This window comes from Gorilla gorilla, chromosome 6 (genome assembly GCF_029281585.2).
Source record: "Gorilla gorilla gorilla isolate KB3781 chromosome 6, NHGRI_mGorGor1-v2.1_pri, whole genome shotgun sequence".
Lineage (NCBI taxonomy): Eukaryota > Metazoa > Chordata > Mammalia > Primates > Hominidae > Gorilla > Gorilla gorilla.
This window is the reverse complement of record NC_073230.2, coordinates 24190297-24262385: the sequence shown is the minus strand read 5'-3', so window position 1 is coordinate 24262385 and position 72089 is coordinate 24190297. Positions and strand designations below refer to the sequence as shown.

General features: G+C 38.7%; 2 protein-coding genes across 2 annotated transcripts; one reads left to right on the top strand and one right to left on the bottom strand.

The window, feature by feature from the left end:
• Positions 1-17921: 17921 nt before the first annotated feature.
• On the top strand, positions 17922-31508 carry AGR2 (anterior gradient 2, protein disulphide isomerase family member). The gene is made up of 8 exons (XM_004045132.5): positions 17922-18397; positions 21521-21666; positions 21941-22004; positions 22121-22173; positions 23505-23578; positions 25629-25692; positions 28302-28385; positions 30363-31508. Exons 2-8 carry the CDS (start codon positions 21528-21530, stop codon positions 30410-30412), a joined length of 528 nt encoding a protein of 175 aa, XP_004045180.1. The 5' UTR covers positions 17922-18397; positions 21521-21527; the 3' UTR covers positions 30413-31508.
• Positions 31509-36671: 5163 nt separating this feature from the next.
• TSPAN13 (tetraspanin 13) lies at positions 36672-67720 on the bottom strand. Its single transcript, XM_004045131.5, has 6 exons — positions 67182-67720; positions 44805-44972; positions 44058-44138; positions 43269-43382; positions 42065-42178; positions 36672-37786 (listed from the first exon to the last, which is right to left on the bottom strand). The coding sequence occupies exons 1-6, from the start codon at positions 67242-67244 to the stop codon at positions 37712-37714; spliced, it is 615 nt and encodes a 204-aa protein (XP_004045179.2). The 5' UTR covers positions 67245-67720; the 3' UTR covers positions 36672-37711.
• Between the last annotated feature and the right edge of the window lie 4369 nt (positions 67721-72089).

Genomic DNA, 72089 nt, shown 5'->3' with positions numbered 1-72089 from the left:
AGGAGATCTCATTTCTAGCCCTGTTTCTGCAAAGTACTAATTGTAACACGTTAGGCAGGAAAATAATCTCTTGAAATTTCAGTTTACTCTTCAGAAAAATGGCACTAATACCTACCCTTCATGCTTGGTTAAGCAAAGTTAAGTAGAGACTAGTTAAATAGAGACTATCCTACTAGGGTAGAGACTTCATTTTTTCTACCCTAATAGGGTTGGCAGAGAAAATGAATATAAAAGTATGCTGCAAACAGTAACACGTAACACTCAGGAAAGAGACTGACTGTCCACTTAGATCACTTCTTATTTTATTTGAGGGATGGGATATAACCTCAAAATTACAATCCTAATTCTAAAACCCATATGAAACCCAGAGTCATGAACAAATCTATTGTTGCAGAGGAAAGCAGAATGTATTTCACACTGATTAGCAGACTGGCAATTAGACAATGGGACATTTTAAAAATAATATTCACTGAAGCAACGAACATTTATTGAACACCTACTGGGCACCAGGAATTGTTCTTGGTGCAAGCATGCTGGAATCATGGAGCATGTGACTTATTACCTACAGAACCAGATGTTAATGTAAATTTCCCCTCTCATCTGCCATCTTGCTGATCCTTATCAAGTCACATATTCTTTGATCAAGCTTCCTTTCTTTGTAAAAATGGCCCCCTGCTTCATGAGACTAAGACTATTTGTAAGATCATGTACTAAAGTGTTTGCATTTCCTCAACAGGAAAGTATAACTGAAAACCAGGCTTGCTTATCAGTAATATACCAGGGGACTGATTTCCAATAGCAATGCCTGCTTTGTTGTTCATTCATGTTCTTCCCTCGGAAATTTAATAAACTTTATCTAAAAGGTCATGAGTCCTTCCTGGATAGCAGCACCAAAGGTATTTGTATAGCATTTAATATTTAGCCAGCCCTTTACAATATCATTGTTTATTTTCCTCCTAGCAACCCAATGTAGTTCATTACTATCATACACTTTTTTAAAATGGAGAGGCTGAGGCCCTAACGCATATACAATTTATCAAACTTAGCGACCAATGTTATTCTCACTCTTTTAGTCAAGTGAGAAGTCATCTAGTTGAATAACACTTTTAGCTTTAAAAAACAAATTTTATCCCCTAAGTATAACTAACCATGCAAAGAAAATTTAATTCTAGCGGGGAAAAAAAGGCTCAAATAGAATATCACCCCATGCCATGCAATAAAAAAAAAAAATTACTGTATTGTTTAATATAACAGGAACTCTCCTTTCTCTAATGTCATTTTCCCCTTATCCCAAATATCTGCTAAATGACCCATAAAATATGCTGTGAACTTATCTCACGCTAATACGAAACTGCAAAATAAAAAAAGAAAACAAATGGAAAAGTCCCTAAGTGAATGGTAACTCCCCAATCTCTAATGTATAATTTCTCTAATTGAAAAGCAATTGATTTTTCGGAAGAAAAGTCATAAACCCTGGCTGTCTGAAGTCAGGCTCTCTGATCTCAGCTACTGTTTCAAGTCCTTTCCTTCTGCAATACCCAACTTTACTTAAGTAGACAAAACCACCTCCCAACTACGTGGGTGATGAAAAACAACCATACTGAACCCCATCAGCTTCCCTCCTGCTGTCCTCCAAATTTTTACCTGCTGCTAAAGAAAAGATACTCTACTTTCAGATTGTCAAAGAAAACCTTTCCTCCTAAGTTTTTCCACTGCTTCACCATAGATCGTTGTGTCTCTTCAATTCTTGCAGTCCTTGGAAATCCCTTCCTTGTTATCTCTAACAAGCTCAGATGGCCTCTACTCTAAAATAAACCTTTATCCACCCTGCTACTCCCTCAAAGTATCATCCTCTCTTGCCACCCATTTCTTGAGTTATTGGTATTAGTTTTCCACAAATTACTCTCCACGCAATCACATCTTAAAGCCCTAAAAACTGGCTTTTGCTCCCAGTCACCTACTTTCACATCATATAAAAGGGCACACATATTTTGTTAGCAAATACTTTTGGAACACATACTATGCTTAGCGCTGGAAGTGCAACAGTGACATAGAGCGTACAATATAGTGGGGGAAACAATGAAGACACAGGTGAACACATTTAAAAAATACTTGCAGATATTGAAGTATCTGTGAAGTATCTATGAAGGAAAGAAATGGGGAAAATGATAGATGATGGCAAGGGAAGCCTACTTTCTTGGATACAAAGGCTACGGAAGCTTTTCTGAAATGGTGGCAAAAATAGCCAGTGGTAGCCTAGGCAACACGGCGACACCCCATCTCTACTAAAAATACAAAAATATAGCCAGGCTTGGTGGCACGTGCCTATAGTCCCAGCTACTCAGGAGGCTGAGGTAGGAGGATCACTTGAGCCCAGGGTGCGGAGGTTGCAGTGAGCCAAGGTCACACCACTGCACTCCATGCCACTGCACTTGAGACTGGGTGACAGAACAAGACCCCGTACCAAAACAAAACAAAGCCAAAATTGCCAGTTGTTCTAAGAAGAAAGTAGAATGACCCTTTAGAACAGAGCAATGAGATCTACAAAGAGTTGAGGCAGGAAAGCACTTGGTGCCTTTGATCCAGTTTCTAATATCCAGAATCTATAGGGAACTTAAGCAAATTGGCAAGCAAAAAAATAATAATCTCATTAAAAAATAGGCAAAGGAAGTGAACAGACACTTCTCAAAAGAAGACACATAAGTGGCCAACAAACATGAAAAAATGCTCAGCATCACTAATCATCAGAGAAACGCAAATCAAAACCACAATGAGATACATCTCACACCAATCAGAACGGCTCTTACTAAAAAGTCAAAAAACAACATATGCTGGTGATGCTGCAAAGAAATGGAAACACTTACATATTGCTAGTGGAAATGTAAATTAGTCCAACCACTGTGGAAAGCAGTCTGGAGATTTCTCAAAAAACTTAAAACAGAGCTACCATTCCACACAACAATCTCATTACTGAGTATATACCCAAAGGAAAATAAATCCTTCTACCTAAAAGGAACATTCACTTGTATGTTCATTGCTGCACTGTTCATAATAGCAAAGCCATGGAATTGACCCAACTGCCCATCAATGGTATAATGGATAAAGAAAATGTAGTTCATATACACCATGGAATACTACACAGCCATAAAAAAGAATAAAATCATGTCCTTTGCAGCAATATGGATGCAGTTGGAGGCCATCATCCTAAGCTAATTAACTCAGGAACAGAAAACTAAATACCACACGTTCTCACTTAAATATCCTTTAAACATTGAGCATGCACAGACATAAAGATGGGAATAATAAACACTGTGAACTACAAGAATGGGGAGGGAGGGAAGAGGGCATGGGTTGAAAACCTACCTATTGGTACTATGCATACTACCTGAGTGCCAGGATCCATATCCCCAACCTCAGCATCACACAATATTCCCATATAATAAACCTACACTTGTGCCCCCTTTTTATAAAATAAAAGTCGACATTTTTAAAAAATCAGCATCTAAATTTTTTAATTATGATAGTCACAAAAAGGAATGAAGTACTGAGTTATGCTACAACATGATGACGCTCTGCTAAGTAAAAGAACCTTAAAGATATTGTGCTAAGTCTACATGTGACTATTTATATGAAATGTCCAGTACAGGAAAATCTAGAGACAAAGTAGGCTACTGGTTGCTTAAGTCTGGAGGAGGAGGGTAGGGGAATAGGAAAGAACAGCTAAAAGAAACAAGGTTTCTTTTTGAGGTGATAAAAATATTCTAAAATAGACTGTGATGTTGCTTGCATGTACATGTGAGTATAATAAAAACACCTTATTATTCACTTGGAATGGGTAAATTGTATGTGAATTACATGTCAACACATTTTTATCTAAAAATTTAAAAACCTTAAAAATTAAAAAAGGTATGTTAAAAACTTTAGGCAAATTAAATTTAATAGAGTTTGAGCGAAGAACAATTTAGAAACTGGGTAACACTCAGAAGCAGAAGAGGTTCAGAGAGCTCTGCTCACCAATGGGAGCAGCAAGCTTCTACAGGCTGAACGTGAAAGGAAAGTTGAGAAATCACCTGATTGGCTACAGCTAGGTATCTGCCTTATTGGGGTACAGTGTGATGAGACACTTACCTTATTTGGGCATGGTATGATGAGTTGGCCACCTGTGACTGGCTAAAACCTAGCTATTTGTTACAAAACACATACTCCTAAATTAGGTTTCGGTTTGTTTACATACTAAGTTAGGTTGCAGTTTATTATGTAGAAACGCGAAGTATGAAGACAGCCTCAGGCTAATTTCTTCCTGCTTATGTAAATTTTTTTTTTTTTTTTTTTTTTTGAAACGGAGTCTCGCGCTGTCGCTGGACTGCAGTCGCATGATCTCGGCTCACTGCAAGCTCCGCCTCCCGGGTTCACGCCATTCTCCTGTCTCAGCCTCCTGAGCAGCTGGGACTACAGATGCCCGCCACCACAGCCGGCTAATTTTTTGTATTTTTAGTAGAGACGGGGTTTCACCGTGTTAGCCAGGATGGTCTCGATCTCCTGACCTCGTGATCCGCCCGCCTCGGCCTCCCAAGGTGCGGGATTACAGGCGTGAACCACCGCGCCCAGCCCCTGCTTACTTAAGAAGTACTTCCCACTACTGACCAAATCAAGTGTAAAACCCCTAGTGCGGCAATCCACGTCTTTCCATGCTTCAGCTGCAGCTGCCTTGTTTGAAATCTTGGTTCCTACTTCTCCCCTAAACATACTCTATGCAGCAATCAAATGGATGGGGTGCATTTTTCTATCTCTCTTTATTCACTCAATGCATGTTTGTTGAATTCCTCTTGTGCCAGGCATCATGCAAGGTACTGGCCCTTTCGGGATGGGCAAAATAGGCAGGCTAGCAATGAAGAGTCTGGTCTGTAACAGGGGCTTTCAAATGTTTTGCTTCTATAAAAATTTGTTCAAAAGAAGTTTTCACTCAGAAGTCCACTGTGTAAAACAAAAAGTGAGAGTTGTTCTAAATGAGATTTGGGACCGCCTAGTTTTTCTCTTCCTCCACAGGATCCTTCAGAGAATCTGTAAAAGTACCTTAGAAACCCTTGATGTTCATATACTATGCTTTGAAACACACACACACACTCTCTCTCTCTCTCTCTCTCTCTCTGTCTTACTTCTCATAGATCATATATTTCCCCAATTTTTTGCCAACTACTTTTCATATTTTGTCCTCCCTCAATCATATGTTCCTTTAGAAAAACTCTGAGTCGAGTTCTATTTGGTAGCAGCTATGCCACTACAAAAGACTTATTTTTTTTACAAACTCAAGCATGAATTGGGTGTGCTGGGAGTCAGCTTATTCATAAGCAAGTAGCTTAGTAACTTCTCAGATTACAGATGTGAAGTGTGAGTAGACAAACCTACAATAGCTTCTGAACAAATCAAACATTTTTAGCTTCCTTGTATGTCAAGAATTACAGATTCTAAGACCTTCGAAAGACCCTTTAAAAATTCTGTACAGATGCAGGTGAGAAAAAATTTCTAAGTTTTAATTTACAAATAACTGGAAAGCACAGAAGTTACTTGTAATTTATATATACACATATTCATGGTTTTAATTATTTTTCTATTTACTAAAACACTTGCTATAAAGAAAAATATATTGAAAGACTGCTAAGTAACATTCATTAAAGTTTAATTTTAAAAGCTCACCTATCCAGAAACTCCTGTAACACTGAACAATTATAAAATTTAAGAACTTTTTTCCGCCAGGGTTTATAGGATCTCTGCATGTATTTCTCTCTTGAAAGTCTCCAGATTGCTCCTAATGGAAGAAACAGTTGTGTTATTTGTTTATGCAAGCATCAATTGTTAATAAAGATAAAGCAACTAGCAAGAATTGGTGGCCAGAAAAGAGGAAGAAGAAGTGGGTTTGCTGCTTGGGATACTATGTAACATTTGCAGAGGCCTTATGGTGTTCCAAGCACTATTCTTAGTACATAACAGATGTTAACTTGCTTGTTCTTCTAAAACACCCTGTGCAGTAGCTACTATTTTCTTCCTCATTTGCCCATGAGAAAACTGAGCTGCAGAGAGATCAAGAAACTTCCTAAGTTCCCTCAGACAGCAGGCAGGATCAAACCCCAGGCACAGCCCTACCGGCACAGGCTCTTCCTGCTGCCTCACACCACCCAACAGTGCTGCAGGCTGTCCAGGCTAAAATAGGGCGCTGAGGATCACAGCGAAACACAAGACCAGCTTTTGCAGTTGCTGGCATCCTTATGTTTTAAAAATTGCAAGTTCTCCCTCCCGAAAAATATCTTCTACACTGGTTGTTAACCGTTTCTGAAGTGCTATCATTAGCAGAAGTTTATGGTTGGTTGTGAAAGTCTCTTTCCTCCCCATCCCTGTCTTACGCATCAAGTTCCCTGGGAGCAGGTATCATGTCTCACCCTCTTTGTATCTCCCTGAGGTACCTAGTACAATGCCACACACACAGTTAAGTACAAAAGTAACTTTCTGTGTGCAAGGAATCAAGTTAAACTATCTTTGAGTCTTAAAGGGTGTTCATCTTCAAGCATCTTAAAGAGGCAAAGTGAGTGACGACCTTAAATCAATGTCAGCCAGGTCCTGGCTGTACAGGGACAAGTTTATCAGGTGACTTTGGAAGCATCACAGCTGAGCACAGGATGCTGAGGGAATGGTGCTGGGAGTCAGGACAAGCTGAGCCTGCTGAAGTAGGTAAAACGGGCCTCAGAGAAACGCTTCATGGACTCTGCCTTTCCTGAGGCTGACCCTGGGAACAAAATGTGCCCTCTCTGACACCCACCCGTAATCCCGCATCACCCTTTAATCCAAATAATCAGTTTACACAGACACTAGAGTTTCTGCCCAGTGTTCTCAGTTCCACAGAGATTGCACTTCAGGCTGTCTGCCGCGCAATGAAATCAGCATCTCTCTGGCTGCATCTTCTACTCCGCCTGCCCCAGCTCATGTGATTCCAGCCAAATGGCCTCCTCCACCCGCAGGGCAGGCTTCTTGCTTTTTCCTCTGCCTGGCTGTCTCCCTTCCCTTAGCACTCCATTTAAAATTGCAGACACCTGTACCAACGCTCCGTGTCCTCCTTATTTGCTTTATTTTTCTCCATCCTTGTTACTTCTATGTAACACACTATGTGTTTCACTAACTTATTTTGTTTATTGTCTGCCTCTCTGTGCAAGAATGTAAATTCCAGGAGCCCAAGAATGTTGCTGTTTTATTTGTTGCTGAATCTTCTGTGCCTAAAAAAGGGCCTGGAAGTAGTGGGCATGTCACAATTACCTTTTGGTTGAATGAAGTTTCCTTCACTGTTACTAATCAGTCATCACCACCAAAAATACTACCTGGTTATATGCACACAGACACATACATATACGTACGTATACATATACGACACATACATACACACACACACATACACATGCACACAAATACGCAGACACAGACACACACACCCCTGGGTAGTATATTAGATATATTAAAAGCATGCTTGGTATTAAACATTGTGTTTTCTTAGAATAAAGATGGCACATCCCGGGAAATCTGCCGACTTACCCCCTATCCCATGAGATTACTTTCTTAGATGTTTACACTACAGCACACATATCCTGAATGTTATCATTTCTCATTCCAAGCACAAATACATAAGAGCAGGAAATAGAGGCCTTCTTCCACTTCTACAAGAAGAATGAGGTGCTATTGCCATTTCATCCACCCTAAACCAGGCCTCTCTCTGGGCACCCATCTGCTGCTCACCACCTTTATAGTCGCCACCTGACTTGGCCTGGGCTTGCCCCTGGCTGCCCACCTCACCTACTTCCCTTCGTCAATCTCCCTCTCACCAATCAATATGAGTAAAGCCTGGTGCTGGCTCCACCAAAACTTTAAATAAAGCCACTCCCGTGTTACCACAGCAATAATCGCTCCTTAGACAACACTCTCTAAGCTGTCCCCCTGGATCTTCTTGTCCAGGGAGCAGATACTCATTAAAAAAAAATAATCATGAGAGTTCACATTAACACAAATCAATTCAGACCTGGATATTCCAGGAGACAGGGTTTCTTTTATCCCTACTCCCCTCCAACTGACAGTTCCAGGGAACATTCGGAAATGTCAAGTGGGTTCAGAAAAAGTGATTTGGGTTCAAGGAAGGGAGCTAAAGCTGTGAGCTCTGCTGAAACTAGGGACCCTGGGGAAAGAGGGCTAGAAAATACCACCTAATGACCAAGGAACCCAAAAGAGAAACTTGTCTTTTTCAGAGACCTGGTAGAGAAAACCAAAATAAAACATGCTCTTGCGATAAAGCAAAATTCTAAGTCTGTCCTATGTGTGGGTTTGGAAATGAAGTTTATGCCATCCTCATTGTGCTGAAATCTTTTAAGGAAAGTAATTAACATAAAAATGACTGTGGACCAGAGATACTATTCAGGCACCTCCCAGATGCAAACTCAAAAAGGCTCCATAGAAACCTGTCTACAACCCAGCACACCAGATTCCAACAGAAAAATAATCCGCAAGGAAGAGGAGTTCACAAATAAAAAAAAAAATGGACCATTCCAAGAAAAGCATCCCCTCAAGGGAGAGTCAACAAGCAAAACAAATAGGTTTGTTTAGTACTTCCAATTTAAATGTTTATACTTATTAAAGAAATGTTTAAAAGAAACAATAAAGGTAGAAGGCTATAAAAATAAACAGGTAGACTGAGAAATAACCCAACAAAATGTCTATAAATGAAAAATAAAACCACCAAAACATGTAGAGAGTGTACCACGTCAACACCTTGGAGTGGCGAAAGTGGAATATCATCCAGATACTGTCTGAGAGGACTTGAAGTGATTCCATTTGCATTTTATAAAGCGGAAACCTTCCCCAGATGTCAAAGATGGGACAACACTCTGCCCCAATTCTAGCAATGAGATGGCACAATACTTCTCTCTAGAGCCCCAGTGGCATTATGCTAACAAACTCAGTTCTGGTTTACACATTTTTTTTTTTTTTTTGAGATGGAGTCTCCCTCTGTCGCCCAGGCTGGAGTGCAGTGGCACGATCTTGGCTTACTGCAACCTCCACCTCCCAGGTTCAAGTGATTCTTCTGCCTCAGCCTCCCGAGTAGCTGGGACTACAGGCACCCACCACCACTCCTGGCTAATTTTTGTATTTTTAGTAGAGACGGGGTTTCACTATATTGGCCAGGCTGGTCTCGAATTCCTGACCCTGTGTTCCGCCCTCCACGGCCTCCCAGCGATTTTTTTTTTTTCGGTCATAACATAGCACTTTGCCTACTGAATACACAGGCATCCTTGAAAAAGAAGCTTTGAGGATAGCCAGTCTAGCTGCTGGGACAGATGCCAAGGGTGTATAGAGGACCAAGGGGTCTTCCAGTTCTTGTGAGGTGGAGGAAGCACTATCTTATTTATTCTCCTTTTGAAATAAGCACTGAGTTCAGATATGACTCTGGAACTACTTCTTTCTCCAACTTTAGGTAAGACAGACTACACAATGCATTTCTGTGGTCATATCTTTGATGCTGACCTGTGGTTGGAAATAAAATATAAAACTCTTTGTGTGTACCCAGCACCCTAGAATTCTGGCAATTAGCTATTAGCATAAACTGGCCCCCTGGGCACTATTTTTGCATTGGTAACTTCCTTCTTCTGAGCTTAATACGTTTGTGTTGGGTTATTGCCTAACCTGAAATGTTCCTCCAGAGTGCTTACCAAAGTGAAAATGGCCACAAAATCCGAACCTCAGAATAAATATGTGCAAAACTGCCATGTAAAAGCTGTCATTAAAAAGAAATTGTGTGCTAGTCTCAATCTTTAGTTCCACTGAAACCTGCAGTGTTTTCAGGTGACAAGATGCCACAGGATGTACTATTGTTTCTGGTATAATGTGCTTTGGAGACTAGTTTTTATTTAATTTCTCTTGGATCACATATGCCAGAATAAATATTATATTACTTTATACATGGTCTCTGGTTTACTCTGGCTCAGAACATGTAGTTAGTCAATAAAGGAAGGCAGTTTTGCCAAAATTCAGTAGTGTATACTTTTCAAAATAGTTATAAAACTAACACTCATAACCCATAAAAATATAAATTTCATTTTTACTCATGAGTCATCTTATAGAAAAATATCTTCCAAATTCATATCTTAATAATCTCAAAGCAATCATTTTAGGTCCTTTAATCAACTTTTCCACAGTCTAGTAATACTAAATTATGTAAATGACCCTAATAGGCAAAATTATGCAGAAAAACCTTATGATAAAAAGTTGACAAATAGTGCTGAAAGTGCAGTAACTATGGCAACCAATTCACTACAAATAATTTGAAAAATGCAGAATACAAATGACCGATTACATTTTGAGAGTATCATGGTTAATAAACAAGTACCATAATAAAACTTCAGAAATCATAGCTATAGATACTAATAACAATTTAAAACATATACGAAGGTGTGCTTTTAGAAATTTTTAACACAATTTTCACAGCTTTTCTGCTTTATTTCCTTCCTCTGTGTTCAGGAAGTCCTTAATCTCAGTTTTCTAAACTAATCTGAGCTGAAAATGATACACTTTGGACATGTCACATAAAAGTAATTTGAAAGCACCCTGAGAAAAAATATTTTCATTTAAGAGCAGTATAAAATCAGCCTGAGCCAGGCCAGTAAAAATGAATCTAATGAGATCAATCTTTAAGTCACAAACAAAATGTCCATATATTCGTTTGAAATTTTTTTAAGTTACTTTCCTATCTATAGTTTGGTGCTTAAAAAACAAAAATTGTCTTAGTGCTAATTCTGGTTTTTTAAACAAAGTGATCTTAATCATGTCATATGGAAATCTCCTTATAAAATATCTACATTTCATGCCTTAGATACATTCAGATATCCCTCAGACCATATTGGCAGCCTCAGAAAATTCACCAAATTCATCAAATAATTTACCATTTACACTAATTAGTTGGTTGAATTGCTTGGACTAAGAGATCCTTTCATTCGGCAAGCCAACATAAACTGGGAATAATAGAAAACTAGTTTAACTGTAACTAAGAGACACGTATAAAGTTACATCATAAGTATTCACTGAATTGAAACCCATTTTCCCCCATTATACAGAGTCGAAAAGCCCATAAATAATGAACAAGTGTGATCTTTCCCTAAAATCACAGGTTAGAAAAAAAATGGAATGCAGTGAATATAGCAAAGCTTAGTCTTGAAATGATGACGAGGACTTAAAGAAATCAGGAAGAAAGTAAATGTGACAAGTTTCTTCTCTGTTTGCTTTCTAGGCTGACCTATTGCTGAGGACTATGAGAAAAAAGTTATTACAGAATGAGTCATATGGAAAACACTTGCAAACAGAAGAATATTGAGAGCATAGTACGTGTTATTCTCTCATTGGTACTTAACATTAAGGATAAAACGTAAAAAGCAGGGTAAAGCATCCCAAAATAATCTGTGAAAGCAATAAGTGATTCTGCTTCTTTAAGTAACAATATGGCAGGATTTTTTTGAAAACCCAAGGTTACCCAAACTCTGACCTTTGAAACCAATTCTTCCATTTGGAGAAACAATACAATAAAACCAACTGGTATAAAAGACAAGCACAAGCCCACTCACTAGAGGCAAGTTTGGAATCATAGATCACAGAAAAAGTAGTTTGGCCTTCCTAGAAATATATTCAATTACATGCACACAAAAGGTGAGGTCTTGGAAAGTTACTTATTACTATTTGAAAGATGAGAAAAATATAAGCATAATAGTATTTTCTTTTGAGCCTATTTAATAATAAAGTGTGTATTCTGTTGTGAATTTAAAATATTACAATTTGGGGGATTTTGCCTGTTAGAAAAAACTTCATAAACTGAAGTATTATATTACATGTTGTAGTATACCACGTTATATTTACCAAGTTAATATTGATATGTAATACACTTATTATTTCCATAATATGTTGGTTTTTATTTACTAATGTTCCTTATGAAACACCTGCCTTTTCAGTATACAGATGACTAGATAATGAGATAGAAAACTCTAGATCTAGTCATGACCACAAGATAACTGTTTACATTTGATAATAACTATGTAATAGTTTTCAAAGGAATAAGGTTTAAAAAAAAAGAATCAGAAGAAATTTCATGGAACTTAGTCAAGGTAAAGCTGTCTTACAAGGTGGAATTAGGCCTTTTTTTTTAAGTCACTTCCATGCTTAAGGAAGAATGACATCTTCTGACAGCATCTCTGTTTATTCAGTGCTCCACCCGAAGGAGTGTATTTGTCATCTAACAATATTGACTCTAGGGTCAGACTCGAACTGCTAAGGACACGTCGTCTTAATCTGTACAAAATCTGCCTTTCATATATGGTGAAAGTAGTTACGGAACTCAATTTGTTTTTTAATGCACTGTTTGTAGCCTATTCAACCTCATTAGCAGCATATCATTTCGATGGAAAATTCTTATTGACTGAGATTATTCACTGCAAATTCTAAAAGAAAGATCTTAATGTCTGCTTTATAAATACCCATCTTCTAAAAGATTAGAGTTCGTGGGGAAATCACTTAATAACTTTGGGTGTTATCACATTTTAAATTACTTTTTATTCCTCCTCCTCTACAAAGCACACCTCCACCATGATCTAAAAGAATTTTAGGCTGTGGGACTTTATTCAGAGCAAACAAGGGATTTGAATGGCTGTGAGACTAGGATTCCTTCCAGCTTAGTACAGGGTATAAAATTTCTGCTCACCAGGAAGAAATATTAGATTATGCTGTAAAACAAGTGTGGAGAGTTACATGCCAAATCTCAAGCTGTGAGCTCCTTGAGAATGGCTAAGCATAGAAACTTGAACACAAGAGCAAACGTTTGAGCGTTTATAAATCCCTCAAAGAGATCCTAGGATTGGGTTCAGTATATAAGTGAACCCTCTGAAGTAACTGTAAAATTTTGCATATGCCTATATATGTGTATCTTACCTGCAGATAAATTCAATAGATTTCATCATCCAGATCATGTAACTTATTGTCCAAATCATGGTACTTTTGAGAATGAAAGAAGACGTTCTCAATTATTATACCCAGCAACAGGCTTAAACTGAGGCTCTCCTGGGCAAACTGAGAAGTATAATCACCTCATTCATGACCCCAAAAGGTAATACACTACTGCACCAGAGCACTTAGCTTTTCATTATTTCAACCCAAGAACCCTTCATGAATTTTCGTTTAAAGCCACGGATTTTTATACAATCAGTGTATTCTCCTAGTGTCTAGTTACAAGTCTCGCTGCATTTGGCACCAGTTGTTGCCTTGAGATTTGTAGTTCCTACTGGACTTGGATCCAGGGCTATGACACTATCCTGCCTGTCCTCACACTTTATACTTTTTGTGCTCTGCAAGTATTTCTTTTCCTCACTCCTAAATGGACAGTCATTACCAAAGTTGTATGCTCGTCCTTTTGCTCTATACTTTCCCGCAAGAAACACATCTAATTGTATGACATTAAGTTTAACGTATCAGTGACTGGTCCTCAGCCTTTGACACATATCATGGTCCCAAACTTTAGACCCAGGAACCTTCGTCCACCCAAGCAGTAAATCTGCTCCTCCATCACTAGTCTCAGGAAAGAATACAAAGAAGAGTAAAGCTGATAAGCTTACTCAAACCTAACCCTCAATACTCTATAGTATTAAGACTTTTATGTTATGTTTAAGTTTTGAAAATATTGCAATAAACTTTATGTGTTTGTCATTTCAGTGTTCGTAAGATATAAAAAAAGCTTATATTTTAACAATGCAAATACGAGTCTTGTGCTTAGAATTTGGATTTTAATTTTAAAAGTACAAAATAATTATTTGTGAAGCAAGATTTAAATAACTACTAGAACTTGATTATTCAGTAATTTTTATTTATAATATTTATAAGAGTTGCTAAAATGCTTAGAAAGGTTTTGCTAATTATGTTTGCAAATCTGCTCTGTTGGGCATTTAGAAAGTTTAAGAGAATTAGATATATAAGTACAGTTTAAATTATTTTTAACATTCATTACTGGATATCAATTAAAACTCCAGAAACTCTAAACCATTCTGTGCGCAAAAGCCCAATTCAGAAATTAAAATAAATTCAAATGGTAACCAAGCTTTTCTCTGTCAAAACACAAATTTTTATGTGTCTATTTCTCTAAGCTAGAGTTTAGGGAGAATTTATTCAGCTATTTGGTCAGCAGTTAGATATGTTTTTGACAAGTCTTCTTTGAGGCAAACCCTTTGAGTACAAGAAGTCATTTGCACTTCCCTCTGCATAAGGCTCATAATAATTCAGTAATGTGGAATTATATGCATCTACAGGTTTATCTCATTATTTCCTGACATCAGAAGGCAGCCTGATGGACTGAAAGAAATACTGGATTAATTATCACCAACTATGGAAAATTTTAGATCTTCTCTCTGTTCATCAACTTTGTGGCTTTGCGCTAATTATGTCCACTCACCTGAGCCTTTTTACTTTTTTAAAAGACAATAATGAAGTCTGGTGAGATTGTTATAATGACAAATTAATTTTTCCAATGAATAGGTGTGAAAAGTTTAAGACTTGTGATAGGCTATAATCAAAGGGTAATCCAACAAAGATTCTGCTGTCATAGACTGAGACCTAAATGATCATAATACAGAGAAGTAATACATTCTGTATTAATAACTAATATTTTTGAGTGCTTACTATGTGCTATGTACCATTCTAAGCACTTTATGTCTATTATCTTATGTAATCTTCCACAGATCCTATATAGTAAAAAAGTGGGGATAGGAAGACCTACAAGTGAGACGACTAAAGCACAGAGAAGTTAAGTAAGTTGCCTGGATTAGTAAAGGATGTAATAGTCAGGAAACTTGATTCAAACTCGAACCTATCTGAATCTACAGCTTGCCCTCTTAACCCTCACATTCTTCCTCTTGAGGATAAAGTCTAAACTTAGAATGACATTAAAGGCCCAGGCAAATAGCCCCAAAACACCTCTCCAACCCTATTGTCTATGAGCTACCCAGATGGCTCTCACTTCAGCTAGGCTTGTCCTTAAATATCCCACAAATATATTTTGCAAATTCTATATCACCGTCTCTATTTGGAAATCTTGCTTTCTGCCATCAAGTTGAGCACTCTAGTAGGTAGCAATCTCTACTCTCTCTGAAAAATAATCACACCTGATGTCTATCCCACTTACTTGTTTCTTGTTGCGTGCCATTCTCATGTGAATGGCTAATTTTTAGTGTTCCATCTTAATTCTTCAATCAGATCGTAAGTAACCTTAGAGTAGAAACAGTGTTGTAAACTGCTACATGTTTTCCCCATAGCATGGCCCATCACTCCGAATTGCAATTATCTATGTGTGTGTCTGGCTACCTCAATAACTGACCATCATTTTTTCATTTTTATATATTTAATGCCTGGCACAATATTAGCTACATAAACAGAGTTGATGAATACTTGGTGAAGAAAATAAATGAATGAGTAAATGAAACACGAGAGTTAGCTACTCATGCATGCTAGATTACACAATAATTGCTAGTTATAAGTCTCCTGTTTTAACTCAAAAATAGGATATAATCCACTTTAAAATATGCTTGAAAATGGATGCAGCTGGAGGTCATTATCCTAATCAAATTAATGCAGAAATGGAAAACCAAACACCACATGTTCTCACTTAGTAGTAGCTAAACATTAGGTACACATGGGCACAAAGATGGGAACCATAGACACTGGGGACCCCAAAAGGGTAGAGGTAAAGAAGGGAGAAAGGGCTGAAAAACTACCTATTGGGCGCTATGTTCACTACCTGGGTGATGGGATCAATCGTACCCCAAACCTTAGCACCATGCAATATACCCATGTAACAAACCTGCACATGTACCCCCTAAATTTAAAAGTTGAATTTAAAAATATAAAATAAAATATGCTTGAATAAATGCCTCTAAAATTATAATGTAATAAACATTTAAAACACAAAGGTATAATATCCACTTAATTACAAGCATTGTTATAGGGTCCCTGGTACCAAGCTTAGTTTTACTTACTATAATATTAGACCGGTATATCAAATTATCAAATCCTACTTCAGGAAGTCCTACTCAGGTATTATCCAAAATATCTACCTGATAGCGACATATTTTTACAGTATCAGGCAAACCTGAAGAACTGATCACATGGCATCACTGTTAAAAGTGATGAAGTTTAATAGCATAAAACAAAAACCCCTCCTTTGCTTGTCTCAAAGCATACTATATGTACCATCTACAGAACCCTAGTTACCTCACACCAAGACAGATATGCCAAAGATTCCACAGCCTCAATAGCATGTGTAGGATATCTGCTAATAATTACCTCCTCATTGCCATCCCTCAGCCACTATGACAAACTCTGGGTTTTCCTGACATGAGATTAGGCACATGAGTATAGAATAATTATATCACTATAATTAACTGTAACAAATCAGAGACTTTTTTTTTTAAGTTCCGGAGTATGTGTGTAGGATGTGCAGGTTTGTTCCATCAGTAAACGTGTGCCATGGTGGTTTGCTGCACAGATCAACCCAACACCTAGGTCTTAAGCAAGCATGCATTAGCTACTTTTATCAAATGTTATGGGCCGAATTGTGTCCCCCCCAAAAATTCATATGTTGAAGTCTTAATCCCCAGTACTTCAGAATAGGATCTTTAAAGAGGTAATTAAGTTAAAGTAGGTCATTAGGCAGGACCCAAATACAATATGACTGGTGTCCTTATAAGAAAAGGAAAAAAACGACACAGACATGTACAGAGGGAAAAACCATGTGGCAATATAGGGAAAAGTCATTTAATATTCAAAATGGTCCCATATGTTAATATTATCCCCATATTATAGATGGAGAAACTGAAGTTTTGGGAATGTTAAATGAGATCTCAGATCATCTTATGAGCAAGCACCAGGATGCAGGATTCAGACGGGAATCTCGTGACTCCAAATCCCATCCACTTGTTACTTTCAGTGGATAAGGGACTGAAGGACTTTGGTCCCAACTCTGCCCTAAACTAGTTGTGAGACCTTCAAAAATTTATGAATTTTTTGCCATCTTCATTTATGCATCTGTAAAATGAAAGACTGGAATTGAATATTACAAGGGTCTATATAAGGGCCTGCTAGTTTTAAGAATTTTGCTCAAATCATCGTTTTCAAACTCCTGAAGAAATTATTTCTGTAAATTCATTAGAATTGAAAGGAAATTCAGTATTTGGAGAATCACGATGTTGCCCACAGAATTCAAGGATTTATTGGAAAAATATACATACTTGCAAATGTTTTTGAAATATTATGACCTTAACTCATTTTAAAAAGTCATTTATATAGGGCTTGCATCCCATTCATTAACTTTCTGTTGTTAAAATTTTCTTCATTCTGAGCTTTTAAAGACTGCACACAACTTCCTGAACAAAATACAGGATTAAAATTTTCTGACAGAAAATTTAAATTCCAGTTTTAAAATCTTCAGGGAGTAATTAAATAATCTTGAGTGGAAAAAAAACTTAGTTGCAGACCTTAGTTTTTAGGTCTGAGAAAATGGAGTAAATGGCTTCCTGCTTGCGTGGCAGGAAAGTTTGCCTTTAAATAAGAGATTATCTGTGAAATACCTTTGAACTCTGTGGAGGGAAGTTGCTGCATACATTCAATAGCAAGGCAGTTATTACAAGCTCATGATATTAGGCTGCTTTTTTTTTTTTGCCAATACTTCCTCAGTTTTGAAAAATTACATGGGTTACTTGATTTGTATTTTTTTTCATACCTGTAGAAGTTAGGGTGCATTTTTTTGACAGGAGCAGGGAAGTATTGTAGAAAATAATTTTTATCATAATGGAGTATGGCAGGTTATATGACTGTGACGATCAGAATTGTGAATCATCTCTTGTGTGTTTTCAAGTAAATAAAGGCAATCTGCCCACGGGGCAGAAAAAAAATCTACAAACTACAAACTCTGTCCAATCATGTAAAGACAAATCAGCCTTCAGGCAAATCAAATGTCTTCATTCAAAGTCTACCTGGATTTGGCACTCTGCCCATCGTTTCAAAACCTCTTAACAATACGTTTCACAAATAGTTAAAAACATGCATACTGAAAAGCATACTTTTGCAATGTTATTTTTAAAAACAAGGAACTCTTTAACCCAGGGAAGATAATCACTTGGGGAAAGGAAGGTTCGTTTCTGAGTTAGCAACAAGTAAATGCAGCACTAGTGGGTGGGATTGAGGTGTGCCCTGGTGCATAAATAGAGACTCAGCTGTGCTGGCACACTCAGAAGCTTGGACCGCATCCTAGCCGCCGACTCACACAAGGCAGGTGGGTGAGGAAATCCAGGTAAGGCTCCTGACAGCAGCTTTAGAAGGGTACTTGCTGGAGTGAATTCCGGCCTCTGATTGCTATATAAAGTTGTAGGCAATCAAGCAACAGAGAACTGCAAGTTTCCAAGGGCAATGAAGTAGGATACGGAAGGGAAATCATGGAATTTCCACAAAAGTCTTACTGGGGCCTTTCTTTGGCTAGAGCTGGCACAGTGTGACGTTCCCGAGTTAGTTCAGAGAAACGCTTTCTCCTTTGGGAAACAAAATTTCCAAGAGTAGGTGAATCTTAGGATTTTTCAAGCCTGGGACAGGGTCCAGGGATTTTCGTCTCAGTCACCATCTAAAGCTCTCTTTCCCACGGGCTAAAGCAAAGCCCCATAGGCTTCTCCACTATGACACCTCAGCTCGGATTGCCCCCTTGGAAAATATTATTGCAAATCAGAAAACAGTTTTCTTTCTCTTTTTGCTGCAAAGACATTCTTGTTGCCTCTGCAATCTTTAAATTCATGGGATAGGCTATTAGAGGAGAGAGCTGGTTGCTTTCCTGAAGCATCTACAAATAGGGACACTCAAATGTCTTGCAAGTTCATTCTTTGCTAAAGACAAGAAGACAGGGATACGGTGATGAGTAAAAAGTGCCAGCTTCACATAGTGTGTGTGTGTGTGTGTGTGTGTGTGTGTACCTATGTGTGTGTGTGTCTCCAAATTATCAATATTTTCCATGGAATTGTGTTTTGAGGTGGTTTATGCAGGAAATTTGCAGAGCAGAATCTATTCACATTACGAAAACTCAGTGGAGTGAATCTCAGAAAGTCACCCCAGAGCAGGATGTTTGTACAGCAGGAGTTATGTTAGCCTTCCTTGAGTCATCCTGCCGTAAAACACAAGCAATATATCAATAGTTCCAACCTGTGATCTTTGGAGATATTGCAAGGTCCTAATAGCTACTTGGAAAACAAGAACTGTAAATGGGCTAAGTAAATAAAAATGCTTTACCATCAATTTACTATTTTTTAGAATATATATAGATGCTGTTATAAATAAAAGATAAAATCAAATGTTTGTTGATAGATTGAAAGAAATTATTTGCCATATGTTTCTGAACCAACCAGTATTCCAAAAGTATAATTATTCTCATGTAAAAGTTCTTGATTTTTTTAACATTAAAAAGAAGTCTTTATACAAAGAGGGCTGAGAATTGTTGACTTACAGTGTACACTTAGGTTGTTTTTGCAAAACTCTAGAAGACAAAAGTTATTGGCATTTCCACAGCTTTATAGGTATAGAAAATGAACAAAGTATATCCCTGATTTTTGCTTACATCTTTTCTGAGTAAGACATTTTGTGCTTACATACTATGAATTAGTTAATCATTGGTCAGTTAAATACAAAACGTCATTTCGATCTGGTAACTTAGCAACACTTTAAAAAAAATCAGTTAATGCTTAGCAAAGCTTTCCACTCAAGATATTAGATTATGAAAAACTTCCTGCTTAACAATAGTAATTCCTTGCAGAGTTTATTTGACTTCATTCAAAACCATTCACCAATACTAGAGTTAGGTGCTGGGGCTTCATATTTCCTTTTTGGCACTTTTAGTGTTTGGTTTTATCAGAATCCCAAATCTCCAGCCTTCCATGTTACAGCCCCGTGGACAATCTTAGTGACTTGCTAGAGCAACTCACTTTGCTCCCTCCCTCCCTCCTCACTCACAAAACTTATCTTGCCATTTACTTTCCTTTTCATAGGCTTTAGTTTTTCCTGGGAATCAACTGTGGCATACCAGAAAGAAAAAGTAATTTAACTAAGATATCAGCTAGGTGTGGTGGCTCACTCCTGTAATCCCAGCACTTTCAGAGGCCAAGGCAGGAGGATCACTTGAGGTCAGGAGTTTGAGACCAGCCTGGGCAGCATGACAAAACTCCATCTCTACTAAAAAATACAAAAGCATAGCCAAGTATGCTGGCACGTGCCTGAAGCCCCAGCTCCTTGGGAGGCTGAGGAGGGAGGATCACTTGAACCCAGGAGGTGGAGGTTGCAGTGAGCCAAGATTGTGCCACTGTACTCCAGCCTGGGCAACACAGTGAGACCTTGTCTCCAAAAAAAGTAAATGTAAATTTCCTTAGCTACTAGAGTATGTATATCTATTTTCTTAAAATATATCTCTATTTATCTATTTCTATATAGATATATCTATATAGATAACTCTATATCTATAGAGATCTATATCTTTTTGTCTGTATCTATGTGGATCAATAGACAGCTATCCATACTATATACAAACAGTCCCAACTTACAGAAGTTTGACTTAATTTTTTGACTTTATGGTGGTGCAAAAGCAATACACATTCAGTAGAAACTGTATTTCAAGTATCCATATAACCATTCTGGTTTTTACTTCCAATAGAGTATTCATAAAAATTACTTGAGATATTTAACACTTTACTATAAAATGGGCTTTGTGTTGGATGGCTTTTCCCAACTTTAGGCTAATGTGAGTGTTCTGAGCACATTTAAGGTAGGTTCAGCTGTGATGTTCAGTAGGTTAGGTGTATTACGGTAGTTCCCCCATTATCTGTGGGGGTTATGGTCCATGACCCTCAGTGGATGCCTGAAACCACAGATTAGTACCAAACACTACATATGCTATGTTTTTTCCTATGCATACATATCTATGATAAAGTTGAAATTATAAATTAAGCACAATAAGAGATTAATAAGAGCTAATAATAAAACAACAATTACAACAGTATCTTATAATAAAAGTTAGGTGAATTTGGTCTCTCTCTCAAAATACCTTATTGCACTGTGCTCACTTATTTTGGACGTGGTTGACCGTGGATAGCTGAAACCGCAGAAAGTAAAACCCTGGGAAAGGAGAGACTACTCTGGATGCATTTTGACTTACAATATTTTCAGTTTACAATGGGTTTACTGGAACATTACTCAATTGTAAGTCAAAGACCACCTGTATTCTTAGGAAAATCCCATGGAACAGAGCTGTTTACGCCAATCTCGTATGTCCAGTCTCAGCAGAGCCTCAGTTTCTGGTATATTCCACCGTTGTGGGGCAACCTGCAGACCCTGAAGACTGCTAGTTCAATTTTGTTTACTGATTTTGGTTGGTTTTCCATACTAGAGTTGCCATGGAGAAAATTTCAGTGTCAGCATTCTTGCTCCTTTTGGCCCTCTCCTACACTCTGGCCAGAGATACCACAGTCAAACCTGGAGCCAAAAAGGACACAAAGGACTCTCGACCCAAACTGCCCCAGACCCTCTCCAGAGGTAGGAGTCAGCTTCTTGTTGGCTTCCAACTGTTACTTAATTGGAAAATATTTCCTCTCTCTTGGTGCTTAAACCTGGTTCTAACCTGGTGCCAGGTTATTTTTGGTTGTGTTCCTTCTAGACTTATCACTGTTTATAATTATTTCTACTTTCTCCAGGCGTTTTTCTTCTTCTTTAGTATAGGGTCTATTATCCCAGTCTTTACCATTGCTTTTCAGCAGCTTTGGGTCTGAATTTATACAAGCTTCAAATATACTGATTCATTTCATTCTAGGTTGGGGTGACCAACTCATCTGGACTCAGACATATGAAGAAGCTCTATATAAATCCAAGACAAGGTAAAGATCAGGATTACTCAGAGCTCCCTCAAAGCTCTCAAGAGCACCACCTAGTGACATCTAGATATATGTGAAATCTTACTCATTAAAATTTGTCTAATCTCTGTCTTTTAAAGCAACAAACCCTTGATGATTATTCATCACTTGGATGAGTGCCCACACAGTCAAGGTAATTTATTCTTCTAAATATGATTTCCTTTATAGGCTTTTAGCCTTAGGGCCAGGGTTCAGATCACTCATGTTTGTATCTTTAGAACCACAGTTGCATTAAAGAAAGAATATTTTATATAGTAAAAACATATTTAAAAGTGACTTCAAATATCTCCACATTTTGTGATAACCCTTGGTACATATTTTGAAAAACTAGTTTTGGGATTCATCTTCAACTTCTTGATTTCTCTTAGTCCACATTCAATACACCAGCAAATACTGGCTTTATCTTCAAAATATATCCTTAAACCAGCACCAGCTTCACGGGCATGAAGCCTGTGCCATCTCACAGGGCCCCAAGCTTAGAAGGTTCCCACACTTGGTTTAAACTTGGCTATCATTGTCTTAAAAGTCTTAGTAATTCTTCAACAAGGGGCTCTACCCTTTCATTTTGCACTGGGCCCAAATCCAACCACTTCCTATTGCCTCCATGCTACTGCCCTGGTCCAAGCCCAGATCAGATCTTGTCTAGACTACCATAACAGTCACCTAACTGGCCACCCCACAGCCAGTCCACACAGAAACCAGAGTGAGGCTGGTAGACATAAATCAGATCCCATCACTCACGTGCTCAAGTGGCTTCTTATCACAGAATTAAATCCAAATTCCTGATCACAACCTATGAGGCTGACATGATCAGGCCAATGGCTATCTCTCCCTTCCTGCCACTCTCCTCTTGCTTTCTTCACTCTCTCCAGCCTGGCCTTCGTGCTGTTCCTCCCACATGTGAGCTCATTCCCACCTCACAGCTAGTGCTTTTGCAGTTCCCCCTGCCCACAGTGGCCTACCCCAAAATGGACCACTCCCTCACTTCAACGTTAGCTCCTCAGGAAGATCTGCCCTGACCACTCACAGTTTTTAAACCCTCTGCTTTGCTTTATTTTTCTTCAAAGTACATATCTCTACCTGAAAGTATCATCTACTTATTTCTTTGTTTATGGTTTGTCTCCCACACGAGTATTTGAGCTCTATGAAAAAACACATGCTTTTTTTTGTTCACTGTGCCATCCCTAGTGCAGAACACAGTGCGTAACACATGGCAGCCATTCAATAAGTATGAGCTGGAGAAAAAAATGAATTGATGAATGAATGGATGAATGAGTGAATAGAAAGCAGAGGTAGTCAATGCCATAGATATTACTTCACTAATCATTTGCTAAAAGGCCAAAGTAGAATACTGTATTTAAAATGCAATTCAATAAATAAATAAAATGCAATTTAACTGAAAATAGAACAAAGCTTTTAACCAATGCTAAGATGGATGCTTAATGATTTTTCTTTATATTATAGCTTTAAAGAAAGTGTTTGCTGAAAATAAAGAAATCCAGAAATTGGCAGAGCAGTTTGTCCTCCTCAATCTGGTTGTAAGTTTCCTTTTCATCATTACTAACATTTCTCTATGGCTCATTACTTGAAATGGATGATTCATTTTTCCTGTACATCTTAGTTATACTGCATTAACTGGGATTGCTTCCAAATATCCCATCTCATAAATTAGAGAGAAAAAAGATATTTCATTGTATTAATAATCCATTTGGTGTGTCTGTTTTTATTTAGTAATTAATCATCTTAGTTTGTCTGAAAAATTCTCTCCCGTAGTCAGAAATTTTTCTGTTGCTGGAAGGTTTTTGTTACTTGCTGTGCCCGTCCCTCTATAGTCCTGGCTTCTCTACACCCATTCTTAATCCTGATCATCTCTTGGGAAGAGACAGCTCTCTGGCTTTTCAACTCTAATCACACCTCTTGTGCTTTAGCTTCATGCATTCCCACCTTACTTCACCACCACCACCCCTCACGGTGCTCAAGCTTTCTGTCTCGGCAAGTTCTTTTTACTGTATACAAATGTTTCATTTTCCTTCTAAAAGCAAGCCAACAAAAAAAATGACTCTACCTAATCATATGTCCTTTTGAGCCCCCCTGCCCTTCCTCTTCACAGGTTGGCTTCCTTAAAGACCACTTCACACCAGTAGTTCTTCCTTGCCTCTCTTCCATGGACTCTTCCTCTTCCTCTTCCTACTCCTTAATGTGAGTGACGTGATGAATCTCTACTTGACCCTTTTCTCTTTCCATATTTTGTATTCAGTGAACAACTCCATCTACAACTGCCTTTAATCAATTCCGACACACTAATAATTCGTACATCTTACCCAAACATGAAACAACTTCCAACTTGTCTATCCAACCATATTCCAGATATCTCATAATCAGCTTAAACTCAGTATGTTCCTCACTGCACATTAATCATCTTGGTTTGTGCTTTTCCAATAGCTCTTCTTTCTCTATTCCCTATTTTACTGAAAGTGGTACTGTGCTAGATTGGACTCTCCTACTTACCTACAGCATGCAATAAGCCCTGTGCTTCTAAATTCCAAGTATTCCTGCTATTAGTCACTTCTTTATAAACTCAGGACCACTATTTTAGTAAGCCTCTTTCACTTTCCCTAGCTTACTGTAATACTGCTAAATGGCTCCTGGTCTACAAGATAAACTCTGTCTAATCCCACATGGCTGTCAGAATAGTTGCTTTACACACCAAACTGGGGTCACAGTGCCTCTTCTAACATCCCTCCAGTGGTTCTTAACTATTTCTGAACAAAGGAAAACACTATGGCATGGTGTGCAAAGTCATTCCTAAGCCGGCCCCTGAAGCAGCTCTAGCACCTTCTCTCGCCACTGCCCTCGTGCTTCCCCCCAACTCAGTCCTTCCCCAGCACTTGGCCATAGGAGAAAATGCTCCACCTGTCCTCTCCATACTCTTCCCCCTGCATGAAGTGTCTTTCTTTTCCACATAACTGACTCCTGTTCATTTTTAAAGATTCCTCCTTATCCACTTCAGAAAGTCCTAGTCGGGGTGGAATCTGCATTCTGGGCTAAATGTCTTGCTCAAGGCAATCGCCAAACCTGCATATCCTACACCGTAACATTTCACCCACTGAATCCTCAATATTCATTTTCCTACCTGTATCTCTCAATAGAGTGTGCATTCATTAAAGATAAGCACCATGCCTTGCTAAATACAGTTCTAAATAAAAATTGATAAATGGATAAATGAATACTCAAGAAAATCCCATACTTGTCTATGTAATTTCTCTAGAAATGACATCTGCTTTTTTCCTTAATAGCCTCTTATTTCATCCAAGATGTCTTCCCCAAACACAGTAACTCCTTCCAAATTCTCCCTTAATTTTTTTGCTCTTTATCACATCCATTCAGCACTTTATCTCATGTTCTGCTCTATCTTATTTATTATTTCATGCTTGTAACTTGTCTCCTCAACTATACAATAAACTCTTTGTGGAAGAGTTATGATGTCTTGAGATGCCTGGCCAGAAATGGACAGATTCTTGTATTAACAAGTCTGAAAATGACTGAAAAGTAAAAGTAAACTAAAAGATGCTTTTCTTTTTATTTTAGTATGAAACAACTGACAAACACCTTTCTCCTGATGGCCAGTATGTCCCCAGGATTATGTTCGTTGGTAAGTGGAAGTGACAGTGAGATAACTCGGAAACACATACTAGTGCTGCCATCTTCCTTCTCTCCTCCCCACTGTCCCTTGCCACTTTGCCATGGCCAATGTCATCACTAAGCTCTAGCAAGGAGTATGACATTCCTTTAAGTTCCGCAACATATTTTCTTTAGAAAATGTGAGCTTTTACCTATTTCCACACAACACTTTTCTCACATGCTAACTGTAACTTTTCACCTTCTGCTATAATACTTCTGAGAACAAAGCACCCTATTCACTATTTGAACATATTGATAAATTTCCTGAATACAAGAGGCCTGCAAATATTTATTTTTTAATCCAGCAAACTTTCACTTTGTGTGTTAGATTTTTCTGACATTTTTTATCATTATTTTTAAGAAAGTTAGGAATAAGGCTGGGTGGCTCACGCCTGTAATCCTAGCACTTTGGGAGGCCAAGGCCGGCAGATCACTTGAGGTCAGGAGCTCGAAACCAGCCTGGCCAACAAGGTGAAACCCCATCTCTACTAAAAAATACAAAAAAATTAGCCAGGCGTGGTTGCAGGAGCCTGTAATCCCAGCTACCTGGGAGGCTGAGGCACAAGAATTGCTTGAACCCAAGAGGCAGAGGTTGCAGTGAGCCGAGATGGCAACACTGCACTCCAGCCTGGGCAACAGAGCGAGATTCTGTCTCAAAAAAAAAAAAGGAATATGAGGTGGGAAAAAGAAATGAAAGGAGCCACATGCTCCTTCCTGCCACTGGTACTTTTCATGTGCTTTTCCCACTTCCTTCTCTGTCCCCCAATTTCACATCATTAACTCCCCAATCATCATTATTCATTGACCGAGTCAAATCCCTACTATGTGCTCTTGTAGTCATACTTTCCTCAGGTATAATTTTGCAGTTTGGGGGTGGTTATGTAATAAATATTTCCCACATTGGACTATAAGCCCCTATGGCAGGGACTGTACCTATTTCTGCTCACCATGATATTCCCAACGTGACCCTGCAGTAGGCTCTCCATCAGTATGTGTTTAATTATTGAATGAATGTACTGAGTTTGGCTTTGTTCAAAGTCATACTGATTTAAGGACAATCCATAATGAAATCCATCACTTACAACAATTCATGCTAATCATATGATTCACCTGTGTAATTCATTAAAAGTTTACACTGAATGTACAAAGCAGGGAAAAGAAAAACAAGAAATAGAAAAAAAGGAAGAAGGCTGAACGAAAGCACTAATTTTATAGGTTTAGTTTTGTCAGAATTTAGAACATTTGGAGTCCTAACATTAAAAGGGAATTTATAGATTGTCTGTTCATACCTTGTACAGGAATTCTTTGTACAGCATCCCTGTGGAAGGGCATTTTAACCCACACTCAATTCCTTCAGTCCTAAGAACCAGCTCCAAGGCAGCTTGCTCTTCTAGCTCCGTAGTAGCCACCCTGACTAGATGTTTGAATCACCTGGAGGATTTTAAAGATCAAGTTGCCCAGGCCACACCTCAAACCAATTAAATCAGAATCTCTGGGGGTGGGAGGCAGGCATCCATAGTGTTTACAGCTCTCCAGATGATTCCAATGTGCAGCCAGGTGAGCTGCTAGTTGGGTATTTAAAAAGCCCTTCTTAGGTTAATTTCTTACAAAGATTAGACCATGTCTTTGTATCCTCTGCACCAAACAGAAGTATAGTTGGTCTTAAATCTGGTGAATAAACGTACATCTGCTTCTTGTAATTTATGTGTCTGGCCTTAGTCCAACATTCTGAAATGACAGATTGCCCACTCCAGTACCAGCGACAGACTTTGCAAACATGCAGATGGTTCTCACATGTCTTCCTTGTCTCATTTTCAGGGCACGTGTCCTAGGTTCTTTCGATTACGTCTCTCAAGGCAAGGTTTCCAGATCTCTCTGTATCCTCACGCTTCCCTTTTGGATGCACCTTAATTTTAAAATACTTCTTTTTCTCATTAATTAGATCACTTCAAGTTAAATACAAAACATGGCAAGATGGATTTAAATTTAGAGGGATATGAGTACACATAAGAGAAGACCAATCTCTACTTTTAAAAATGCAGTTAATTAACAATAAAGTAAAATATAGTGAAGGTACTATATGCTTATTTGAACTTTGCTGTTGTTAAGGACTTGCATTCCTCTATTAATTTTTTTTTTTAAAAACTCGTTTTGAAAACTAGCATTGGATGTGGGTTTCCAATGATCTAGAAACATGTAAACTACAACATAATCATTTCAAGAATTTAAAATAATTTTGCAGTAGAGAATGTTAATGTTTTCACCAAAAAAAAAAAAAAAACACCATGTCACCCCTAAATATATATTATTCTGTTTTCAGGTTGCCATAGATAGAACAGAAGGGTTCATAACCTTTTCCACAAATAGCACTGCACAGCTGTTGATGTTTCCAGCCCTGCATTTGCTACTAACTGCCAGGGGCTGGGTAGTAGAGTGGATGGATCAGAGCTCCTGTGAGTGCAGACACACTCCATTCCCTCACGGGACATGAATACATGAACTTCAGCTCCCCGGGGCAATAAATACAGGTTGTTTGAAAACAAACCATTCCATTCCCCTTTGCTTCATTTATCTTTGCAGACCCATCTCTGACAGTTAGAGCCGATATCACTGGAAGATATTCAAATCGTCTCTATGCTTACGAACCTGCAGATACAGCTCTGTGTAAGTGTTACCTTCAATTCGGATGTTGCCCAAGAGTTGAACACCTCTATTGCTGTAGTGATGGGACTAGAGGCTGCACGGTGAGGTGAAAGAGAGCTAGGCTTAGGGACGCCTCAGACTCAGTTTGACCCTAACTAGCCTTGCATCTTCAGGCAAATCACACTCTCTTTCCATCTCAGGTTTGTTTGTTTTTAATCTCAATTGAAGATGAATTATTTAGATTAGGTATCTTTTTCTCTAGGAGGATTCTATGACCACATTACCTGATTTTCAGGTTTTCTGTTAGGTACACTAGCACACACTCCTTCTATCACAGAACTGAGTGTAATAATTGTAATAATCTGCATGTCTTAATTTTTTAAATAACAAAAGTGAAAGAACGTGCAGTCCAGCTTAAAATTAAATTCAGGTTCAATTTAAAGATCAGTTTCAAAGATGATCCAAATGATTGCCAAGAAAATTACCTTCCCTATGGTTCCATCAATGGAAGAGAGACAGAGAGAGAGAGACACTGACTTAAGGCAGATGAGGTACCTCAATGCAAGGCTGTAGCTAGCTGTGACATCTGATTAATCCTCTGGGAAGAAAAGTGGGTTTTATCCTAGGAACCAACTCTGATCAATTAGTAGTGGCTGCCTAGAACTGCACTGTCCAGTATGTTAACCATTTGCCACATGTTGCTACTTAAGTTAAAGTTAGAAATTCATTCCTTCAGTCACACTAGCCATATTGCAAGTGCTCAATGCCCAGACACTGAACATTTCCATCATCACAGAAATTTCTATTGGCCAGTGCTGACTTAGAACGTCATGTTGGGAAGAGAAGTGAGGCCATGTCTAGGAAGCAGGAGAGATCATCATGGTCCATTAGCAATGTTTCCAGTGTGTGCTGGACCAGGGGAAGCACATTCCAAGTAGTGTCAGCCATTATTGAGATAATACCATACATTTTAATAAGACTAAGCTCTTAAAAGGTACGTGTCCTACACAAGTAATATCACAATCCCTTGTAGAACAGGCACTTAATAATTAAGATTTGTAGGAAGAGTGAATAAGCGGCTGTTCAATGCCTATCGAGTGAACATCTTATTTTTAGTAGATCACATACCTCATTTTGATGAACTGCTGTTGAAGAAACAGTGACCCAGAGTTTGGGCTCTGGAACAGTAGCTCCATTACTTGTTAGCTGTGTGACCTTGAGCAAGCTACTCAGCCTCTCTCTGCCTGTTTCATTATGTATATATAAAGTTCTAATCGTGTTTGTATGAGGATTAAAGAATTCATCTGCATAAAGCACTTGGTTTGCTATTATTTATATTTCCCCTACTTCTAAAACAATTTACACACACCTACTAATAGACATTTCTTTTAAACATGATTTAAATTTACTTCTAAATGAGCCAAAATTATCTTCTGCTGCTAGAGCTTATAAAAGGATTCTTTTGGAAGTGAGGGTTGGAGATGAAGGATCTGGGAAGGAATGAATACACCAGAAAACTAGATTGTCACAAAAGCCATTTCATATAATTTTTTTAAATTACAATAAGATTACCAACTATTCACCTCATGATAAAAAGCATCCCATCAGGCTGGGCACAGTGGCTCACGCCTGTAATCCCAGCACTTTGGGAGGCCGAGGTGTGTGGATCACTTGAGCTCAGGAGTTCGAGACCAGCCTGGCCAACATACCAAAACCCCATCTCTCCCAAAAATACAAAAATTAGCTGGGCATGGTGGAGCACACCTCTAATCCCAGCTACTCAGGAGGCTAAGGCTGAAGAATCACTTGAACCCAGGAGGCAGAGGTTGCACTGAGCGGAGACTGCGCCACTGCATGCCAGCCTGAGTGGGAGTGAGACCTTGTCTCAAAAAAAACAGCATCCCATTAAATAATGAATTGAGCATCCAAGTTTGGGGTTTATTATATCGATATAACGCACGATGGTGTCTTGACTCTCCTGCTTTTATCCCCCATTAGTGCTTGACAACATGAAGAAAGCTCTCAAGTTGCTGAAGACTGAATTGTAAAGAAAAAAAATCTCCAAGCCCTTCTGTCTATGTCAGGCCTTGAGACTTGAAACCAGAAGAAGTGTGAGAAGACTGGCTAGTGTGGAAGCATAGTGAACACACTGATTAGGTTATGGTTTAATGTTACAACAACTATTTTTTAAGAAAAACAAGTTTTAGAAATTTGGTTTCAAGTGTACATGTGTGAAAACAATATTGTATACTACCATAGTGAGCCATGATTTTCTAAAAAAAAATAAATCCTTTTGGGGGTGTTCTGTTTTCTCCAACTTGGTCTTTCACAGTGGTTCATTTACCAAATAGGATTAAACACACACAAAATGCTCAAGGAAGGGACAAGACAAAACCAAAAGTAGTTCAAATGATGAAGACCAAAGACCAAGTTATCATTTCACCACACCACAGGTTCTCACTAGATGACTGTAAGTAGACACGAGCTTAATCAACAGAAGTATCAAGCCATGTGCTTTAGCATAAAAGAATATTTAGAAAAACATCCCAAGAAAATCACATCACTACCTAGAGTCAACTCTGGCCAGGAACTCTAAGGTACACACTTTCATTAAGTAATTAAATTTTAGTCAGATTTTGCCCAACCTAATGCTCTCAGGGAAAGCCTCTGGCAGGTAGCTTTCTCCTTCAGAAGTCTAATTTAGTAGAAAAGTCATCCAAAGAACATCTGCAACCCTGAACACACCCTAAAGAAATCCTGGGAATTGGCCTTGTAATCGATTTGTCTGTCAAGGTCCTAAAGTACTGGAGTGAAATAAATTCAGCCAACGTGACTAATTGGAAGAAGAGCAAAGGGTGGTGACGTGTTCATGAGGCAGATGGAGATCAGAGGTTACTAGGGTTTAGGAAACATGAAAGGCTGTGGCATCAGGGTAGGGGAGCATTCTGCCTAACAGAAATTAGAATTGTGTGTTAATTTCTTCACTCTATACTTAATCTCACATTCATTAATATATGGAATTCCTCTACTGCCCAGCCCCTACTGATTTCTTTGGCCCCTGGACTATGGTGCTGTATATAATGCTTTGCAGTATCTGTTGCTTGTCTTGATTAACTTTTTTGGATAAAACCTTTTTTGAACAGATCTTTTGGCATTATTAATTTTTCCAGGGATATATTTTCAATCTTTTCTATCTCTCCTAGTGACTACTATCATTAGTAGGTGTTGAGCATATACTGCTGATTTAATGACATACAAATCTTCAGCAAAAATATCACAGGTTAATCAGCTCCCTTCTCACAAGTAGATAACTTACATGTGCTGAAAAAGGTAAAACATTCCATTTAAAAAGCTCTCTGAGGGATAACAAGAGGAAAAAGAGGTTTCCCTTCCACAAACAAATATTTTAAATGACAACTTCTAAGTGATTCAAGTTTCTCCTATAGTATAGCAAAATATTTTTTCATTGGGCAGACGTGAAATAAGGTTAACTTCTTAAAATGTATTGAATGGCAAAATATCTTAACACATACAAATACTTTTTAAATATAAATAAATATTTAGGAAATCAAATGTTACAGCTGTAAGGAAAATAAGTCCCCCTTTTAAAAGCATTGAAGAAACACAAAGCATGAGTCATTGATTGACTTTGTCCCATCAGTCTCCTCTACCACTGAGAATTTATCCTAAGGAAGTCATTCAACAGAAACAGTTCTGTCAAGATGCCAATGGTAACATTATTTAAACGTACCAAAGAAAAGCAACCTCCCAAAAATATAATGGCCACATGGTATATTAAGACAAAATGCACTATGTTGTCATCCATAAAAATAATAAACATAATGGCAAAACAGAAAAGGCCTAAGTAAAGAAGAATTTAAGACCTTCTAATGCTATAATTGCAGCTACAGGAAATGTGTACATACAAGGTTAAAAACAGAACTGAGGTCAATCGTGGTGGCTCATGCCTGTAATCCCAGCACTTTGGGAGGCGTATCGCTTGAGCCCAGAAGTTCGAGACCAGCCTGGCCAACATAGAGAAACCCCGACTCTACTTGAAATACAAAAAAATTAGCCGGGCACAGTGGCCCATGCCTGTAATCCCAGCTACTTGGGAGGCTGAGGCATGAGAAACCAAGGGAGGCGGAAGTTGCAGTGAGCTGAGACCATACCACTGCACTCCACCCTGGGTGACAAAGAGAGGCTCTGTCTCCAAAAAAAAAAAAAATAGAAGATACAAACATGGTTGTTCTAAACTCCTTGAAATATTAGCAATGCCTGTTCTTTCTACCAAATCCCTCTTCTGTCATCTCACAATCTATCATTTGCATTTAAATAAATTTCAAGTGAAGGTATATCTTGACTACTTCTCTGACTACAGAGAAGTAGAAGAGTGCTATTTCAAACAGCCAAATAAAAATGTTAATAACATAGTGGGAATATAAAATGGTGCAGCCATTTTTGTTTTGTGGAAAACAATATGGTGGTCTCTCAAAAAATTAAATACAGAACTACCATCCAACCCAGTAATTCCACTCTTGGGTATATGCTTATGAACTAAAAGCAGGGAACAGATATTTATACACCCACGCTCATAGCATTATCCACAATAGCTAAAAGGTGGAAGCAACTCAAGTGTCCATCAATGGACGAATGAACAAACAAAATGTGACATATACATACAATGAAACATTATCCGATCTTGAAGAAAATTCATGGCTGGGCGCAGTGGCTCATGCCTGTAATCCCAGCATTTTGGGAGGTGGAGGTGGGAGAACTGCTTGAGCCCGGGAGTTCAAGACCAGCCTGTCCAACATAGCAAGACCCCATGTCAATGAAAAAAAAGAAGAAGAAAGTTCTGGCATATGTAACAACGTGGATGAACCTTGAGGACATTATGCTCAGTAAATAAGCCAGTCACGAAAGGACAGCTACTACACAATTTCACCCATATGGGGTACCCAGAATCGTTTTCATATAGAAAGTGGAGTGGAGGTTGCCAGGGGAAGAGGGGAATGAGGAGTTATTGCTTAATAGGTACAGAAGGTTAAACGTTATGGAAATGCATGGTGGTGATGGTTGCATAACAATATGAATGTACTTACTGCCACTGAACTACAAGCTTATGAACGGTTAAAATGATAGCTTTTATGCTATATGCACAATAACAAAAATTTCAGTTTTATCTGAGATCCAATAGCTTAGGGAGAAAAAAACAGGAATTAACTGTTAAAAAATGTAGCTAACATAAATCATCTGTAAACGTCATTTACACAGACGGTCAACATGCCTAATTAAACCATTTTTACCAATTTCGGAACAATAGTCTTCTTCAAATGATCTTCCATGACTGTCTAAATCTGTTTTCTTTCTTTCTTGAATTCAGTAATTCTAAGTAGTCTACTGAGAACCCTCTAACTAGCAATCACTGATAAGAATACCAGTCAGGAGAAAAATCATTAAAAGCTCTAAGGCAAGAATAGAACTTCCTTCAGTTCAAGGACCTTGACTTCAAAGTCCAAGTCAAGTCAGCTTAACCTATTAAAAGGCTACTTGTCAAGTTATGACTCCATGATCTATGAAAAGCAAGATCCTAAAAGTAGGCAAAGTGGTTCCACCCTCCAAGTGATGTCAAAGTCCATTCTTTGACATATATTTTAACTCAGAGGCCTCAAATCCTCATTTGAAAATGAATTCCAAAAGCTGGTTTTCCTAAGGAGAGTGATGAGAATTGGCCTGCCACATGGCAGAGTTTGATTTTCCCCTTTCTCATATTTCCAAGAGGTATTTCAATGACTACAATTGCTCAGTTATGACATTTAAGAAAAACATCCACATGACAAGCCCCGTTCCCTTCTCTCCCTCTCCTCTTCTCGTGGAGTGGAGGTGTTGGGGAAAGGGTGGATTGCGCTCTTAAATTTATTTAGAACACATTCACTAACCCATATTGTAATTTCATCTGGCACAGAAAGCCTGGTCTAAAAATTATTTTAGTCTGAAACGTACCAAATACAGAACAAAACTTTACACCAATCCCTTCACTTACCCAGAACCCTGGAAAAGCTGGTTTTTAACTTTATTATCATCTCTAATAAAACAATTCACACATGAATGATCATGTCTGTACAATCACAGTGACTAAAAGTGTTTTTCTCCTATGAAATACTATGGAAAAATTTGATTCTAACTTTTTTAGTACCAGCTAAAAATTGAAACAGTTTGACGTATTTAGTGTATTTGCAAAATAATGAATAAACTTTAACAGAGTTAAACAAATATTTAGAAAAATTGTAGGAGGAGGTTTTGGCTCAAGGAAATGAAGAACTAAAAGCCACACTTCTGGTTTCCTTTCCTTCTATGAAAGGTTCCATTCAGCAGCATGTAACTTAGGTTGAACATGCGAAACTGGTTTTCATACCAAACACATTGTTGCTTAGATAACAGAGTATCTGAGATGAATTTAAGCTACAACAAGCTCAGATTTTAGAAATTATAGCTGAACTCTTTCTTCCTTTGTATTAGTATTATATTCTCTATATAAAATTTAACCCTTAACATCAAGGCTGACTGGGCAAATGTGCCAAAAAACATTCCTATAAATGGAATGTGCAAATAGAGAAGAAGAGATTTTTTTAAGCAGTACAGTTCCTTTTTAAAGAAATGCTAGGTTTGGGAAGAAAGGACATCTAGGGTCTACCCTGATCTGAAACTCATCCTCCTCTGACACTACGTGTTTGTGGCAGCATTTCTGTGCACTTGGGCAGCGGCCCTCTCTAATCCTGGGATCAGGATGACCTTTGCAGGATCATAGCAGGGCCATCTGGGATTCAGGACTGACTTATTCAGAGGGTTTTCCACTAAATATGCACCCCGACACAAAGATCACAGGAAGCATCACAGAAGGTGTTAGGTAATCTATCACCTTCAGATCTGCCAGAGAAAACAGAAAGCCCAGACTCATTTGACAAGGACAACCTTGGTGCTTGAAAATGCGTATTTCTTGAGTGGCTAACTGTCATTACCCACTCTTATAATCCCATAGTTTAGTAGTCCTAAATATTCATACTTCCCAGACCCTGACTTTCTTTTTCATTAACTTATTTTACTAAAATCTTAACATCTTAGATATCTTTACGTTTTGTTTTAATATTTAGATATACATGTTTTTCTTAGCCATAATGATTTAAAATCCTTATTTAATGAACTCAATTTCATGAAGCCTTGAGCATGATTAAATGCATTTTGTCAGCACCAGGCTACTTTCAAAAATGTGTTTAGACTTCTCACCCTGACAGCTGTTCTCTTTGCACTTTGCTTTTTAAGTAACACACTTGAGGAAGGCTGACATCAGTCAATCTATATTTGAACAGAAGAAGAGACCTTCCTTTGTTAGAATTTCCAGGATGCATCATTTAAGTTCAGCATGAAGCATACTGTGTTGACCCAAATAAGGGCACTGCAATTAGAGCACAAACCAAGGTAAGGGCTGATTCTCTATGGAATAGCCTTTCCACATATAATCATTTGTACTAAGGAAAGTATTACATTAGGAGATTCCAGGGCCTTATAATAATTTCAAAATGTAACAAAACAAACATGGAAAATGCCAAATGCCTTAAAGGAAGACAGAATTTTAAAACCTCCCACCTCGATGGCAGGTTAATAGGTGCAGCAAACCCCCATGGCACATGTGTACCTGTGTAACAACAACCTGCACATTCTGCATATGTATCCCAGAACTTAAAGTGTAATAATAAAAAATAATAATAAAATCTCCCTTCATATGTCACTTATAATCTCATCTTACAGTATAAGTGGGGACACTGTTAGGGCTACCCCAGACCTCATAGGACATTGTGAAAATGGCACAATTCTGTTTCCTTGGAAAATTAGCTAGTGTTGCAAAGTCACGGAAGTGACAAACCTACAAAATGCTCTAAAACTCTACAGATCAACCATTTACCCTCTCTCGGTCTAAAAACCTAGTAAGACAATAAAATACCACATGCTACCTAGAATGTAAAACAAGAAATTAATAATTTTTCGTAATGGGAAAGAACGTATACATTTTTCCCAAATAAATATTAATGGCTTCTCTTTTTAGAAAAACTTTTTCTCACCATGGAGATAATATTAGCCACTGAAACATTTCAAGAAAGGATTTGAGGATGACTACCAATAGACATTAATGCTGGAAATTTATTTCCACAGCTTGATTATACACTAAAATAGCAATACCCAGCTCTAAGTCCAACAGAGAGAAGCTAAAGCAGAAAGAAAAGAATTCCACCTCACTTAATTCATCGATCAATTCTTCCATTACTTTCTTTTAATTCAAACATGCATACACAAAGAAAGGTTTCTGTCCTTTAATTTTTTAACAGAATATACAGAGCCACACAATACGATTTCAATTTCAAATTATGGGAGATCATATTCAAATATGCTTAAGTTTGACAAGTTGCTGTTACAATACTGAGAAATTTCATGAAAACGGTATTTAACAATTTTTAAGATAATCAAATATCTTTTTGCTACATGGGCCAATGCATTAATAGTAACTTGTTTAAAAATGCAGTCTTTTAGACTTCAAATTATTATAAAACAATATCAAGATTATATAGATATACTTCCTGATTACTCAAAACTCGTTCCATTCTGATGGAGGCTGAAGGTAAATGTTATTATACATTAGAACATTTCATGAAACCACTTCTCCTTTGCACTTACCTGTAAAAGTCAAAAATTAAACCACAATTTCCTAAGACATAACTATTTCTAGAATACATTGGTGTAATCATAAAAGACTACAAGTAAATTATCACTTTTATACTAACACTTTTTACCACAACACATCTTTCCTAAAAAGACCAAAAAAAATTGGGAATTTGGATTTCCCTTAACATAACAGGATCTCATCCTTTCTGATTTTAATAAATTTCCACTCTTTTTCCAGTAGGAACTATCTACACAGCACAGTGCTACATATAATTATACCAGTGAGATGTACGTTCAGATTCACCATATAACCAACACAGTGGTACCATACAAAGTTTTTCTGCAGGTAAAAATGCTAAGAAAGGCCACAGTGGACAGTGCCCGACAATGAATACAGTAAATTCCAGGTGCCACCGAGCTTCAGAGACCACAAGTTTCAAATATTTTTCAGCAACGGAGAAAGAAAAAAACATGTAGAGAAACACAGAGTAAAAATATATAATTCCACTGTCAATAAGGTACTTTTCCAGATAGTGTTTCCTTCCTTAAACTGGCAAATCGAGCTTAACAGAAAATTACAGAAAGTGAACAAGATCATAATACGAAAGGAAATCTTCCTTGTTTTCTCATCAAAGGAATGCACTAGGATTCGCGCGGGGGTCTTTCTGGTTCCTGTATCTGTAGGTCAGCCAAACTCCCAGGATCTGGAATGGGGAAGAAAAATAAAATAAAGAAAAAGAAAGTAACATTTATGTATATTTATTCAGTTGATCAATAAAATAACTTTGGACCCTCTGAATCGCTTTGCATCTTTTGTTCAATGGGGAGAGATTTTTTTTCTTTTTGAAATGAAGTAAACCAAATGACGGGCGCTGAGAAAAAATTCAAACCAACACTGTGGTAAACTGAATGACTGGCCCTGAAGGATGTCCATGTCCTAACCCCTACGACCTGCAAATATGTTACCTTACACAGTAACAGGGACTTTGCGGGTGTGGTTACGGGTCTCAAGATAAATAGATTATTACCCAGGTGGGCTCAATGATATAATCACACGGGGACACATATGACGGAGGCAGGAAGGACAGAGTCAGAAACATGGAGAGAAGACACCGTGATGGCAGAAGTAAAGGGAAATAGAAAGAGAAGCTGCAACTCTCCTAGCTTTGAAGATGTAAAAGAAGGGCTGGTGAGCCTGGCCTCCAGAAGGTACTTTTATTTTAAACTTTTGATCTCCAGAACTGTAAGACAATAAGTTTGTGTTGTGTTAAGCAACTATGTGTGTGGTAACTTGTTACAGCAGAAATATGGAAAACTAATACAAAGTCAAAGTAGTCTAAATAGCTAAAATAGCATATATTTTGATAATTCAGGAATAAACTAGGTTCAGTAAAATTTAAGTAACAGAAAAAATCTTAAAATGAATAAATTTTCCAACACAGAAATTTAAAATGTTATAATTCCTACCTCTCTTGGTAGGAAGAGATGAAGCTGTTACTGTGCCATTTCCCACACCAAGTTCACTAAATTGTTAGCCAGTACAGTTTTTTAAATTAAGAAATGTGTGCTCTGTTTCGATTTCAAAGTTGGTTTATTTTAAATAAATGAAAATTGTAACTTTTTAGACTAAAAAAGATACAAAATTTTAATAGAATGAAATGAGTTTTAAACTGTATCTCCCACTTTCTACGTGTGCCAACTTTTAACCTAAATTTTGTTTATGTGACTTTGTAGCCACCATTAGCCCTTTTAAACTACTTCTAGAGAGTTAGGTAAGTCCCAGATTCTCTCCATTGACCACAATAAGAATCCACAAATTACTGTAAGATTCATAACTGGCAGTGTTTATAGCTGGTGGACTAAGGTCTGCAGGTTGAATCAAGGAAAGGTAAGCCTGATTTGAAGATGTGGAAAGTCATCTGTTTTGGAATCCATCTAATGGGGAAAAAGAAATTTATTTAACAAACATAACAAAGAGTTCTTTATGAAAGGTACCATTCTACAAACTACAAATTCATATAATCCTCCCAATAGCTTTCATAAAATAGATACTATCAATATCGTCATTTTACCAGTGAGGAAACTGAGGCAACAAGAGGTTAAATAGAATAATCACACAGGTCCTCAGTGGTAGAGCCCATGTTCAAACCTGGAGCCCATAAACTACCCCACTTTTGTGGTTTTCTTCGGTAATCTGACATGTCACTGGCTGTTCTCGGCCACACTAGCTGTTACAACACGGAAATACTTACATATCTGTAGTTAAACAACTATTTCTTTGAGTCCCCCCGCCCCACCTCAACCTGCCCAAATATCACTTGCCAAAGCTCCCCACCTTGGAAATTTTCAGCACAGGGAGCTTCTGGTCAGAATTTTCGAGGATGTTAATATTTTGACTATCACCCCTGGATATATGCTGAGAGTGTAAATCACAGTCCTTGGGGGAAGAAAGCAATCAAACAAACTAAATACTCATAATCCGGAGCCACATTTTACCAGAATTGTATTCCTCCAACTTGGCTATAAGTGCCAAAAGGGGAAAATCTCTCCCCTTCCTTGCCCGACTGTTCAGAGAGGGATAGAAAGGAAGGCTACATCCAAAATGCAAAAAGATCAAAACTGGATAATTATTGAACTTCAAGCTTACAAAAGTGCTCATGATTAAGAGGGCACTTTTCAAAGGTAACTTTGATTAGATGTCATCAACTCTGCGGTCTCTAGAACCTACACTCAGTGTAGGTCACCAAGATATATTGCTCATAACATGAAAATGTATGTAGAAAAATAAAGTACATGTAGAATATGCAATAAGCTGGTACTCATTTTACTAAACATAGAACGGGCAGAAGGAAATATGCCACAATATAAATGATTGTTTCTGAGTAGGTAATTTCAGTAGCTACGTCTAATTTTTCATCTTCATAATTTTTTGTAGTTTCTCAAGTTACTACAAAGAACATGTATTAATCATCATAGCTTTTTTCAGATTCTAAATCAATGTTTCTCTCATGGTTTAGGTTTGTTTAAAGGTATAATAAATAGTTCAAATCAAATCTTTCTATTTCACCTATGAGAAGAAGTTATCAGCTAAGTAACTGCATCCCTTCAAATTCTGAGAATCTGTGATTCTGTGAATATTGAGCAAAATATAAACTTAAAAAGTGAGAGCCTACCACTATCACTATCCATAAAACCAGGTTGCATAAGTTATAAAAATCTCTAGCCAGATTTCCAAAGGAGACAGTATGTAAGATATAAAGCAGGATTCCATGAAAGAACACTTTAGAAATCTAAGACTCATGAGTTCTATTTTTAAAGAACTCCTACTTAAAAAATAGCATAACTGAAGGCAGTGTGATCCGATGACAAGAAAACTGGGCTGCTCAAAAGAACTAAATTCTCAAAATAAATTCCAGATATAAAAAAGAAGCCACGTGGCAAAATTCTGATAACTGCTGACTCTAGCTGATGTGTAGAGAGAAATTACTCCAGTTTTTCTCTATCTGTATTTTTAAGTTTTCATAACAAAAATCTATGGTTTTTAAACAAAAGAAGAGAGAAATGCACAGAATTCTTGTCAAGCTGTATATCATTTTTCTAGAATTAATGTCACAACCAACTCACAAGTCAGATAGCTCTTTTCTGAGAAACAGTGAAATGAAAAAATGGTCAGACTAAAGAGGGAAGTCAGAAGGAACTTTAAAAAAATGAATATTGGGCCGGGTGCAATGACTCACACCTGTAACCCCAGCACTTTGTGAGGTTGAGGTCGGCAGATCACTTGAGGCCAGGGGTTCCAGACCAGCCTGGCCAACATGGTGAAACCCTGTCTCTACCAAAAATACAAAAATTAGCTGGGTGTAGTGGTGCATGCCTGTAACCCCAGCTACTCGGGAGGCTGAGGTGGGAGAATCGCTTGAACCCAAGAGGTGGAGCTTGCAGTAAGCCGAGACTGCACCACTACACTCCAGCCTAAGCGACGGAGCAAGACTCTGTCTCAAAATAAATAAATGAAATAAATAAATAAAAATAAAAAATGAATACTAGGCCAGGCACTGTGGTTCATGCCTGTAATCCCAGCACTTTGGGAGGCCGAGGTGGGCAGATCACGAGGTCAGGAGATCCAGACCATCCTGGCTAACATGGTGAAACCCCGTCTCTACTAAAAATACAAAAAATTAGCTGGGCGTGGTGGCGGGCGCCTGTAGTCCCAGCTACTCAGGAGGCTGAGACAGGAGAATAGCGTGAACCCGGGAGGCGGAGCTTGCAGTGAGCCAAGATTGTGCCACTGCACTCCAGCCTGGGCGACAGAGCAAGACTTCATCTCAAAAAAAAAAAAGAATATTAATCTTGGTCTTTTTTTTTCCTATGCTGTTAATGACAGCCAAATGTACATATTTCATTCTTGATGAGAAAAAAAGAAACTAAACTTGAATAAAATATATGATAAATACACATACATAAATATTGTACTATATATTAATTGCATATTATACACAATACATTATGCACATATAGACATTATGCATAGGTTTTAGAAGGCTAGGAAAAGGGGAATGAAAAATGGTGTAGGAAGGCAATTTTTCAAGGTGTATCTTTTTATATATGTATGTCTGTGTATTATAGACATTAACATACATATTAAACAATGTGAATGTCCTACCTTTTCCAAATTAAATTTAAAATTATAATTCATCATACAACTGTAGAAATAGAAGAGACCCTAGAGATAATTCAATCTAATCTCACTCATTAGTTCATTAAATTTTACATAAGAAGAGACAGATCAAGCCTTTCACCTGGTCCTAAAGTTGGTGCTATTAATAGACTTGTAAGATCTTCTGATTCTAAACCAAGGTTCCTCTTTTTACAGTGCTAGTTCTCAATGAAAATGCTCACTGATAACAAGAATCAAGGCCCTTTGTCATGCAAAACAGGAATCTCTGTGACAAACGAGGAAAAATATTGTTATTTGCACATACCTCTGTAAAACTGAAGAACAGGCCAATACCACCAACAAATCTCAAAACCTCTCCAGCATATTCTCCTATGATTGGAGCACATGGCGAGCACGAGTGGTCACTTTTAACACAGCTCTGCACCAATTAAAGTAAAAAAACCTTTATTTCAAAATACATTTATAAAAAGCCCATAAAAACTGCATACACACAAAATTAGTGTCTAAGAGTATTATATCCAATTTGAGGCCTTGGTTTTTTAGTGTGCAAATCTCTAAGACAGCCCCCAAGACTCCCACTCTCCCCTCTCAATGGTGTACACACCCTATACAATCACTGCTCTTGAGTATGCGTGGAACTTGTGAATATGATAGGACCGTCACTTCCATGTTACCTTACATCAGATAAGACTCCATTATGCATTACAAAAGACTCCATCTTAACAGAATGGAGAGATTCTCACGGTGACTTTGATGCTGCCACATTGTGAAAGAGTAACATAGGACCTGAGAGCAGCTTCTAGTTGCAGAGAGAGACCTCCAGCCAACAGGCAGCAAAAAAACAGGGGTGGTCCCACAGCCACAAAGACTGAATTCTTCCAACAACCACTGAGCGTGGGGAGAGGACCCCAAGCTTCAGATGAGGCTGCAGCCTCAGATGACACCTTGATTTCAGCCAGGTAAGCAGAGGACCCAGCCAAGCCTGACCCAGGGAAACTGTGAGATAATAAATGGGTATTTAAAGCCACTAAATGGATATTTAAAGCCAGTGTGTTTCTATTGCTGTGTAATAATGTGTTACGCAGCAACAGAAACATAACACAGACCCCCTACAAGGAGATAATCTCACAAAAGAAGCCTCACTGAGGAAATATTCAGCTTAGGGCTCAGAGATGTGATAACAGGAGTTTCCCCAAAATATGAACACACGAACTGACGTACTGTTATTTCTTTCACAACTTGTTCCAGGAAGAGAAGGATGGGAAGAAATTAGGGACAATAAACCATTAGCATCTGTGTCCAATAGGGCCTTGAAATTCTCAACACTCTCTGGAGTGGGTATTTGAGAACAGGCAAATGATACAACAGAGGACATGGAAATATAATGTAAATATATATATAAAATAATTCTGAAACACAATTCAGCATCAGAAAGTCCATTTCTTCCACATTAATCATTATTTATCTGTAATACATTTCCAAAAACATATATTATACAATGTACTTACAGCCAGACAGGTGTCATTTGGGTTAACACTTCGGAACCCACAGCAGTTTAGATTTCTCTGGATGTCATTTCGAGCACTTGCCGTATTGTTCCAACCAACCTCCAGAAGCTGACCCTAGTAAATGTGTTTAATATATAAAATGTGTCATCCCTGCAGAAAATGTATAAAGCTGGAGCCTGTAACTTTTAGTACTAAGTGTACCTAAAATAATTTTTATTTTAAAAATCCTTAAAACTTTTCAAAGGCTTATTCTTCAGTTTGCAGCAAAAATTAAGGCACTATTTCTATCCCAAGATTGAAAAACTCCTAATTTTTTACATGCATTTAAAAGAATTTACATGCAACTTAAAAGAAGCACTTGGTTCAAAGGCATAATTCTCAGAGTGTTAACAAGGCAAAAGTTCTGTTGCTCCATGACAGAAACCTGGATTTGTCTACAAATTAGAGCTTGAAAACAGTCATTGCTAGACTGGAACCACAAGCATTCTGGAGCAAATGTTTCATTGCATAATAGTGGGAAAAGATTGGGGGAACATCTTTTAGCCATAGCACTTTTAAACCCAGTGAAAGCAAAATCCGATTTAAAAGATACCAAAAATGGCAACACCTGATGGTGTCCGGCTCCAACCTGCTGCACTAATGCAAAGGGAACAAGAGAGTTTTGCTATCCAGAGTGAAGGTGGCATTCTGTGCAAGACGAAATTATTTTATATTCTAATCATTTCCCTCCTTTTTTTCATACTCATGCTATGTGGTATAATAAAGTAGAAGAAAAAAGTCTTAGCTTACCTGTTGCTCCCGGTTCAGGGCTAAACAAGCGCAAGATACAGAAAACTGAACAATAAATACAAGTAACAGAATAATCATATACTGAGAGTTAGAAGTTAAGGATACTTCTAAATATTCTTAGAATGCCATAAAACAGAGGTACAGAGGTACTGACAACTTTAGAATGCACAAGAAGTAATTAACCCAGAATACAGAACAGATGGCACTTAGAGAAAGTTCAAAAAGGATACACATATTATTATTTTGGTAAGTAATACATAGTTGCATCAAATTTATATAGAAAAATACTAGTCATAATTACATAACTAAAAATAGATTAGAATTTCATTCAGAATAAAATAAAAATTCTTACATGTACAAAACAGACATAGGTATAGATAAACACATGTAAGCTTTTTTAATATTAACTCTAAGAAAACACTGAAATTCTCAACCAAACATTAATGTGTAAAAAAGGGCCTAGAAGTCACCAAATCAATTCAATTTAACTCTGAATTTACAATACATAAATAGGACCACACTGAACTTGCAGAATATATTCTTCAGGATGTCACAAGGACAGGGTGAGAATATGAAAACATACAATAACATTACCCTAAGAAATGTTTCTAACAGTTCTTGAACAAATATGCATAAGGCTTGCTTGGAGTTGCTTTCTGGCAATAAATTTCCTAGTGATAATATTAAATTAGTTGTAACCATCAAAATAGTCATCAAGAGTAAAATCTTGATTTTTAAAAAGGATACAAAAAATAGCAACACCTGATGATGTTTTACAGCTCCAATCAGACCCACTAAAGCAATCAGGAACAAGAAGATGCCCACTGCAATGACCACGCCGACCACTCGGAGACTGGAAATCAGCCCGAAGCCAATGCCCCACGCAGCAATTCCAATTAGCAGCAGACTAACCAACTGCAAAAACACCCAGGGGGCAGGGGTAGAGGACGAGGGAGAGGAGAGAGAATGGGGAAAATGCCGGTTAATTAAATATCAACAATATCCTTCAGGCACCTACGTAGTCTCTTACAAATAAGCACTAAAACTTAATACAAGAATACACACAAGATCTCAATAGGCAGTATTGTTTTAACAAATTACATTAATCCCCAGGTGTGCTTTATTCTTGCAAAAGAAAAAAAAAAGACTGATGATACGCAAAAGTCTCACAGAGCCTCAGAAGTCATCTGTTTACTAAGAGCCTAAATGCATGCTACTGAAGATTTTGAAGAAATCACATACGCAAAAACTTCTAGATGCCAAGCTCAGTCCAACATATTGATCTCTTCAAATGGACATCACCTATCTTTCCTTCAAAGCCCAAATGCACTGTAATTTTCTCTGGGAAGCCCTCCTAGTCCCCAGCTGACTAAAGAAATCCCTCCATTGTCGGGCCGATCTCTGTTCCTGGAACATGGTTCTCTCGTTCCCTTCATCACACATTGTGTTTCCAAGCTTGTCTCTCCAGAAGACTGGCAGCAACTTGAGAGTAAGGACCCACATCTGTTCACCTGGCTATACAGCCCCAGAATCTATCACAAGACCGGGTCCCTGGGAATACTCAAAAACTGCTCATAGAATTGCTGCTGAAATTAACTGCTTTAAATGTCATCATCTATTTTATTAAAAATCATACATATAGAGATCATTAAAACTCTTAGCAGAATAAAAAGAATGTAAGAGACTTTAGCTATTTAAAGTGAACTAGTATTCTGAGCAAAAAGAAATTCTTGGATATGCCAATTGTTTTATTCATATATTTATAAAACAACACTGGTTGAAGAACATATGCCTAGTGGTTATGACCTGTAAAAGTCAAAATGATATTACTTCTTTAAAATCCCACTTAAAAATAGTATGCCACATAAAGATGGTAATTCACTTATAGAAGATGAAGCTTACATAGGTATTAGGGGAGGAATGGGGGACAGGTTGTTGAACAGGAAGGAAACAGTACCTTCACTTCAATCATGAGTCAACCATTTCCTGGAGCAATCTGACAGCATAATACCCAATTAGGAAAAATCAAAACATAAAAAAATATATTTTCTAGCACCATTTAAAAGCCTGATAAACTTTGCTTAGAAATATAAAAATAAATTACCACTTACTCAAATGCATCTTTTTCTGCTCAAATGTGTAAATTTTCATATGTAATATAATAGTTTGTCAGGCAAATTTTACATCTACTGGTACAGTAAACCTTACATATGTAGAGATACAAGCAAAACTGCTACATGAGTGTCTATTTGTACTCAAAGAAAATATTTTTTTGTATTTTTTTGCCAAAGAGACAAAACTTGAGAATAAAAGGAACCATCTATAGCATAATATAATCAAATTCGAGAGTTATATGGACTTGGTGGGCTCCACTGCAGCTGGTACACCCAGCAAGCTTTTCTTTTCAGAGGGACAACGAGAGGCAAAAATTTTCACAAATTTTGCCACTCAGAAATTCGTCTAGTCCTTCTCATTTTCCCAACTGCTCCTTATCAGCAGGCCCATTTGCCTCTGTTTCATTTTATCATATTCACTAACAGTCTTCTCACAACTTCAAACAGTCTTGGACTGAAAAAAAGTCCTCTGCCCCTTCACAAGTGAGCTTATTTCTGACTCTGTGGTATTCAAATTTAACACATTTCCTTTCAGGAGCTGTAAAAGACAGAAGCCTGAAGGAGGTGCGAAGGAAGAAGGAGGGCTGGATGATGCGCGGCAGGAGGGCTATGCTTAGCATCCTTGCTGCATCATGGTACCAAACGCTGAAGATGGTCCACATGTGCAAGACATCAGAGCAGCTTGCTGTATTTCTGTTTCCAGAGAAACAGAACCAATAGGAAATATATCTATATCTACATCTATCTATCTATTGAGTGAAAATCCAACAGTGAAACAGAGACAGAGAGATTTTAAAGAATTGGCTCACATGATTGTCGTGACTGGCAAGTCAGAAATTTGTAGAGCTGGCCAGCAGGCTGGAAACTCAAGCAGAATTCCTTCTTCCTCAGAAAACCTTAATCTTTGTTCTTAAGGTCTTCAACTGATGGGATAAGGCCCACTCACATGATGGAAGGTAATAGGATTTAAAGTCAACTGACTGTAAATGTTGGTCACATCTACAAATATTTTTGCAGCAACATCTAGACTAGTGCTTGACCAAACAACTGGGCACCATAGCCTAGCCAAGTTCACATATAAAATTAACCATCACATTTGCCAACATCCAAGTCCTCAGTGTGATGCATATATCCTAATTCAGTTAAATTCACAGGCAGAACTACATTGTATCTTTTAAGTCTTAGAGCCAAAAAAGATAAGAAGCATGAATAAGGGTATTACTAATAAAATTCTTCTAACCCCATCGTTCTTTAAGATCTTTAAGATTCTTTAAATCCTTTTGGGAATTATACTACATCCTTACTGTATTACTGAAATTCTTAAATATGAGAATATTAAAAGTTACACATGTTTAAATAGTAAATTCAAAGTTAATTATTCATCGACAAGTACCTGATGCTGACTACGTGCTAAAAGCCAGAGACGAGACATCCCTATTAGAACAGGGCTTGGCAAACTTTCTCTGCAAAGGGCCAGATATTTATTATCAGGCTTTGCAGATCACATGGTCTCTGCCATAACTATCCAACTCTGCCACTGTACACAAAAGCAGTGACAGACAATATGTAAACAAATGAGCAGGCACGGCTGTGTTCCAATAACTATTTATACATACAAAATTTGAATTCATATAATTTTAATGCATCACAAAATATCATTCCTCCTTTTTTTAACTTTCAAAAATGTGAAACCATTCTAAGTTAGCAGGCTGTACAAAAATAGTCAATGAGATGGATCTGGCTGTGGGCTGTAGTTTTCGGACCCGTGCTCTAGAAGTCGGTATAGAAGAGAATGAAAAATTACAATAGGACAAATAATCAAATAATTGCTACCCCCTCCCGAGACTTTTTATAAGGCGAGTAAGAATATAGAACAATAATCTCCCCCTGACACACAAAAAAATTCAGATAAACAGAATAGGCCAGCTGACCCCTCTGTAAATATAATCTTCAGTAGTAAAAGAATAAGTATTTATTATTTATTTGCTTTTTATTTTATTTTATTTTTTGGAGACAGAGTTTTGCTCTTTCACCCGGGCTGGAGTGCAATGGCGCAATTTCGGCTCACTGCGACCTCCACCTCCCGCGTTCAAGTGATTCTCCCACCTCAGCCTTCCCAGTAGCTGGGATTACAGGCATACGCCACCACGTCCAGCTAATTTTTGTATTTTTAGTAGAGAAGGGGTTTCACCATGTTGGCCAGGCTGGTCTCGAACTCCTGACCTCAGGTGATCCACCTGCCTCGGCCTCCCAAACTGCTGGGATTACAGGCATGAGCCACCGCGCCCGGCCAAGGATAAATATTATCTTATATGGTAAAAGATGGAACTAAATTAAGGATCTTTAAAGGAGGTGCTTATCCTAGATTAAGAGGTGGGCCCTAAATGTTGTATCCTAGATTATGAGGTGGGCCCTAAATGTCATAACAGGTATCCTTAAGAGAGAGGCACAGGGAAATTAGAGAGAGACACACACAATGTAGAAAGTGACATAAAAAAAAGAGGCAGAGACTAATGCAGCCACAAGGAATGCCAGCAGCCACCAGAAAATGGAAGACGCAAGAACAGATTCTCCCCCAGGTCCCTGAGAGAGCCTGACTCTGTGGACACCTTGATTTTGGTCTTCTGGTCTCCAGGACTGTGAGGGGATAAATTTCTGTTATTTTGAGTCACGATGTTTGTGGTAATTTGCTACAGCAGTCCTGGAAAAGAAATCCAGAACAATTCACCTATTTGGAGTTTGACAAATCAGGAACCTCTCACTGTTACAGAACCTGCCTGGAATTTTACCATCAGTGGAATCCTTATCATGTAGCTGGGGCGAAGTGTTCTGGTACCCTCATGAGCATCCTCCCAGCAAAGCAAATACATTATCTGCATCATCGTTTCGGCAATATGAGGAAACTCTTCAATGCTCACTCAGTTGCCAACTAACAGGTTCATTAATAATGAGAATCTATTAATGTAAATGTAAAGAAAAGATCTCTACAACCAAAAAGAGGGGAGAAAACACTAGTTTAGTTCTCAGATTAGGCTTTATGCTATTATTGAGAATGTTATCTAGAATATTCACAAGTACCTCTGTTCTGGTTTTTTTCTTTTCCTGCAGATAGAGGGAAAAAAGAGGCTGCTTCCTTCTACATAACCCTCTGTCAAGGGCATTCCTCACCAAGTTGATTCTGCTGTGTCTTCAATATAGTTTTCAGTCTACCCTAATTACCACTACCAGGCAGTCCTCTAAAACCATCAAAGAGGGTTTCCTATCGCTGCTTTTGCAAATTAACACAAGTGTAGTGGCTTAAAATAACACAAATGTATTGCCTTACAGTTCTGGAGGCTGTGTTGGTCAGGTTGTACTCCTGAAAGCTCCAGAGGGAGAATCTGTTTCCTTGCTTCGTCTAGTTCCTGGGGGTTTTCTGCATTCCTTGGCATATAACCCCTTCCTCTGTCTTCAAAGCCAGGAGCATATCATGTTCAAACCCCTCAAATATGCACATCGTTTTTTGACTCTGACCCTCTTTCCTCCCTCTTCCAAGGACCTGTGTGATTCCATAAAGCTCACCCAGATAATCCAGAATAATCTCCCCATCTCAAGACTCTTCATTTAATCACATCTTCAAAGTCCTTTTAGGTATGTAAAGTAACGTGTTTGTAGGTTTCAAGGATTAGGATATGAACGACTTTTTGGAGTGTGTGGTTATTTAGCCCACCACAGAGGGTTCTTGGAACATGGGCAACTGAGCTACCATAGAATCCTTTCAGCTACAAATATTTTAAAACACTGAAAAGACTGTAACATTTTATTTAAATATGTAAGTGAGCACAGAAAAACTATGGGAAATTCCTACAGGCCAGAAATGAAAGGAGAATCGAAAGCTAGAACTGTAAGCATACAGCTGGTGCTGTGGGGTCCCATGAGCAGGTGGGGAAGGAGTTCCTGGATCAGAACAGCCCCTAACGGGAAAGGATTTAGGTTTCGTAGCAGAGCTAGGAAGTGGAACTGAGACTCTTGCATAACTGGGATCTCCAAAAAGCTGTATTTTCAGTGTCAGGGGTTAGAGAAAAACCACAACAACCTATCCAGAAAGAGAGCAAAGACTTTTCAGTCTCTTCAAAAAGTTTTCAAGAAAGAGAAACACGAGCCTATCAAACAAGAGCCTATCATGCCGATGCTTGCAGTCTAAGAGTACACTGCCTCAGGCATGCAGGAATCCTCAAGACAAACAATTCAAATAAAAGCTGATTACAAGAGGTGACGGCACTTGGGGGAGAAAAGCTCATAAACGCATATGCAAAATTTGCTCAGGAGGGACCCTTCCAAATCCCAGCCCTTACAGGATTCCCAAAGAAAAAAATAAAAACATTGCTGCCAATCAAAAAATCACAAAATGACTAAGAAAAAAATTTACCATGAGAGAGATATGACAAATATAACAAAAGAAGGATAAAAGCTCCCAAGAACTTGAGATGACAGAACTAACTGAAGGAGACTAAAACAAAATATTTTAAACTGACTAAAAAGATAAAAGGGGGCTGGGCACGGTGGCTCACGCCTGTAATCCCAACACTTTGGGAGGCCGAAGCGGGTGGATCACTTGAGGTCAGTTGTTCAAGAGCAGTCTGGCCAACATGGTGAAACTCTGTCTCTACCAAAATATTTTTAAAAAAATAGCCGGGTGTCATGGTGGGCGCCTGTAATCCCAGCTACTTGGGAGGCTGAAGCAGGAGAATCACTTGAACCCGAGAGGCAGAGGTTGCAGTGAGCCGAGATCGTGCCACTGCACTCCAGCCTGGGCAACAGAGTGAGACTCCATTTCAAAAATAATAATAATAATAAAATAAAAAAATAAAAAATATTAAACAGAAAAATAAAAAGATAAAGGGGGAATAAAAACTATTTTAAAAACCCATATTTTTTAAAATGCAAACTTAAAAAAGAGTCACTTAAAACAAACTCAATGGTAGGAGAAAGAAGAGAAACTTACAATAGAAAGAATACATAAAGCTTCATTAAAGGAGAGAAAAGTAACAGCCCTTGGCAAAATTATTTAAGAGAAAGGTTAATAATAAACCCTTCCAAATTTTTAAACTGATAAATACCTACCAAAAAGCCAAAGCAAAAATCACACTCAGTGACAAAAGATAGGAAACATTATTCTAGCTAATGGTAAGATAAAAATAAATCACAAACATTTTCTCCAAAATTCAGGAATAAGACAGGGTGTGGACTTTCACCACATCTATTCAGCATTGTGGTGGGGTTTTAGACAACTAAGTGTAAATACAAAAGAACAATGGGAGGAGAGAAACACAGCTTTCATTATTCAAAAATTATTAGGAGCATCTACAAAGGAAATCCAAAAAATCAAAAAAAAATTAAAATTGGTAAGAACCAGCGAAGTTGCTAGAAACAGAATCAATACACAAAAATCAACAACATGCTGATGCACCAAAAAAAATTTTTTTCATGTACTTTTTAGGATATAATTTGTAATATACCCCCAAAATATAAGATATATATGAAGAAATCCAACAAAAGTAGTCCAAGATCTTCATGAAGAAAATTGTGAAATGTATTTGAAGAACATGAAAGAAGACCTAAAATAAACAAAGAGATAAAGAAGATTAAGGAGAAAAGCTTGTATCTGCTGCACTTTTTCTTAGCCCAGCTGCACTGTCACCAGAACCATGAAGAAGAAACGCTCCTGGTAGCAAATCAGTCCTGTCAGTGGTTCAATCTAACTGTCCTGAATGCCACCCTTGTTGTTGTTTTCACCCATGTCTGCAAAACTTGAGCCTGACTCTACATATTTTGGATATATTTCTTTTTTTTTTAAAGTAAAATTAAATAGATTTTAAAAATTTAAAAACTAAATAAGTTAAAAACCATCTAACAAATATCAGAACCTATTATAATGGCCAGGCACAGTGGCTCATGCGTGTAATCCTAGCACTTTGGGAAGCCAAGGCGGGATGATCACTTGAGGTCAAGAGTTCGAGACCAGCCTGGCCAACACAGTGAAACCCCGTCTCTACTAGAAATACAAAAATCAGCCAGAAATAGCTTGAACGCAGGAGACAGAGTTTGCAGTGAGCCAAGATCACGCCACTGCACTCCACCCTGGGTGACAGAGCAAGACTCTGTCTCAAAAAAATAAAATAAAATAAGAGATATGACAAATACCTCATTTTAATGGTTCAGTCGTTAAAGCAGGTAACTGATACAGATCTAAATAAGCCAGCAGCATAGTCTTTGAGAGAGGCAAAATTCTAAGTCAGCAGAGAAAGAGTAGACTTTAATAAGTAGCCTTGTGACAACCACCTTCTCATTTTGAAAACTGATATTATTAATCCCTACCTCAAACCATAAACTCTACTTTAAGCACAACTTAAAAGTATAGAAAATATTTTAATGACTTTGTGGGTAAGGAAAAATTTCTTTGAAACAAGTTTCAAAAAATGCGCATATAACACTGACATGGCATTTACTCTGTTTAAGAAAGTATTATAAGGGTTTTACATTTATTAACTAATTTAATCTTCACAAAAACCCTAAGAGGTAGGTACTATTGCTTCCATTTTCCAGATGGGAAAAGCTGTGCACAGAGTGAGATGTTAAGTAACTTGTCCAAGGTTAGACAGTAAGGAAGGGATAGAGCTGGGATATGAACCCAGGCTACCTGGCTGTAGATCTGTGTTTTTACCTGCCATACCATCCAACCTGTTACAAATTTAAACTTCTGTACTGTACAGTGAAAAATACAAGACAAATGTGAGAGACGCCTAGGACTAGGAGAATATATTTCCAGCACACATATTTAAAAATGCCTACAGGCCAGGTGCGGTAGCTCACGCCTGTAATTCCAGCACTTTGGAAGGCCAAGGCAGGCAGATCACCTGAGGTCAGGAGTTCAAGACCAGCCTGGCTAACATGGTGAAACCCCATTTCTACTAAAAATACAAAAAATTAGCTGGGCGTGGTGGCACCCGCCTGTAATCCCAGCTATTCAGGAGGCTGAGGCAGGAGAATCGCTTGAACCCGGGAGGAGGAGGTTGCAGTGGGCTGAGATGGTGCCACTGCACTTCAGCTTGGGCAACAAGAGCGATACTCCATCTCAAAAATAAAAATAAAAATAAATAAAAAATAAAAATGAATACAAATGAACTTAAGACAAAAAGCAAACTGAAACGTGGTGAAAGGTAGTAAGAGTCAATTCACTGAAGAAGAATTTGAAAGGCCAATCAACACATGAAAAATGTTAAATCGCATCAAAAATCAGGGAAACAAAAATTAAAACAAGGAAATACCATCTCACATGCACTAGACTGGCAAAAACTAAGCCTGATGACACCAAGAATGTAAAGAACCTAGAACTTGTGTACAAGTAGAAATATAAATTGTTATAGCTATTTTATATAACAAATTAACACCACCTAGGAAAATTATATGTATCCCTTACTACCCCAGCAATTCTGTTTCTAGATTAATCCCCAAGAGAACACCTATCAACTAGATATATACCAGGATTCTACCACAACCTTGTTTGTTACAGTAAAAAATTAAAAACATTTTCAAACATCACGACAAGGGAATTCACAGACTCTAGTGTGATCACACAATAGAATACAAATGATTTTTATCTATTTCTATTAAATTGACAAATTACAAAAAAATGTAAAGGAAATCAGACAACTTGTATAAATACAGATAAAACATACCATTTATATAAATTTTCAAACACAAAAAACAATACTATATGTTATTTGTAGATAATTAATGTATATAATATATGACATTGTCATACATATTCATGGAAGTGACAGATCTTGATTTCAGAACAGTGACTACCTTTGAGAGGGGAAAATGGGAAAGGGACTGGAGAGTTGGCCTTTAGCTACAGAGTAACATTTAACTTCTTAAAAGAGAGATTAGCTGGGTTCAGTGGTGTGCCCATAGTCTCAACAGTAGCTGGGACTTGGGAGGCTGAGACAGACTGCTTGAGCCCAGGAGTCCTGGGCTGCAGTGCGTTGTGACTGCACTTGGGAATAGCCACTGCACTCCAGCCTGGGCAACAAAGAGAATCCTCATCTCAAAAGAGAGAGAAAAAAAAATACTGGCATATGTGAAATGTATAAAGCCAGTGAGTTCACAGGGGTCTACCATATTATTTCCTGAGCATATGAAATTTCCTAATTAAAACTAGCCTTGAAAAATGTAACATCCCCTTCTTACTAAGTCACCAATTCTAAATTCTTCTGCTTTGCTTTCCTCTGTAAATTGGTCTAACTTCCTCATTCAGCCTTAGCTCCCACTATCTCCCAAACCCAGCTACTTAAATCTAGACATTCTCACTTGTCTCTCAAACATTTCACCTCAATTCCCATCTATGCATATTCAAGAGCAGTCCACATTCCCTCCTATAATTTGTTCCAATTTAGGAAAGAGGAGGCTTGGGAATGAAGGTGGTATACAAGTGAAGGCAACAGGCAGTAAGTTGCTGATTCTCCACGTTTGTAACAAAAGGCAATGCTCTAGGTCCATCACACTCAGATGGTTTCAAAAGTGAACCAAGACACTGCCCTATCCCATTTTCATGCCCAACTCCTAGACGCACATATGCACACACATGCACACGCAAATACACATTCTCATTTGTAAGGGCCATTCCCAAAGGTGAAAGAAAACATAGATTCAACTATCCAATCCAAAACAAATTTTGCACTTATTACAGCAACAGCTAAACTGTACATCATAAACTTGTTTGTGCTAATCAATTTTCTAATAAACACCCAAAAATATGTTGGATTTTTTCATTTAAAAAGCTAAAAACAATGTGTTTTCTAGCGTATGACTGGTGTTTCTAACACATTATTTTAAAAATCCCCCAAATACCCAAGTTAACTTTTAAAATGATAACACCTAAAGACTTATAATATGCCTCTAATAAGATCTGATTATCAGTGTATCCTTAACTTTACTAAAAAGGAGACTTTTAAAGATAATAGTAAAACAATTTATTTCTCAGTAGTGATAATTATGTGTTATGGCTGGTTCGTAATTGTGAAGAGAACAAGATTATATGAGGTCTTCCAAACCAGTGATCTAAAAATTGTTGATTCAAACAGTTAACTCTAACTGCATAATTAAAAAGCCTAGGTTTGTCACTAGAACTTGCTAGACAAAGGAACTCCAAAGAATCTTTTGTTCTATTATAATAACAGTTTTCTTAAGAAATCAACTGGAATAGAAAGTAAATGTACACCTATGACAGTTTCCTTCCCTTTGGGAGACAATGCTGATAAAAAGGAATTATGCGTCTGTTAGTTCATTGCTAGTAATGTTTTTATAAGCAGTAAGCACCAACCTTTCCTGTTTTCTCCTTAAGACAAAGAAAGGTGAATCATATAAAAAGAGTTTTAAAAAGACAACTAAAGGAGCTGTAATGGAAAAGGTACACCAAAGCAAGACCATAAAACTGGTCATAAAAAGTGTCTAAAACTGGCATTTCTCCCCTGAGTAAACGCCAAGAGAAAGTGGCAATGGCAAAACTGCAAGTGTACACATGAGTAGAGTCTACTGAAGGGGGAATAAACAGGAAGGTGCTACTGCAAGGAACATAGAAATTCTCAGCCAGGCCAGGCGCAGTGGCTTATGCCTGTAATCCTAGCACTTTGGGATGCCGGGGAAGAAGGATTGCTTGAACCCAGGTAGCTCGAAACCAGCCTGGGCAACATGGGGAGACCTTGTCTCTACCAAAAAAATTAAAAAATTAGCCAGGTGCAGTGGCAACCAGCTGTGGTCCCAGCTACTTGAGAGACTGACTCAGGATAGCTTCAGCCCAGGAGGTCAAGATTACAGGGAGCTGTGTTCATGCCACTGCACTCCAGCCTGGGCAACAGAGCAAGACCCTGTCTCAAAAAGAAAGAAAGAAATTCTTAGCCAGGGCTCACAGCACAAACACAGAACACTACAGCACAGGTGGGGCATAGTGGTTCACATCTATAATCCTAGCACTTTGGGAGGCCGAGGCAGGATCACTTGAGCCCAGGAGTTTGGAGACCAGCCTGAGCAACATAGCAAGACCTTGTCTCAAAAAAAAACAAAAACAAAAACAAAACAGAGACAGAGAGAGAACACCATGGCACTAAACTACCTGGCCAGGGATCCTAATCTGTTCCTTTCACTTTATAGGTGAGGAGTAATGTGACTTTTTTTTCTCCCTATAGAACTGCATCATAGTGCCTAGGAAAATAATTAAGAAATTTTTAACACTGAGATGTAATATTAAAGACACTATTACAATGCATAAGAAATTGTAGTTCTTGCTTTATAGGCATATCAACAAGTATGTGAATAGCATCCCTTTAATTTACTTCCTATGAGACTCGGTCACACAGTGATGTGTTAATAAGGACTCCACTCATATGACCTTTCCATTAGTTAACTACCAAATGTTAAGCTTATTCATTTTGTGCTTGTTTACTTTTATCTAATTCAGAAATTTTGTCACATACACGTACATTCACATACAAGCAGAAGAGCACACTGTGTGTTGCCTAGAGTAGGGGAACAAGAAATTCTACTTGGAATTAGAAACTTAATATATTTGAGATCACTCTAGCAAACAGAATTGTTTTAACATTAAGCACCGTGTGTTTCTGTGTCTTTCGGATTGATATATACAATAATGGTATTAAAGAACAAAGAGAGCCAGGCGCGGTGGCTCACACCTTTAACCCCAGCACTTTGGGAGGCCGAGGCGGGCAGATCACGAGGTCAGGAGTTCGAGACCAGCCTGGCCAGCACGGTGAAACCCCATCTCTACTAAAAATACAAAAAAAAAAAAAAAAAAATTAGCTAGGCATGGTGGCATGTGCCTGAAATCCCAGCTACTCAGGAGACTGAGGCAGGAGAATCGCTTGAACCCGGCAGGCAGAGGTTGCGGTGAGTCAAGATTGTGTCACTGTACTCCAGCCTGGCAACAGAGCGAGACTCCATCTCAAATAAAAATAAAAATAAAAAACAAAGAAAGATATATGCATAATGTTCTTTATAATCTAGCATAAGCGGGTGTTGAAATATTAAACCACTACACTAAGCCTTGCAGATGATGAAGAAATTGCTAGGATATGCTAGAATTAAGAACAGAAGAACTGGGGAAGTTGCTGCCCAGAATAAGAATGACCTCTGTCTTAGACACGTGTTGTTTTTGCAACCTAACACATACATTTCCAGTACGACACTTAATGACTGGCCCCTCTGACCATCAGCAGCAGCAGACACACAAAATTCCGGCCTACCAATCATGGCTGCCCATCCTTCTATCAACAGTGATTGATCCAAGGGATGGGTCCATAAGCCAACAGGGTCAATAAGCGTGTCCTGCAAGATCGATAAAGGAATATTGAAAGGAAAAAACAACAGGTTCATCTGACCTAGCAAGGTATAAGGACAACATTGATTCTGACAGTAGCCATTATGGACAGGGAAAGATCTAGCCCCTAAAAGAAACTAACAAGAGGCAAGCTAAGCTGAAAAGCAGATGAAAGGGGGAGCGACTTCTGAGCCCCTTGATCCAGCAAAACCTTATGACCCAACTACTGGATGTCCCACTTATATGAGCCAACACATTGCTTCAAGAACATCTATAACCCATAAAGTATCCTGATTAATACAAGCTTCACCTTGTGTTTATCATAAATTTTTAATACCTGCAAATTTGCACTGATCCTATTGACCTTCATCATTGTGACCTCCTTCCCTACCAACACCAAATCTAAATTCTCGCCTTGTCAATAAATTTTTAAAAACATGAGCACTCCTTTTAGCTGAAAAGACGTCCCTAAAGCTTCTTATTCTGCCGTCAAAAGAAGAAGGGAATCAATGAGCCAGAGGAATGTCCCATCTTTTTTCTACAAACATCCTCCTTAGCATTACTAAATTTAACACCAATATAAGTTTTACCGCTGAGCAGGTCCATGGTTGCCTGCAGACTAGGAGGGGGGTTTAAGGGTGGGAAAGAGGGATTTCAAAGAAGGATGAGGAGATTTTCAGGGGTCTTGAATGTGGTGATGGGTTCACAGGTGTACACATATGCCCAAACTTATAAAATGTTATACTTTAAGTATATTCACCTTACTGTGTCGATAATATTTCAATAGATCTGTTTCCCCCCAAAAGACAAGGCTTTACAAGGAAAGACATTTTAGACCATCTTCTGCCTGGCCTGGAACAATTCATGGTACCTAGAGTTTTATAAGTCATTTGGTGGCATGCCAAGGATAGTTGGGCAGGAAAGCAGACGGAGACTGGGCCCATGACAATATGCTTGAATTATGCACATGCCCTGGGTTACCTGGGTCTTGACTTCTTTTTCCGTGAAAATAATAAAACTTACCATTTTAAGCAGTGATAGCTGGGTTTCTATTACTTCCAGCTAAACTCTATTCCTAACATTGTGGTCTTTGTTTTAAAGCCAGTCAGATCAGGTCATTCCTATGCTGGCTGTCCTTTGTTTCTGATCTCGAGATAAAGTCCATACTCCCAGGCTGACAAATCCCAAGATGTGAAGGGCCTGGATTATCACCCGAGGTTATTCATTAGCTACCATTCCTCCTCCCAGCCATACTTGGAATTCTGATGGGCCTTCTACACTTTAAGCACCAGACAATCAAGGCCCATGTTATCTTACATTCCTAGCACCTGGCTAAGAGTGTGAAGCATTAAGAGGTGCTCAAAACATACTGCTGAATGAAAGAGCACATGATATTGCTCATTACCCTTTCAGGACAAGGAAACGCTAATTCTCCAATCTATACAATATTTGGAGGGGAAGAAAGTCAGCCTAATGATGTTCCGTATTATTCTCTGTCTACATAACCTTCAATCTTTCATCAAATATCCACCACATTTCAAGAACAAGATGAAAAGACAGATTTTAATATTGTGAAAACAACTACCTTTTTTTTTAGTATCAAAATTCTTCCAAGGTAAGTGAATTGCTTTGAGGATGAAAGAATTTAAAACATTTCGAAAAGACAGATTAGATGCTGTAAATTATTCAAAAATGTTTTGTTAGCACTAACGCAACAGAGAAGTTATGATGGTAGTGGAAGGCAAGCAAATTTAAAACAGTAGTAAGATACAGAAGGACTATACCAACAAAATGTAATACAGCATCCACAGACATGTAAAGAAAATAAAAGTAGGCAGGTTCAGTGGCTCTCATCTGTAATCTCAGTACTCTGGGAAGCCAATGCAAGAGGATTGCTTGAAGCCAAGAGTTCAAGACCAACCTGGGCAACACAGCAAGACCCCTGTCTCTACAAAAAAAAAAAAAAAAAAAAAATTAATTAGCTGGGTAGGGTGGATGGAGTATGCTTGTAGTTCTAGCTACTCAGAGGAGAGAAGGTGAGAGGATCGCTTGGGCCCAGGGGTTCAAGGCTGCAGTAAGCTATCATCACACACTGCACTCCAGCCTTGGTGACAGAGTGAGACCCTGCCCCTAAAAAAAAGAAAACAAAGCCCCAGACTATCTCCCTCAATATGCCTCAACATTCATAATGAGGAATTACACGTGAACACTGAACTCTCTTCTGAACTTCTGCTTAATGTGGAAAACTGAAGAGCAATTCAGAAAAGATCAAGCACGTGTTTCTACGATGCCAAACATCTGGATGGAAATATGAAAACTCTATAAATAATCTAGATTTTGCGAAATAGCCAGACATTGAGTGTTGAAGCCAAAACCTCAGTTCTTTTATTGCTTTATGATCATTCTTCAAATGACACAGAAGGCCTGAAGTGCTCTTGCGAATATTTTTCTTCATTATGGCTCTCTATGATGCCACTGCTTTTATACTTACTAGGCAAAAAAATACAAAGTATATGGAAATTATATAAAGGTGATTGAAAATAAGGGACCTCCACTTGTCATTTTCCAAGGGTAACCAATTTGAGGTGACATCCACAGCTGCCAACAAAGTTCCAACCCCACTCTATCACTTCCTTCTTTGGAGCATTTCTGGGAGACAAGAAATGAAGTATGGGCAGAAGAACCCTGTACTGATTCCTGCATTCAATTAACTAAATGCCAACCACATGCCAGGGCTGTGCCGGGCACACAGGAAAGCCAGAATGACTGGGACATTGCCTTTATTGTTCAGAGGATTATAAGAAAAATAAAAGGGTAACTGCTCTTTTCAATGACTTCTTCACTGACAAATTCGAGAACCAACTCTTGGTCCCCATCTCCTTGAAATGGTTTGCACTTGACTTCTGAGACACCAACCTCTCTGCAATTTTCCTCCTACCTGACTGGCCATTCCTTTTCAGGCTCCCTTGCTGAATGCTCCTCATCTCCTGAATCTCTTAATGTTTGAAATGCACTACTTCAATCCATGGACCACTGCCCTTCTCTATCTACCCTCACTAACTTGTTGGAAAGTCCTCTCCCCTGAATGACAGTGTGGTTACTGTAAGTGCTACCTGACATTTCCACTTGGGTTTCTTTAGCATCACATCCAATACTGAATCCTCTAATTCATCCCAAAGTCTGCTCCACCTACCATCTTCTCCATTCTAGTTAATGGCAAACCTATCCTGCCAATTCCTTGAGCCTGAGCCACAAATCATAAGTAATCTGTGACTTGTCCCTTTCAGTAAATCAGGTCGCCCTACCTCCAAAACACTCTCCGAATCTATTTCTTTTAATTCTGTGGCCACCATACTAATCCAAGCCTCCATCATCTCATGTGCAAATTATAGCAATAGCCTTGTAACTAGTCTCAATGCTCCCACCTGTGCCATCTATAATATATTCTTAACTCAAAACCCATATAGCCTTTTACATAAAAATCAGACTGTATCAGTCCTCAAACCTAAACACACCATTGGCTCCCCATTTCACTTGGTATAAAAGCTCATGGCCCTATAGTGCTCTCCTGGGTCCACCCCTAACTTCTCTGACCTCATTTCCTACATTGTACTGCTTGCTTGCTCTGTCCCACTCATATTTGACTCATCTGTCCCTTGCATAAACCAGCAATACTCCTCCTGGCCAGGCACAGTTGCTCACACCTATAATCCAAGCAATTTGGGAGGCCAAGGTGGGAGGATTGCTTGAGGCCAGGTATTCAAGGCTAGCCCAGACAACACAGACGCTGTCTCTACAAAATATTTTTTAAAATTAGCCGGGTATGGTGGCACATGCCTGTAGTCCCAGCTACTAGGTAGGCTGATGTGGGAGGATCACTTCAGCCCAGGAGACAGCTCTCCGGCAGTGAGCTGAGATCACGCCACTGCGTGACAGAGCAATACCCTATATCAAAAAAAAAAAAAAGAAAACAAAAAAAAAGCAGAAATACTCTTTCATCAGGGTCTTTTCAAAGACCATTCCCTCCACCTGAAACACTTTTCTTAGATAATTGTTCTTCATCTCCTTTAGGCCTTTTGATACAGTTTGGATATTTGTCTCCTCCAAATCTCATGCTGAAATGTAATCCCCAATGTTGGAGGTAGGGCCTGGTGGGAGGTGATTCGTAGGGGTGGATCCCCCCATGAATGGTTTGGCACCATCCCCTCAGTGATAAGTGAGTTCTCCCTCTGAGTTCATGTGAGATCTGGTTGTTTAAAAGCGTTTGGCACCTCCCCCTCACTCTCCCCATGTGACACAGGGACTTCCTTTCCCCTTCTGCCATGATTGTAAGCTTCCTGGGGCCCTCACCAGAAGTAGATGCCAGCACTATGCTTCCTGCAGAACCATGAGCCAATTAAACCTCTTTTCTTTATCCAGTCTCAGGTATTTCTTTATAGCAATGCAAGAACAGTCTAACACCTTTTGTACACTGTTTTCTTTCCATGCAGGCCAAGCGTGACCACCATATGTGAAGCTGTGTACCCATCCTCCCACATCCACTCCACTGCCCCACCCATCTTTCCTTTTACTCCGCTTTATTTTTCTCCATAAAACTTGTTTACCTTCTAATATGATATATAATTTACTTCCTTATTTATCATCTGTCCGCCCCCATAAATATAAACTCCACGAAGGCAAGCCATTGGGATTTTGTTCACTGCTATTGATGCTCAATTAATATTCATTATTAGAATAAAAAGCAGAAAATAACTTGGGCACATCTTAAACTTACATTAGACTCACAAATAACCCCAAACAGTTACAATTATAATACAATTTTACAGGAAGTAGATTCATTCAAGAGAAATGCTAGAGGAAACCCACAGACACGTTTGAAAGGTTGGCCAATTATGTAAAAACAAAAAAAGGGTATTACAACAAATATTCGATTCTACAGTGGATAAATAAAAGTAATTCCTACTTAATATTACTACTTTTTAACCTAATGCCAAGTTTCATGCTTTAAAATATTTAGCTGTGCTTCTGCACTTAACCTTGATCATTGCAAACTAAAAGAAACAAAATATTGTTTTATACGAGTTTCTTTAGGCAAGTTTTACCTGTGAAGAATAGCTGGAAAGAAGCAGCCAAGTCTATAAATTCAGCAAAATTCAACTTTTTCCACCTGAAGCTGTAACAACTTAATTTTATTTCTATTATACATCTAAAGCATTTATATACTATCTGATTTTATCCTTACACAGCTTCATGAGGGAACGACTGAAAAATATCATCACCAATTTATATATGAAGAAACTGAAACTCAAAGTAAGCTGCTTGTCTAGTAACAGAGTTGGAAAAGTTTCAGTTTTCTTCATAAATCCAGTGATCTTTCTTCCCATAATCTGTATGGACATATGCTTTTTATCTAACAGATTAAAAACAGAATTTTCTTCCCATAAATTGTATGGTCGTATTTTTTTATCTAACAGATATGGCACACTTTATCTACTATAAAATGCATCCCAGGCCGGGAGCATTTTATAGTAGATAAAGTGCTCATGCTTGTAATCCCAGCACTTTGGGAGGCCGAGGTGGGTGGATCGCCTGAGGTCAGGAGTTCAAGACCAGCCTGGCCAACATGGCGAAACCCCGTCTCTACTAAAAATACAAAAAATAAGCTGGACTTGGTGGCGGGTACCTGTAATCCCAACTACTCGGGAGGCTGAGGCAGGAGAATCGCTTGAACCCAGGAGGCGGAGGTTGCAGTGAGCCAAGATCGCGCCATTGCACTCCAGCCTGGGCAACAAGAGTGAAACTCCATCTCAAAAATACAAATACAAACAATAAAATGCATCCCAATTTCAGAGGTGATAAAAATATAAATTAAGGTGTTTATGAAGTAATTCAGTATAATTTTTATGCTGCATGAGAATTTTTCTCAAAACAACCAAAAGTATAAGGAAAAAGAATCACGAAAAAGAGAAAGAAACAAACATGGAAAGATGTTATAAGAATGAACACACACAGGAGAAACAAAACTGCAACTTCTGAAATTTCCCTCCTGATTTTAAAACTGGCAGGGCAACTCTTAAAAAGTCCCGGTAAATATATGTTTGGTCATATTTTTCAGTTTCGTTCTGTTTAACAAAGTCAGCTACCTTTTTTTTGGTTGGTTGTTTTTAATAGAGCTTTCTTCTCTGGTTAAGAAGCACAAGGAGACACATTATAAAGCTTCAAAATATTATGTATTTTAATACAAATTTTATTTCATATTTTCTAAAATTTCCCACAAATCACTAAGCATAATTTTCAAAAGTTTTTTTCACTACTTGTCAAAATCTTTTCAGCCTAAAATATTCCTATAAACTATTAAAAATAAGTCATTTTCCCAAATCATTTTCATTTTTATGTATATCCTAAATGCTATCAAAAAGACCCACACACTATTTCTACATTTCCTTGATTCAATCACATCTCCTTTATTCCCCCAACTTCTCTAAGCCACAAATATCTCCCACAGTCCTAAATTTTATGGTACCTAAAGTCAGTATATTCCTTATATGCCATTTAATTTTCCCACTCCATGTCTCTCATCTAGATCCTGTCTTCACAATGCATTTGCCTTTATAGGTATTTATTATTTCCCACAGTTCTCAAAAGAGTGCCCACAGTAGACAAAAGTTTATTGACTGAATACAATTCCTGAAAACATATGTATAAAAGGTAGTAAATAAAAATGAGCCTTCATAAAAGCACATTGATTTTTAAGCCCTGTTTGGTTTGCTGCTGTATTTCCAAACTGAGAACAGAGCCTGGCACACAGTAGGCACTCAAATAATTGTTGAATGAAGAAACTGAAAGTTTCTTTAAATGCAGGAAGCTCTGAGGCAAGTCATTCTCTTAGAATACTGTGAAGGTGAATTCAGGAATGTAGCTTCCCCCTTTTCTTCTATATTTACAAACTGTTAACACATACTACACTAATTTAAGCTTGTCCAGTACTGGCGATCCTATTAACTAAAATAATCAAGCCATAAACAACAAGAAAAATCAATTGTTAACATTTTGCCTAGTGATCAAATTTCCTTGTTTGGGACTTGCAACTTGTTTTTGGTGACATGCTTTCTGAGCTGATCATGAATGTGGCACAAATCTCAGGCTCATCGGCAAGCCACCAGAGCATGTGGACAGTTCAGCTGATACAGTCCTAAGTTCCTCAGTAAAATGCTTCAACACAGCAATGACGATGTTTCAGGCATCTGCCGTTCCCATATGCAATCCTGGTTTAACCAACACTTTTAGAAATGACCTCAAATGTAATCCTGTAGCGTTGAGCACATTTTAGAGGCAGTGACCAGGGTGGGATTAGAACCTACAAAGAATGTTTCTGTTCATGACTTATAGAGAAATGTCTCCGAAGTCTTCATGCTCAATCCCATCCCCAACTGCCTCACATTTTTTTCATCTTAAAATGTTGAGAAAGAGATCAGGGGAGAAATAGAAGCTAAATAATGGCCATGGCACATTTTCAGCATCTATCTAAGACTTGATCCATCTTTTACCTGTCACTTGCCTCCACTTTAAACTGCTGCAGTTATTTAAGCCTATTTACAATGTAAAAGAAGCAAGTAGCCACTAATTCATTTTAAGAAATGTCCCTTTGTCTAAAAAGTCTATGATTTAAAAGGGCTAGCCATTTTTATTGTCCCGTGAATTTCCAATTCATTAAGTTTTACCGCGTAGCTATTAAAATCAATAGAATACACACTTTGAAGGTCAATAATTTAGAATAGATACTAAATAGTCTTAATATGTCCCTTTAGAATCACCTTTCTTTCGCCTCACTTTCCTGATATACTCTAAATACAACTAAAAATGATGTCTAGAAAGCAAGGAACTTCATTTTAAAATAACTTGCCTTTTTAAAAAATATTATACATTTATATAGACCCTTCAGTGAAGTAAGTATGCAAAGTAGACATTCCACTCTGTGTAAGCAGACACTGTAAGACTAAGTGTCTGGCAAACAGATGACTAAATCATTGGCAGAAAAAAAAACAGAACTCAGGGCACAAAATAAGGAATTTAAAGTTCCAAGCAGGCCACTCACACTGATTTAAAAAAAAAAAAAACAAAAAAACCCTAGAGAACTGGTCAGCATTTACTTAATAAACAGCCAGGGTGATAAGCATGCCTCAGGGTGATACAGATGAATTTTGATCTGAAACTTGACATGTATCTCCAAGGAACTGTATCACCAGGTGTTCTAAAATTTTTTTCCCAAGTCTACTAGTAATGACCATGTTGACCAGATTCTTACTAACTAGCCATAAAAGCGTACTCAATGCCTGTTTCTGTCTTGCCTTCAAAGCTTGCAGTCATGTTCACATACAAAGGAACAGTAATGGTAAAATGACCCAACCTCCTTCTCCTGTTGGTGACCACAAGGCAGCCTCTCTATTCCAAGGAGGTAATCTAAGCTTGCACAGATGGCCTAGCTCTCTGCTAATGCAGGGGTGCTGAGTTTGTTTTCAGGGTGGGTGCTGCAAAGCGCCAGGTATATTTATAGAAGAGAGCAAGACTACTATGGAGGGATGATGACAGAAGAGGAAGTTTCTTCCGCCCGGTAGAGACAGCCTGTGGAAAGATCTGGATTCCACAGCCTAGGTTCCACTCCTGACTCGTCAACTACCAGCTATGTAAACTTACTAAAACCTTTTTGGTCTGTTACCTTATGTATAAAATGTAGATAATGCCCCATTCCCTCAGAAGGTTGTCAGAATGATGAACGAGCATTGTGTATGTAAAACCTGGGACGTGATAGGCATTCAATAAATGTCGATCTGTCCTGCCATCCTCCTGTTCACCCAGAATTGCGCCTCAAAAAATCACAAAGAGAGCCTGCAGCGTTAAAACTAAGAGGCCCAAGCTGGTTGGCAGGGAAAGAAACGACTTGGGTGGGGGCTCGCTTATTTCCCAGAGGACTTGGTTTAAAATGGAGTTAGGATATTGATCATGGGCAAGACACACAGAAAAAGCACCAAGTACGAGCAAAACTGACAACAACAAAAACAAAAAGACATCCCTTTACTGTGAGCACGAAACAAACTTCGGAAGCAGCGGACATCCTGTGAACCTACTCAGTGGCCTCAATTAAAATCCCGAGGGTACTAAGAGCTAACCCAGAGGCACACCAGCCATATGCCGCCTCGTCAGTTTCAGGCCACGCCATTCCGCAAAACTGTCCGCAAGCCCTGATGGCTCTCGCGCCTCCACGCCTGGCCCAGATGCGTCTGGATGTCAGGAGCGAGCGGCAGAAGGGTACGGGGTGGGAAAGCGGGGAGGTCCGGTTGAATGTTTGAAAAACAAGGCGGTGGGTGAGGGGGCGGGGTGGAGCAATGTGGCAGAGACGCGGCCAGCGAGCCTGAGAGACCGCGGCTTCACAATGAACGAAAGGAAGAGACTGCGACAAGCGCCGGCGCCCGGTCCCCGGCGGGGACGGATGGTGAGGCCGGGGGCGCGCAGAGCGTGGGAAGCCGGGAAGGGGGCGCGGGATGCAACGAGTGAGTCGCTGACCAGGCAGGGAAGCCAAAGAGCGCCCAAGCAGGTGCAAAGCCCCCAAGCGAGCAGGAACGGACTGGGGATACTCACGGTGTAAAGCAGGTTGAGGGCGCACAGGCAGTTCTTGGAACACGCGAAGCCCCCGCAAACCATCTTGGAACCTGTGGTTGCCGGCAGCTGCACGTAAATTCGACTCCGGCGGAGGTTCCCTGACAGCTGCTTTGTCCTTGCCTTTGGGGCCTGGCCCAGACGGGGCAGCAACGCAGACGTGGGTCTGGGTCCGGGGCCTGGGGCTGCAGTGCGCGGCGCGCGCGCGGCGGCTCAGACCCGCTTTGGAACCTGCGGCCGCCGCAGCTGAGACGGAGCAGGAGCCCGAGCCCCGCCCAGCCCCTTCGTCTCGCCCCACGCGCTGATTGGCCGCTGGCAGGGAACAAAGGTAGAAATATGCAAATAAATGCGCTCCGCCGGCCGGGATCCGGGAGGGGCGGAGCGGTCCCGGGGCGAGGGGGAGGGGGCCAAGGCCGTGTGGGAGGGAGCCCCAGGCCAGAGCTGGTGTCGGCGGCCTTGGTGTAGTTTCCCCAGGAGCAGGTGAGGAGGGAGGGCGGGGCTCGGAGGAGATCCACGCTGGCAAGGAGAAATATGACAGCACCTCCGGATTCTTGGCCCTGGCAGATGACGTGGCACCATTTTGAATGAGATTTCAAAACTAAGCACCTGGCCTTGTTTAAGGGAAGGAAGGCAGGAAGCAAGTAATGAATGAAAACTTGTGAAAGATTTAAAAGAGAACGAAGTAGAGGGAAATGAAAGGGAGAAAATAAGTGAAACAATAAAAAATAAAATAAAATCCCTGCTTCTCTCAGAAAATAAGATATGTGCCCTATAATTGTGACCTGGACAGGTCAGACTTATCCTACAAAGATTTGCAAAATACTAATAAACTTTATGAATACATGCATGCAAAGGAAAATCAAGAGCGGGAGAAGGTGGGGATGGTTAATGGGTACAAAAAAATAGAAAGAATGAATAAGACCTACTATTTGATAGCACAATAAAGTGACAATCGTTAATAAGAACTTAATTGTATATTTTAAAATAACTTAAAGAATGTAATTGGATTGTTTGTAACTCAAAGGATAAATGTTTCAGAGGATGGATACCCTATTCTCTGTGATGTGCTTATTTCACATTGCATGCCTGTATCAAAACATCTCATGTACCCCGTAAATATATACATCTACTATGTGTCAACAAAAGTTTTTAAAAAAAATTTAAAAAGAAAATCAAGAGAGATTATTTTTGTGTTCTGGTCGTGAATTTCAATAAACTTATTTTTTCACAGAAATAACTGAAAATCTTCAAATAACTCAGACTTCACCTCAATTAATTCATTATCAGTTTACTGCTTCTCTACTGTAGAAATGCATCTTGTATCCTTAATTCCTCACCTATAAATTGAGATTTTAGAAGTATGTCAAGCACTTTTTGCATAGTGGCTGGCACAGGGGAAGGCCTCAATAAATGTCAGCTAGTATTCATAGATCTGACATTTTGTAAAGGCCTACTGTGTTCCAGGCACTAAGCTAAGGCAATAAAGGTTTATTTACTTCATGGCAGCTTCTACCAAAGAAAAAGGTTTTATAAAGTGATTTGCAAGTTTACAATACTATATCTAACCTAAAGGTTCATACGGAGTAAATTATGTAATTGCAACTGCTAAATTGTATTAAATTAAATTAAACATTGCAGCTGAGTAAAATAATTCGTCTTCTTAGAATTCTCTGCTCCCTCTTCCAGCCTCTCCTTCCCTCCCCTGACCCCACCATACCAACAAGACCTCATTAATTTGTTAGGCTTTCTATTCCACATTAACCTTTTATATACAGCTAGAAATATTTCAAAAACTAACCTGGAAAATGATCCTCAAACACAAACAATGCTTTGATGATGCTCAACTTTCCTTTTTAATAGCCAGAGGTTTACAAAAGATGAGGCATTGGCAGGGAACTCTATTCATTCTCTTCCGATTCCTGGGTGTCACCAACGTTAGTACCACTTCAACTATCACTCAACCAACTATTGCAACGCTCTCTTTGGCTTCTGCATAATACTCTTCACTATCTCCCTATAGGCTGAATCACTTTGTTTTCCCAGAGAAGTACCACCTATCAGTCAGGGTCCCAGCAAAAAGGAGATGACTCGTTCAAATAGCATAACTGAGAAGAATTTCATAAAGGGACTATTTTCAAAAGTGTGGACAAAGTTAAAGGAAACTGGCTGGGTGCGGTGGCTCACACCTGTAATCCCAGCACTTTGGGAGGCCGAGGGTAGTGGATCACCTGAGGTCAGGAGTTCGAGACCAGACTGACCAACATGGTGAAACCCCGTCTCTACTAAAACTACAAAAATTAGCCGGGCGTGGTAGCGGGCACCTGTAATCCCAGTTACTTGGGAGGCTGAGGCAGGAGAATCACTTGAACCCGGGAGGTGGAGGTTGCAGTGAGCCAAGATCGCGCCACTGCACTCCAGCCTGGGTGACAAAGTGAAATTCTGTCTCAAAAAAAAAAAAAGGAAACCAACAAAGCATGATGAGGCAGCTCAGAGATAGTAAGAGCAGGAAGTTCTAATTACCCCTAAGACTAAGGGGGTGATTTAAGGGAACAGTTACAGAAGCCAGGCAAGAGCTATAGTTGTAGGAGAGTTGTCTGATAGGAGATACGGCTTTTGATAGAGGAAACAAAACAACGTCTGAAAATAGGAAAACAAATGGATATGTTGCGATTTCTCCTGATTTGGATATAGAAATTTTCAAAAGACCATTTGTTCCCACCCTAATAAGAACAAGCAGTCTGGACAACATAGTGAGACCCCCATCTCTACTAAAAATTGAAAATATTAGCTGGGTGTGGTAGTGCATACCTGTAATCCCAGCTATCCCAGCTACTCAGGAGCCTGAGGGGGAAGGATTGCTCGAGCCCAGGAGATCAAGGCTGCAGTCAGCTATGATGGCGCCACAGCACTCCAGCCTGGGTGCAGACCAAGACCCTGTCTCAAAGTAAGTAAAAACAAGCTAGATAAGCTACAAAATCATACTTACAACAAAAAACTATCGAAGAACTGAGGGGCTAAAGGCACTAAAGGAACTAAAATCCAAGAAGTGATGAGACGTTATTAGAGGGGAAAAAAACTCATAGTCACTTTCATCTCTTATAGACTGGCTGTGGAAGGGAGAAACTACCTTTGAGAGGGATAAGGAGAAACTAAATGACTATTTAACCATCTTCTACTGCCCCTACCTGGACTATGTGACAGTTTATAATCCAGAGCCCCAGCTACAGAATGACTCTGCAACTATTTGCCAGCTCTAACTCATGGGCTTTCTTTTAAAACAAGAAATATAAGCTACAAAGGCCGTGGTCAGGCAAGATTGCTGCATTAGTTCATTTTCATGCTGCTGATAAAGACGTACCTGAAACTGGGAAGAAAAAGAGGTTTAATTGGACTTATATTTCCACATGGCTGGGGAGGCCTCAGAGTCATGGTGGGAGGCGAAAGGCACTTCTTACATAGTGGTGGCAAGAGAAAAATGAGGAAGAAGTAAAAGCAGAAACCCTTGATAAACTCATCAGATGTCATGAGACTTATTCACTATCACGAGAATAGCATGGGAAAGACCGGCCCCCATGATTCAATTACCTACCCTGGGTACCTCCCAAAACATCTGGCAATTCTGGAAGATACAATTCAAGCTGAGATTTGGGTGAGGACACAGCCAAACCATGTCAAGTGCTAATAGATATTCTTCATCTCCAACTATTTCAAGGTGTATAAGCCTTCCCCAAATGCAAGATAGTGGCTAAAAGCTGGGGTAAAGTGAGGAAAAATGAGAAAAATTCCAACTAAGCAATCTGGTTCTTTAACTCCAGGACTAACGTAGCAGCAGCAAAGAAAACTCTCTCTATGGTACACTGAAAGAGCACTCCAATGGCTGGAAGAGAACCACAGGATAGCAAGAGATCTCACAAGATACAGAAAGCCAAGGATGTGAGTGGAGAGCAAAGACTATTCCCCAGCAAACAAAAAGGTAGCAGGCTGTAAAGCACCAAGATCTCCTAAGGCTCAGATTGCTGGTGGCTAGGCTGCAAAGCACGAAGAAATCTCTATGCAGACCTCCTTTCTGTAAAAGGAAAGTCTTGATCATGCCTTCAAGAATATTTGAAGCCAATAATGAACTGAATCTATTAAACCTATAACAAACCCTAATTCAGCTTAACTATAGTTTAGACGGACTTAGGCACCCACACCAGCAGCCTGACAGAATAAGGGATGTGCCATTTTCTGGGAGTAAATATTATTTACTTCAGGCTCTATTTTTCTTCAAGTTTGCAAGGCCACATTTTGGAAGAGCATATGTGATGAGACATACTGTGGTGTCTTTAGAAAATAAAATCTGCCATAGGGAATGTCCTTCTTTCATATTATGCCTCCGTATTGTTCCTTTGATGAAAAAGTGCCTTTTTTTAAGTGAAAAAAAGAATGGGACACAGGACTACAGTTCTTCTCACAGAGTTATACTGGAGACTAAGCTATGAGATTACATATATTTCTGAGTGGAAGGAGAGCTTTTATTTTATTTTATTTTATTTTTAGATGGAGTTTCACTCTTGTTGCCCAAGCTGGAGTGCAATGGCACTACCTTGGCTCACAGCAACCTCCACCTCCCGGGTTCAAGCGATTCTCCTGCCTCAGCCTCCCAAGTAGCTGGGATTACAGGTGCGTGCCACCAAACTCTGCTAATTTTTTGTATTTTTAGTAGAGACGGGGTTTCACCATGTTAGCCAGGCTGGTCTGGAACTCCTGACCTCAGGTGATCCACCCACCTCAGCCTCCCAAAGTGCTGGGATTATAGGTGTGAGACGCCGGGCCTGGCCAAGGTTTTATTTTTATACAATAAAGTTGTCTTTATCCACAAAATCAATAGAATGGATAATTGAATTGTAT

Excerpts from the sequence above, each read along its gene's own strand:
- AGR2 (XM_004045132.5), top strand. The coding sequence starts at position 21,528 with ATGGAGAAAATTTCAGTGTCAGCATTCTTGCTCCTTTTGGCCCTCTCC. Across the intron at positions 22,005-22,120 it reads CTATATAAATCCAAGACAAG|CAACAAACCCTTGATGATTA; the intron begins GTAAAGATCAGG and ends TGTCTTTTAAAG. Across the intron at positions 23,579-25,628 it reads TTGTCCTCCTCAATCTGGTT|TATGAAACAACTGACAAACA; the intron begins GTAAGTTTCCTT and ends TTTTTATTTTAG.
- TSPAN13 (XM_004045131.5), bottom strand. The coding sequence starts at position 67,244 with ATGGTTTGCGGGGGCTTCGCGTGTTCCAAGAACTGCCTGTGCGCCCTC. Across the intron at positions 44,139-44,804 it reads ATCAGGTGTTGCTATTTTTT|TATATGATTATTCTGTTACT; the intron begins GTATCCTTTTTA and ends TCTAACTCTCAG. Across the intron at positions 37,787-42,064 it reads TGTTCTTCAGTTTTACAGAG|ATCCTGGGAGTTTGGCTGAC; the intron begins GTATGTGCAAAT and ends TCCCCATTCCAG.